The following is a 60,948-nucleotide window of genomic DNA, read 5'->3' as shown; positions in this document are numbered from 1 at the left end:
AAGGAACTGCAGATGCTGGTTTACACTGAAGATAGACACAAAAATGCTGGATTAACTCAGCGGGACAGGCAGCATCTCTGGAGAGAAGGAATGGGTGACGTTTCGGGTCGAGACCTTTCTTCAGACTTCTTTTTAACTGAAGTCTGAAGAAGGATTTCTTGTAGACAAAGGATGGGTGGCGTTTCTTGTCGGAACTTGACTCGGTTGAGTCTGAGGAAGGGTTCCGACCCGAAATGTCGCCCATCCCTTTTCTCCAGAGATGATGCCTGACCCGCTGAGTTACTCCAGCACTTTGTGTCGAGGTTGAGTTCTTCACCTCTGTGAAAGCTTACCAGTCGCTTAGTTTCCCCTCAAAAGCAAGAGTGGCTGCAGTTTAAGTGTACTTCAGGTGCCCTAAGATGCTTTAAAATATCTGGGAATCACGAAATGAAACAATATAACTGCAAAGTCTATTCTTCCAAATGTTGAGGAGAACCGTTGATCCCAACGCCAATTGGGTTGGATTAACAGAGAAGGAAACATAAAGCTGGAGTAACTCAGCGGGACGGGCAGCATCTCTGGAGAGAAGGAATGGGTGATGTTTCGGGTCGAGACCCTTCATCTGACTGAGAGTCAGGGGAAAGGGAAACGAGGGGTATAGACGGTGATATATGGAATAAAATGAATGAAAGATAGCATCTGCCTTGCAGTTGTTTTTTTTAATACAGGTTAATGAAATGTTTTATTGCTATTGACAAATTTAAACCAATTTGAAACTATTCCCACTTACATGCTGGGAGTTAAGATATCACCACTGACGCATTATCCCAACTACTCGGCAAAGGGCCCCAGGACTCCTTCTCAAAGCCCAGGCCAGCGCCAATATTCCTTCCATTGCTTCTATAACACATGTCACAGGGAGAAACACGTTATAGGAGATAAAACAGGTTATCTTCTTTGCCTGCCATGTACGAATGGTGGTGGAGAGGTTGTGCAAGTTATCAAAGGAGGAGGTAAGACACCAAAAAAAAGCTGGAGTAACTCAGCGGGATAGGCGTTTCGGGTCGAGACCCATCTTCGGGAGTATCCTGACTACATAAAAATATATGACTCAAAGTACCGAGGCAGATGAGCAAACACATCCCACTTCCGATACTTACACACCCCTCCACTATGCATGATGTCATCTTCCATAAGCAGTTGAAACATACAGTGCCATCCATAATGTTTGGGACAAAGACCATTCATTTATTTATTTGCCTCTGTACTCCACAATTTGAGATTTTTAATAGAAAAAAATTACACGTGGTTAAAGTGCACATTGTCAGATTTTATTAAAGGCCATTTTTATAAATTTTGGGTTTACCATGTAGAAATTACAGCTGTGTTTATACATAGTCCCCCCATTTCAGGGCACCATAATGTTTGGGACACATGGCTTCACAGGCGGTTGTAATTGCTCAGGTGTGTTTAATTGTGCCCTTAACGCAGGTATAAGAGATCTCTCAGCATCTAGTCTTTCCTCCAGTCTTTCCATCACCTTTGGAAACTTTTATTGCTCTTTATCAACGTGAGGACCAAAGTTGCACCAATGAAAGTCAATTATTGCTATTATGACTGAGAAACAAAAATAAAACTGTTAGAGACATCAGCCAAACCTTCGGCTTACCAAAATCAACTGTTTGGAACACATTAAGAAGAACAAAAGCACTGGTGAGCTTACTAATCGCAAAGGGACTGGCAGGCCAAGGATGATCTCCACAGCTGATGACAGAAGAATTCTTTCCATAATAAAGAAAAATCCCCAAGCACCTGTCCGACAGATCAGAAACACTCTTCAGGAGTCAGGTGTGGATTTGTCAATGACCACTGTCCGTTGAAGACTTCATGAACGGAAATACAGAGGCTACACTGCAAGATGCAAACCACTGGTTAGCTGCAAAAATACGATGGCCAGGTTACAGTTTGCCAAGAAGTACTTAATCGAGCAACCACCGTTCTGGAAAAGGGTCTTGTGGACAGATGAGATGAAGATTAACTTATATCAGAGTGATGGCAAGAGCAAAGTATGGAGGAGAGAAGGAATTGCCCAAGATCCAAAGCATAGCACCTCATCTGTGAAATACAGTGGTGGGGGTGTTATGGCCTGGGTATGTATGGCTGCTGAAGGTACTGGCTCGCATATATTATACAGCAAGACAATGATCCCAAACATACTGCTAAAGCACAAAGGAGTTTTTCAAAGCTAAAAAATGGTCAATTCTTGTGGCCAAGTCAATCATCCGATCTGAACCCAATTGAGCATGCCTTTCATAAGCTGAAGAGAAAACTGAAAGGGACTAGTCCCCAAAACAAGCATAAGTTAAAGATGGCTGCAATACAGGCCTGGCAGAGCATCACCAGAGAAGACACCCAGCAACTGGCGATGTCCATGAATCACAGACTTCAAGCAGTCATTGCATGTAAAGGATATGCAACAAAATACTAAACATGACTACTTTCATTTACATGACATTGCTGTGTCCCAAACATTATGGTGCCCTGAAATGGGTGAGGGGGGGGGGGGGGGGGGGACTACGTATAAACACTGCTGTAATTTCTATATGGTGAAACCAAAATGTATAAACATGGCCTTTATTAAAATCTGCCAATACGCACTTTAACCACATGTGCTTTTTCTCTATTACAGATCTCAAATTGTGGAGTACAGAGGCAAATAAATAAACGATGGGTCTTTGTCCCAAACATCATGGAGGGCACTGTATAATGTCTGGGAAGGCATAATATATGTCATTGAAGATAGACGCAAAATGCTAGAGTAACTCAGCGGGGCAGGCAGCGTCTCTGGAGAAAAGGAATGGGTGTTGTTTTCGGGTGGAGACACTTCTTCAGACCTATTGTATTGAGCCTGGTCTTATTGTTCACCCCGGTGGGGGGGGTGAATTTCTTGAAAGAAGAATCGTTTGGCCGCCAGGCTTTTATTTTGCAATAGCGACAGTCCTGTTAGGGGACGAGCCTGCTTGGCGCAAAGTGGCTGGGACGCCGATAAGCGCCGCTCTCCAGCAGAGCAGAGGTGTGGGCTGGAGCTGGGTGAGTAGGAGTAGGAGCTGGAGCTGGGCTGGAGCAGCGAGTCTCCGCATCGCTGGCCAAGGCTCCGCCCAGATCTTGGTGCAACCTGCCGGTGAGGAGGCTGGGCTGGGCTGGGGTGGCTCCTCCGCTTAAATACAGCCGGCCGAGGCGACACAGGAGCCGAGCGCCGATCCCCGCAGCCCCCGGACTGCGCTTCCCCCCTCAGCTCCACCCGGCCCTTCTTCACACCCACCCCTCCTCCTCTCCCAGATGAGAGTGTGGACCCTCACTCCCCGGCACCCTACCCTTCCCAGGGCCAAAGCCATCGGCACTCACTGACTGCGGCTCCCACACGAAAGGTAGGAGCTCTCTGTAACAACCTCGGCACCCGTCCTCCTCTCCCCCCACCTCCTCCTCCTCTCCCCCCATTAGAGGGTAGAACCCCACAGACGTCACCTTCTCGTCCCCCACCCCCCCAAGACGCTGCCTGACCCGCGGAGTTCCTCCAGCACTTTGTGTGTTTCGATCTTCTCCTGATCTGCCGTTCTCCTTGTGTCTCTCTAACCCTTATCCGCGAATGGAAGCCGTGGGGGAGGGGATGTGGGATCTAAACTCCCCCCCCCCCCCCCCCAGCCCATAGAGGGGAGAAGACACACAGCCCTCATTATCAGCCCTCTCCTATATTTTAAATTTGAAACACAACAAACTGCAGACTCTGGAATCTTGATCAAAGCACAAAGTGTTGTTTGTCTTTTAATTATCTGCTTCCTTCTCCCCTCTATCCCTCTATCTCTCCCTCTCCCCCTCTATCTCTCCCTCTCCCCCTCTATCTCCCCCTCTATCTCTCCCTCTCCCCCTCTATCTCTCCCTCTCCCCCTCTATCTCTCCCTCTCCCCCTCTATCTCTCCCTCTCCCCCTCTATCTCTCCCTCTCCCCCTCTATCTCTCCCTCTCTCCCTCTCCCCCTCTATCTCTCCCTCTCCCCTATCTCTCCCTCTCCCCTCTATCTCTCCCTCTCCCCCTCTATCTCTCCCTCTCCCCTATCTCTCCCCCTCCCCCTCTATCTCTCCCCCCTCCCTCCCACTATCTCTCCTCCCTCCCTCCCTCTCTCTGTCTCCCCGCCCTCTCCCTCTCCCCCCGGGGTGGCGATGTCTGTGGGTTCACCGTGTGTATGGTCACCCAGCCGGGGGTTTCTCTCTCTCACTCTGTGTGTGTGTGTGTGCCCGGGGCTGGCGGCTCCGCTCCTCCACCGGTGGCCGCAGTAAAGTTAGCGCCGGGGCGGGGAAGGAGCCGGAGCTGCCTTGGGTCACGACCCGCCCTTCCTCCCTCCCTCCCTCACGTAGCAGCCGCCGCCGCTGCTGCTGCTGCAAACATCCATTCTGCACGTAGGAGGTTTGGGATTAATTATCTGGAGCATTGCTGGGAGCTGGGGGTTGGGGGTGGAGACTGGGAACACGCTGCAACTTTGACAGAGGGAGCAAGTTCTCTGGCGCTGACACTGGCCGCTCGCTGTGTGCTGTCTTGCAGGTCGCTGGGTCACGATGGAGAAGAGTTTGTCTTGCGGCCGCGCCGGGACCGCGGCGATGCTGGATTGCTCGGGCAGCCCAGCCTTCGCCGCCGAGCCGGCAGCCAGCGGAGGCGGCGGCGGCGGCAGCAGCAGCAGCAAAGTGCCGCTGCTCAACCCTTTCGTCAAGAAGAAACACGCCCAGCGGCAGCTGGAGGCGAGGAACCTGCGAGCATTGGGTCTGCTCCTCACCAGCCTGCTGCGCTCCGACAAGCTGGCCGACGGCGTGTTCGTGGCCCGCGGATTGTTTGAACCTTTGAAGAACGACTCCGACGAGAGCTCCAAGCCGGGCAGCGACGTGTCCGCTCTCATCCCATCTGCGGGCAACCTGGAGCAGATGAGGAAGCCTTCTCCAGCCCCCCAGCCCGGAGCCCCCGCCGACCACTCCTTCCCCACCGACGCTTCCTCGGTCATCTCCAGCGCCGCCGCCAACTTCCACAGCCCCGGAGCACATTCCACCCCTAACCCTAACAACGCTGCCTCCGCCGACTGCTTGGACAACGCCGGCCACCCTCACGCCGTCACCTTGTATCAAAGGCCACTGTGCCCCGACCTGCTGCAGCAGCAGGTCGACAAAGATGTAAACACTGGCATCTTCCAGGACAAGAGCGAGGAGGCATCCATCGACTTGGTCTTTGATCTCTTGACCCAGTTACAGTATCACACACATCAGGATGACGGGATAGAAACATGTGAAGAATTTCTGCAGGGAACTTGTGCTTATGGAAATGACTGTCCAAGACACCACACAGTGCTGCCTTATCAGTGGCAGCTGCGAAACATTATAACTCGGGCCTGGCAAGCCGTGCCAGATGAGGCACAGGAACATTTGGAAAGACTCTATTGCAATCCGGACAACGACCAAGTCAAACTCCAATATCAGTGAGTAACAGGCAGGATTGATCCGCATTTTTGTTTTCAATTTTGGCAAGTTTTCTTAATGCTTCTGTGCTACCGTAAGCTGCCTGCCTTCAAATAAAAGTTCCTCTGGTTGAGTTTGCCTGATGATAACGCTGGAAAGAGGGCAGAGAATATTTATGAGGTTGTTGCCAGGACTTTAGCCAGAAGGTGGTGAACCTGTGGAATTCATTGCCACAGAAGGCTGTGGAGGCCAAGTCATTGGGTGTGTTTGGCTCTTAAAGATAGTGGAGTCAGGAGATATGGGGAGAGGGCGGGAATAGAGTACTGATTGGGGATGATCAGCCATAATCACATTGAATGGCAGTGCTGGCTCGAAGGGAAGGAAGGGCCTACTCCTGCACCTATTATCTAGTGTTTTTAAAAGTAGAGATTGATAGATTCTCGATTAATAAGGGTGTCAAAAGTTACGGGGAGAAGGCAGGAGAATGGGGTTGAGAGGGAAAAGTAGATCAGCCATGAAACAGAAACATAGAAAATAGGTGCAGGAGTAGTCCATTCGGCCCTTCGAGTCTGCACCGCAATTTTTTATATTTTATGAATGAATAGCTGAATGGCCTAATTCTGCTCCGATGTCTTATGTCTGGATTGGAGGGTAATAGCTACAAGGAGAGGTTGCACTGGCACGGATTGTTTTCTCCAGAAGCTCGAGTTGTGGAGATACAAATATATAAAATTATGAGAGGCATAGATAGGGTAGACAGTCAGAACCTTTTCACAGGGACTGAAAAACAAGTACTAGTGGGCATAGCTTTAAGGTAAGAGGGGCAAAGTTTCAAGGAGATGCTTGGGGCACATTTTTTAGGGTGGTCTTCTTCTTGCGTATGGTGTGCGCAGCCTAAAGTTGTAGGTCAACTTGTTCTATTTGATCTTATTTGTGCACGTCGGGTTGATTGCATTAATCAAAAAACGTGTGGATTCCCTCTCCCACACCGTCAGGGTGGTGACTGCCCAGAAGGTGCTGGTGAGGGTGATGGTGGAGGCAGATATGATAGTAGCATTTAAGAAACATTTGGATAGGCACTTGGATATGGAGGGGAGAATGGACAATGTGCAGGCAGATAAGAGTTAGTCTTGGCATCATATTCAGCACAAACATAATGGGCCTAAGAGCCTGTTCCTGTACTGTTCTATGTTCTGATCATTTAGCGACTGTGCAAATAGCAACATCTTTGAGCACAGGCGGATCATAATCCCTTGATACTTTGATGCAGGTGAGATGCTGGTTTGAATGTTGGATTTTCAGTTCTCAGAAGCTTGGTTCCATTGTGATGTTGTGTTCCCATAGTGACAAGATGCAGATAACAGCATGCAACGCCCAACCAAAATAGTTGTAAACAAGTTGATGCTGCACATCACTTGCATGGTTGCCATGCTCTTTGGTTAATGCTATTAATCATTTGCGGTCAGCTTGGCTTTAGTGAAAGTCTGTTTGGATGCAAGGAAATCGCTCGATCAGCAGCTTGCTCGCAGAACGATCGAGACAAAACTATAGTAGTCAACTGATTCTCACTGATCAGACTTGTCTGCTTAACCGGGAGGAGTATTGGTCGTGTTTGTCTGACTGAAATGCATAGTTCTGACATTCACGATCAATATGAAAACAAAACGCACACATCACTCTTGTAGAAAATTGGCTTAAAAGTGATGGCATGTAAAAAAAAACAGTGGTACATTCCACATATGAAACTCGAGAATGTAATGTGCTGGCTAATATAGCTGCCAATACAGCACCAGCACATACCATTCCTCTTTGAACCTTGTTTATAAATCATACCTTGTTTGTAACTGGGTGGTTGCAATGACGTTGGAGGGCACACGAGAATGCACATCATTGAGTCTTCCTTGAAAGAGGTCAAAGTTGGGTTTCGATTTACATAAACACATCATTGACTTTGTGCTTACTCTGACCATTAGAGGCACAGAGATAATCTGGATTTGATATCCACGCCCCTCTCCCCTTTCTTCTGAAATGTCACAATTATTTGTAATGCATAACATGTGCCAGTGCACATGCTCACCCGTTTTCTATACCTTTGTGAAATCGGCTATTGATTAATCAATGTTGTGGTACACAAGCCTATAAATTCTATAACACAGTGTTCAGGGATGTTCACTGATAACCGAGCCCCCTTGGATTAAGACATTGAATTGGCATTTTTATGCTGGTGATCATTTTGTGATTGCAATGCCAACACTTTAATTAACTTTAAATTTTAATGGACCATTATATTTCATTTGCGAGTTGTAAATTAGGAACTAAAAGTTGCAAAAGTTTTCGATTACTTGAACTTTTCTCATGCCCTGACAAAGAGAGGAAGCGACCCAATCTGGACACAAGTGTTTATGTAGAAAATAACACGCACACACTATGTATTTTTTCATATCAATAGTAGATATAAGATAATTTCAGAATGGGTATTTTCCAAGTAGAATAATCGCAAATGCATTTGCAATCATTCTTCAGAGAGCTTCAGGTGACATACAAATTATCAATTGGTTTCAATTAAAAATGAGTATTGTCACTTCTCTGTTTATATGGTGATTTTAAAATGCTGGTTAGTCAAGTCCTGCTGTGATCTGCACACAGGGAGCGCAATCCTTCTAATGCAGTAGCAACAATGTCAAGATTATTTTGTTCCAATAATGTTTTCAACTGACATTAGATGAATTGGTGTGTAAGAGCTTGGGGGGGGGGGGGCTTAAGATTCATTTTCATGGGGTGCTTGGCGTTGGAGAATTCAGTGAGTGAGGTAAAATATGAAGGATTATAAATTGCCTTTCTAAACGTAGAATTTGTCAGACCCTAATCTCCATCCAATGCTTAAGAAAGTTATGTCGGAAGGAACTGCAGATGCTGGTTTAAACCGAAGATAGACACAAAGTGCCGGTGCACTCCAGCACTTTGTGCCTATCTAAAGAAAGTTGTGATCAGCCACTGGAAAAAAACAGTATTTGTGATGCTGATGTTGGATGCTTTGCTTATACACAAGGGCGTGTCTTTGTTTGCAGTCTTTCTCGAAAGGAGAAGCATTATTAATAACATTTCTATGTCCCGTAAACACCTGATTGATTTGGACGAAGGTTGCTTTCTTCCATTCAATGTGTTTGCTGGAAAATTGTATTGCTTTCATATAAGGGAAATTGTGTGCAAATAAATATTCCACCCGTATTTCTGACTGAGAATGGGATAAACATCTCTGCCGTTTGTGTACTAATCCCACTTGTTTGTGTCTTCAGAGTCATTGTGGAACGAGTCTCCAACCATTCCAATTGCACCAATCTACCTAACTCCCTCATTAGGATAGTGCAGGTTACTTAATACGTCAGGGGCATTGTAAGGAACATGGGAGTGGTTCTGATCGACTTCAAGGAAATCTGATATAAATCTGCATTTGTTTCACAGTTTCACAGAAAACTGCATAGGTAAATATGAAGCGAATAAATTAATACATTGCAATAAATAATGGTTGCAGAAATCTTGCACCATGGCTGAAGTACTAATGTAGATCCATCGTAAATAATACTTGCACTGAGTTCTGCCCTCAGACGTTTTGAAAGCACTTTGCATAATACATTTTTAAGGACATTGAAAAATTAGGCAGGAAGAGAGCACTTAGTTGATCAACAGTTCACTGTAAAATCACGTCACAATTCACCAGTCAGTGACAACTAGGTAACTATAGAGAGAATTGTAACAAAAATTTCACAACTAATGGGGTGGGGAGGTAGAATATGAAGAAATACCTTGCCAGTGCTTTCTCAGTTAAATCTAATTTCAGGAGACTACACTGACCATACTAATATTACCTGACACTTTTTTTTGTAGGATGTTTTCTTGGTCAGTCCATGAACTAATTTGGCTCTTTCGGGTGTATGCAAAGACTTAGCATTCTCTACTTTAGTCAACAGCGAGCTCGTTCCATGGGTTTAATGCTCTTTTAAAAATAAAATGGAAACCCAGTTCCTGAAGTGACGTGGCATGATTTGAATGTAAGCATCCTTGTCTTCCCGAGTCAATGAATTGAGCCCTTTAACTTCAGAAGTGAAATACTTCCGATGGCAATCGAAATAAAGCATCAGGTTCCGGCAGTGCTCAGCAGTCTGGACAGTATCAGTGGGTGGAGAAACGCGGCGTGTGTGTCTGTTTAACAGAGATGTGAAGAACATTGGCACAGCTCCTAAACAGCATTGAGGTACAGAGGGATCTTGGGGTCAAAGTCTATAGCTCCCTGAAAGTAGCAAGAGAAGTAGAAAGATGGTAAAGGAGGCGCGTGTTAAGCTTGTCTTCATTGTTTGGAGCATTGAGTATAAGAATCAGGAAGTCATGATACAGCTTTACAGAACCTCGATTGAGCCGCATTTGGAGTATTGCGTGCAGTTCTGGTCACCCCAGAACAGGAAGGATATGGAGGCTCTGGAGAGGGTGCAGAAGATGATGCCTGGATTGGAGGCTATCAGCTAGGTTGGACAGACGGAACGTTTTCTCTGGAGCATCAGAGGCTGTGGGATGTATATACACTTATGAGAAGCATAGACGAGGGTGATAGTCAGACCTTTTTTCCAAGGGTAGTCATTGGTCATGTCAAATACTAAAGGGTACAGATAAAAGGTCACAGGAGATGTGCTGGGCAGGGAGTGGTGAGTCCCTGTAACGCACTGCCTGGGGTGGTGGTGGAAGCAGATAGCAATAGTGGTGTTTTAAGAAACTTTTAGACAGACACATGAATATGGAGGGGTTTGAAGCACGTGCCGGCAGAAGGGATTAGTTTAAGTGGGCATCATGTTTAACACAGGTATCGTGATCCAGCTCCTACCCTATGCTGTTTACATTCTAAAATGAGAAATGAAGTACCTGATAGGGTGGAAAAACAGAATGGATGTAAGAGATGACTGTATGGGGTAGCTCATAGGACAAGTAAAGTAACACAAGATGGATCTAGAGCAGGTTTAGATGACAAACACCATAGACGACTATTTTCTATATGATCTATCTTTCCCCTCTCAAGCCCATTCTCCGGACTCTCCCCCCCCCCCCCCCATAACCTTTGACAGCCTTACTAATCTTAATCTTTGTATCTTCTTAGAATAAAGGGGAGGTCATTTAAGACTGAGGTGAGAAAAAACGTTTTCACCCAGAGAGTTGTGAATTTATGGAATCCCCATGCCACAGAGGGCAGTGGAGGCCAAGTCACTGGATGGATTTAAGAGAGAGTTAGATAGAGCTCTAGGGGCTAGTGGAATCAAGGGATATGGGGAAAAGGCAGGCACGGGTTATTGATAGGGGACGATCAGCCATGATCACAATGAATGGCCTCCTCCTGCACCTATTTTCTATGTAATCACTCCACCTTAAAATACCCAATGACTCGGCCTCCACAGCCGTCTGATTCACATCTACTCTTTCCTTCCTTGAATTCTCTATCCCCTATTTCTTGGTCTGGGCTGCTGATTAATATTCTTTACCAGCCCATTAGTTCCCACAATGACCTTGATTACGTTTGCTCCCACTCCACTTCCTGTAAACGTCCTAACTGGTTCTGCCGCTTCTTAATTCCCCATCTCATTAACTCTGCCACCGTACACACCAGTGCTACGAACATGTCAATGTTTATTCAAACAAGGTACACAAAATTGCTGGAGAAACTCAGCGGGTGCAGCAGCATCTATGGAGCGAAGGAAATAGGCGACGTTTCGGGCCGAAACCCTTCTTCAGAGTTTCTCCAGCAATTTTGTGTACCTTCGATCTTCCAGCATCTGCAGTTCCTTCTTGAACACTTTATTCAAACAAGAGTTCCTTTCCACTGGGTGCATGGGCCCTGAATTGTACCAATCCCAGTTCCTGTGCTTCTCCACAACCCAGTCTCCCTATCCCTTATTCTCACTTTTCACTCCCCAGGCACAATGGGTTGTTAATGCCGCCAGCAAATATAATCATTCCCCTTATTTTTTCAGCAATCCATGGGGATCGGTCCCTCCAGGCCGCCCTGACTCACTCGTCAGTCAATCTGGAGAGGGTGGTCGATGGTCGGTCAGCAGGGACTTGGCAGCCCCAAGGGCCTGTTTACCTGCTGTATCTTTCAGTACATTTCAATGCTCCATTGCTTTCCCATTAATGATTTGTGAGAAGCACAGAATAGTCAGAGGGTGGTGAATCTGTGGAATTCATTATGACATTATGGCTAGAGAGGACAAGTCAATGGATAATTTTAAGGTGGAGATGGAAAGATTCTTGATTAGTACGGGTGTCGGGGGTTATGGGGAGAAGGCAGGAGAATGGGGTTGAGAGGGAAATATAGATCAGCCATCATTGAATGGTGAAGATGATGATGGCCTAATTCTGCTCCTATCACTTATGAACTATGAACAACTGGCAACAACTGTTCTTGTGCCACCTCTTACACTTTGTCTCACACTGTGTTATTTTATCTCTCCTGCTTTCCATCCTAACACAGATCTTTCTTTTCACCCATCCTAAAACTACCTCCGCACCTCATGCACTGCCCACTCCTTTCCAATGCTTTTTACTTGCTTAAAATGGCCCAACCCTAACTAATATTTCCCACTTCTGATTTAAGGATAAATCAAAGTTGAACTTTGCTTTTTTTTTTAAACCTGTTTGAGCCCCTTTACCTTTTTGTAGTGTGCCAAGAAATCCATCTTAAGTTGCACTTCTCCAAAATACTGAAGAAGGGTCCCGACCCTTGGACTATCTTTGATCAGACTTTGCTGGCTTTACCTTTCATTAAATGTTATTCCCTTGTGTATCTGTACAATGTGAATGGCTCGATTGTAATCGTATATTGTCTTTCTTTGTACTGGATAGCATGCAACAAAAGCTTTTTGCTGTACCTTGGTACACGTGACGGTAAACTAAACTGAACTCAAATGACCCGAAACATCACCCATCTTTCTTCTCCAGAGATGCTGCCTGTCCCGCTGGGTTACTCCAGCATTTTGTGTCTATCAAGATGACATGGGTTCTGTTTGTTATTACCATATAATAACCATATAACCATATAACAATTACAGCACGGAAACAGGCCATCTCGACCCCTCTAGTCCGTGCCGAACACATAATCTCCCCTAGTCCCATATACCTGCGCTCAGACCATAACCCTCCATTCCTTTCCCATCCATATAACTATCCAATTTATTTTTAAATGATAAAAACGAACCTGCCTCCACCACCTTCACTGGAAGCTCATTCCACACAGCTACCACTCTCTGAGTAAAGATTACTAGCAGGGTATCTAATGTTCTTAAAACTGGAAATCACTCTTACTGTTTTAGTATTGGAATTGCAAAGGCAACATGTCAGCCTTTGGAGGACAAATAATCTTGAACTGAGTGACCGGTTAGTTATTGAAGTACAGTGGATGAAACGTTAGGATTATGTACCTGTTGCAAAACCAACAGAGCCATTTTATTCAAAGCAAAACACAGAGTGCTGGAGGAACTCGGCAGGTCAGGCAGCATCTGTGGAAGGATGTTTCGAGGTGCGGAGATAGTTTTAGGATGGTTGAAAGGAAAGATCTGTGTTGGGATGGAAAGCAGGAGAGATAAAATAACCCACCACCCTCTGTGTGAAAAAGTTACCCCTCGGATTCCTATTAAATGTTTTCCCCTTCACCTTGAACCTATGTCCTCTGGTCCTTGCTCAGGAATCTTTTATAGGAAGGGGATGGAGTATTGAACTGACTTGAAAGATATAGTACCGAAACAGGTCCTTCGGCCCGCCGGGTCCATGCTAACCACCTTTCCAGGAGAAATATTTTCACCCAGAGGGTGGTTGGAATGTGGAACACATTGCCTGAGTGGATGTTTAGTTGAGATACAGCATGGAAACAGGGCCCTCAGACCACCAAGTCCATGCTGACCATCGATCACCCATACTCATTATTTCTATGTTATCCCAACTTTCTCACTCATTCCCTCAACCCTAGGGACAATTTGCGGAGGACAAATAACCTACAAACCCAGTCCTCTTTGGGATGTGGGAGGAAACTGGAGCACCCGGAGGAAACCCATGCGTTCATAGGAAGAGCGTGTAAACTCCACACAGACAGGATTGAACCCGGTCTCTGGTGCTGTGAGGCAGCAGCTCTACCCGCTGCACCACCGTGCTGCCAAATACTGACAGATGCTCTCACAGCATTTAAGTAGTACCTAAAAGAGCACTTTAATCACCAAAGCATAGAAGAGCACAAACCAAGTGCTGGCAAGTGGCATTAGTGCAGATGGTTGGCATGGATATATGGTGGTCCCGAGGGCCTGTTTATGTGCTGTATGAATGCTGTAAATTCAAATCTTGGTTTGGGGCTAGAGCCTGCAACCTTCTAACTAAAGCACAAAATCGCATCATGCAAAATTGTCTTGTCATTTGTGGAGGTGACGTTCCACACATTTGGGACCAGGTTGAGTTGTTACCATAACAATGTTTGTGTGTTTAACATCCTCCTTTGAAGGAGCTCCCCATGAGCAAGATATGCCTGTTGAACAGTTCAATTCAGTTTTAGTTCACTTTTAATTTATTATCACGTGTACCGAGGTACAGTGAAAATCTTTTTTTGCCTGCTATCCAGTCAGCAGAAAGACAACACTTGATTACAATCCAGCCATCCACTGTGTACAGATACATATGGGAATAATGTGAATAACGTTTAGTACAAGATAAAGCCAGTAAAGTCCAATCAAAGATAACCCGAGGGTCACCAATGAGGTAGATAGTAGTTCAGGACTGCTCTCTGGTTGTGGTAGGATGGTTCAGTTGCCCGATAACAGCTGAAAAGAAACTATCCCTGAAACTGGAGGTGTGCGTTTTCACACTTCCGTACCTCTTGCCCGATGGGAACAGTAGGTTTTGCAATCCCAGTCTTTCAGACTGTTTTGGTATGAGATTATATTTGACACTTTCTACTTTTGAAATTGTCCACAAGCATTTTTGTGAACTGTGTGTGTGTGTGCAGCTTTAAATCATTGAAGTGGCAACTGTGTGAGGGTGTATGTGATGGTGATGTAACCAGGTTGACAATGTCACAACGGCCAAATGGTTGTGTAAACAGGATTTGTTTGGTTAGAAACAGCTGACAACCCAGGCTCATTAAAGTTCCAATTGTTTCACATAGGAGCAAAAGTAACCTTGAGACGAAATCAGAAAGAAGCAATAAACTGCTGAATTTAGAGTTCCATTGATCTGTGAGAATTTTGAAAAAAGCCATTTTAAGTGTATGATCTCAGAAGAGCCAATTTTAGATTTGGTGATAGAGACACAATGCTGGAGTAACTCAGCAGGTCAGGCACCATCTCTGGAGAAAATGGATAGGCGACGTTTCAGGTCGGAAGCTTTCTTCAGACCCTCGGATCCAGGCAGCATCCTGGCAAAGCTCCTCTGCATTCCAACGTTTGACGATACTGTGCCTATGCTGGAGTTTAGAAGGACGGGGGGGGGGGGGGCGACCTTTTTAAAACTTACCGAATAATGGAAGACTTACGAGTGGATGTGGGGAAGATGTTTCCACTAGTGGGAGAGTCTAGGACTAGAGGTCATAGCCTCAGAATTAAAGGACGTTCCTGGCAAAAACAGGAAAGCAGACTATTATCTAAATGGTGGTCGACTAGGAAAAGGGGAGATGCAGCGAGACCTGGGTGTCATGGTACACCAGTCATTGAAAGTGGGCATGCAGGTGCAGCAGGCAGCGAAGAAAGCGAATGGTATGTTAGCTTTCATAGCAAAAGGATTTGAGTATAGGAGCAGGGAGGTTCTACTGCAGTTGTACAGGGTCTTGGTGAGACCACACCTGGAGTATTGCGTACAGTTTTGGTCTCCAAATCTGAGGAAGGACATTATTGCCATAGAGGGAGTGCAGAGAAGGTTCACCAGACTGATTCCTGGGATGTCAGGACTGTCTTATGAAGAAAGACTGGATAGACTTGGTTTATACTCTCTAGAATTTAGGAGATTGAGAGGGGATCTTATAGAAACTTACAAAATTCTTAAGGGGTTGGACAGGCTAGATGCAGGAAGTTTGCTCCCGATGTTGGGGAAGTCCAGGACAAGGGGTCACAGCTTAAGGATAAGGGGGAAATCCTTTAAAACCGAGATGAGAAGAACTTTTTTCACACAGAGAGTGGTGAATCTCTGGAACTCCCTGCCACAGAGGGTAGTCGAGGCCAGTTCATTGGCTATATTTAAGAGGGAGTTAGATGTGGCCCTTGTGGCTAAGGGGATCAGAGGGTATGGAGAGAAGGCAGGTACGGGATACTGAGTTGGATGATCAGCCATGATCATATTGCAGGCTAGTAGGGCCGAATGGCCTACTCCTGCACCTAATTTCTATGTTTCTATGTTTCTATGTTTAGGAAGGAGATGAGGAGGAATTTATTTAGTCAGAGGGTAGTGAATCTGTGGAATTCTTTGCCACAGAAGGCTGTGGAGGCCAAGTCAATGGATATTTTTAAGGCAGAGATAGATAGATTCTTGATTAGTACAGGTGACGGGGGTTATGGGGAGAAGGCAGGAGAATGGGGTTAGGAGGGAGAGATAGATCAGCCATAATTGAATGGTGGAGTAGACTTGATGGGCCAAATGGCCTAATTCTGCTCCTATCACATATGAACCTATGAAAGTGAGGGGGGGGGAGGGGGGGGGGGGGCACTTTCTCATCCACTCCCTTACATATTAAGGGCAATTTTAAATTAACCTACAAATCCGCACATCTTTGTAAACCAGAGCGCCTGGAGGAAACCCACGCGGTCACAAGGAGAATGTGCAAACTCCTCACAGAAAGCACCCAAGGTCAGGATTGAAGCTGGGACTCTGGCGCTGTGAGGCAGTAGTTCTATCAACTGCGTTACTGTGACCTGTCTACCTGTACAGACTGTTTCTTGAGACTCACTGGATAATATTTAGACAATAGACAATAGGTGCAGGAGTAGGCCTTTCGGATCTTCGAGCCAGCAGCGCCATTCACTGTGATTGTGGCTGATCATCCACAATCAGTACCCCGTTCCTGCCTTCTCCCCATATCCCTATCTTTAAGAGCTCAATTTAACTCTCTCTTGAAAGCATCCAGAGAATCAGACTCCACTGCCTTCTGAGGCAGATAATTCCACAGATTCACAACTCTCTGGGTTTTCCTCATCTCGGATCTAAATGGCCTACCCCTTATTTTTAAACTGTAGCCTCTGGTTCTGGACTTCCCCAACATTGGGAACATGTTTCCTGCCTCTAGTGTGTCCAATCCCTTAATAATCTTATATGTTTCAATAAGATCCAACATTAATAACTTTTCCCAATCCCTTTGTTCGATTCCCTCTGACAACACAAGCATTGCCCAGACTGAGGTCAAATATTTTATGATAGCTAATGAATAGAACATTGTGACTCACTGCATCGTATGTTTTTATTAACATATGCCGGGAACATTGTACCTTGGACAACTATGCACTATCTTCCTTCTGTGGATTGCTAAATTTCAGGATATGCCTGAAGCCAGATTTAAGTACTTAAGTACTCTGCTTTTGTGATGTGTCATAAAGTGAGACCTAATTCCATGCACATTTTCTTTATCGTCAACAAGCCTGGCTTTTCGTACAAGGATTTAAACTAAAAGTGACTAGGACAAGTTGCAGTAAAAGTCAAAATGTTGTGTTTTTCTGCAACAGTTAGTCGGGCCTGCTATCAGTTGATAGTGGACCATATTTGCTCTTGTGTTTCTCAGCATATCATTGTACGATAGGGCTGAACATTATAACTCACTTAATGATTGTCGAAGAAAAGGGAACAAAGTTTAGAGTGGAGATAGACACTAAAAGCTGGATTAACTCAACGGGTCAGGCCATTGGAGAAAAGGAATAGGAGATGTTTGGGGTGGAGACACTTCTTAATTATTTTGATGGAAAAAAACTTCTTGAGACATCTCGGCCCGAAACGTCATCTATTCCTTTACCCCAGAGATGCTGCCTGACCTGATGAGTTACTCCAGCATTTTGTGTCCATCTTCGGGTGTAAACCAGCATCTGCAGTTCCTTGCTGCAAAGTTTAGTGTGGGTTTCTTGGATCTGATCATCTGCACCCATTTTAAAGCTACAGCTTTGTTGTGTTTTTCAGAGAAGCAGACAAGATTGATTAATTTTTTTGACCACAAACAATTCGGCAGCAAATGTGCACTCTGATCTAACGATCACTGTTGCATTTTGCAGGATTGTTTGGAAACAACTCTTAGCACTCACTTGCCTTTAGGAAGAATGCAAAATCAAATGTTAAAATCTATAGTCTTGTGACGATGTGGATGACTGTGGTATGAAAAATATTACAAACCTTCAAGTCTTTACATGCACAAGTGAACTTTCACCTATTTTCATAATTGCAGTTCGAGGCGTTGTCTCTTTTAAGGAGTGTTTGTTGGTTAGGTAAAGTTCATTGAACAGGCATGAATAACCTTGTCTGAGAATTCTGCTCAACCAGTACTGTGTCAGTCTTGAAAGTGAGCCTGCAGTTCTTGCAATTTTCATGATCTTTTTCTTCAAACTTATCAAAACATTTTTTTAAACAATGCTTGCATTTACTCTGGCACGAACAGACTTCACATTTAACATCTCCTTGTTTATCTCCTATTTTACTTTTTCATTTTGCATAATTCTTTTTTCGACAGGGCCAGGGTCCCAGCCTGAAACATCATCCTGTCCATTCCCTCCACAGATGCTGCCTGACCCACTGAGTTCCTCCAGCACTTGATGTTGATTATTTTAGCTTTGAAGCTGATGGAACTGCAATAGTTCTGCTTGGCATCTTGATTCACAAAGGGGAAAAAATAGCTAGGTTTCTTGCTTCTAATCACTTTGCCCAGTGATAGATGTGATTTTTGTGAAATATTTCACCTGAAAAAAGCACTGCATCTCCTCAGCAATTTGTCACTATTATCAAATAAGATAAGATATATACTTGTGTATTGCTGAAGCACCGTAGCATTTTATTCCAGGGAAGGAGAATAAAACCACATTTGAAAATGATTCAAGTCCAAGAAGGCTTGTTACAGGGGAATTTATGCAGCTAAAGACAGCCACAAAATGTTGGAGTAGCTCAGCGGGACAGGCATCATCATCTAAGAGAAGGAATGGGTGACGTTTTGGGTCGAGACCCTTCTTCAGTCTGACGACTTCTCTCCAGAAATGCTGCCTGTCCTGCTGAGTTACTCCAGTCTATCTTCGGTGTAAAGGAACATGTGCCCACACAATATATGCAGCTGATCATGTGCTGATTATATTGGAACAGCATGCCAGAAGCAGGTCACATTTCAGGTAACATTTGGCAGACACCTGCCCGGAAGTACAGAAGTGATCAACAAGGAAATGAAGTAGTAAAGGGGATTTTGTTTTAAACTAAAAAAAAAACATTTTTTACTTCAGCATGTCTTCTGTTCGACAGTAAAGTTTGTGCCTATTTTTTGACCAATGACAATTTCCTTGCCATAGCTGAACAAGCCCTTGACACGATTAGTACAAGATCAATTTGCTGCCTCTACAGACCTGGATGGAGCAACCTGCAACCATCTTAGATGTTTACATTTGTTCACCGGGTCCTTGGCAAGTGCAGCATTCATTGCGCATCCATAATTGCTTTTAAACAAAATGGCTCTTGGCAAAGAGACGCTGAGCAGTTTCCCAAGGAGCCATTTACCAAGGGCGGCACGGTGGTGCAGCGGTAGAGTTGCTGCCATACAGTGCCAGAGACCCAAGTTCAACCTCGGGTGCTGTCTACGTGGAGTTTGCACGTTCTCCCTGTGTCCGGGTGCCCCGGTTTCCTCCCACATCCCAAAGATGAGTGGGTTTTGTAGGTTAATTGGCCCTCTGTAAAAATTGCCCTTATTGTGCAGGAAGTGGATGAGAAAGTGGAATAGTACGAACGGGCGATCGATGGTCGGTGTAGACTCGGTGGGACGAAGGGCCTGTGTCCATGTTGTATCTCTAAACTAAACTAAACTAACTGAACAGACAGCCAATTGCTAAAAAGCTTTGTTACTGCAATGAGGAATTGTTTTACGGGCCTGTGTAAGGAACAGTTTAGATCAGTTTAGAGATTCAGCGTGGAAACGGGCGCTTTGGCCCGCCATGTGCATGCTGGCCAAGCGATCCCCGTTCACTAGCACTATCCTACTCACTAAGAACAATTTACAATATTTACCATAGCCAATTAACCTACACACCTATAAGTCTTTGGATTGTGGGAGGAAACCGGAGCACCCAGAGAAAACCAAGGGCGAACAATGGGAGAACGTATAAAACCGTACAGACATCGCCCATTGTTGGGATCGAACCCGGGCCTCTGGCACTGTGACACGGCAACTCTATCACTGCGCCACCCCCAATAGTGAGGGGATCAAGGGGAATCGCTGGGGACAGACTAGGGGGGAGGTGGGGTGAAGGTAGGCCTAGGTAGCTCACTCCTACTACTTCTGATAGATACAGGTTTCTATACAAAGCGCACTTTTAGTTTGTACACAAGCATCATGCTGCAAAGACGTGGAAGGAGACATATAATCAAAGAAGAAAGGGTGTAAGACACATAATAATTGGAGTAGCTAAACGGGTCCCACTGAGTTATTCCAGCACTTTGTGTCTTTTTTTGTTGGCCAGAAGCTACAATTCCTTGTGTCCAGAAAATACAATATGGCTCATGTTGAACAATTTTCCAAAGTAAATTCCATCCCAAGATATGTCCAGAGCAGCACGAGTAGTAAAATAACTTCAAGCAACGGCGGTTTATGCAAAAGGACACAAAGTGCTGGAGTAACTCAGCGGGTCAAGCAGCATCTCTGAAGAACATGGTCTCATTACAGGGTCCCGACCTGTCAGCTATCCATGTAAAATAACTTGAATTGGCCTGTGGCTAACACTTACATTTAGTTGTCAATTAAATATTCTTATTTCATCACATTCTATTTCAGCCTGCCTGTTCAGTTTTAGATAAGAGAGTTCAAGTAAATTCATCATCAAGTGGTCAGTCAGTTGCCGTATTTATATTCTCACACAGGGTGATCATAGATTGTCGGTATGAGCAGATGATATCATCTGTTGAACAATTGCACTGCAGATGGCTGTGGGTTGTGCAAGTTGCAGCTCACAAGTACAAAAAAGAAGTTTTGCATGTGCAACTATTTATAATTGCAATGATGATGTCAAAGGCAACATTTAACTGTTCAAATCTGCTTATCTGGTAGTCAAAGCATTTTAATTCTGAAAGTCAGCATCTGCAGATCCCTGTCGTAAGGAAGTTCCATTTCTGTAATTCAATCCACTTGTGAGATGCTTTCATTTGGCCTGTTGGGTTTTTAATAAGATGCTCTTAATCTTCATTTTCTGCAAGAATGCATTTGTTACTACAAATGTATTCTAATTTTAGAAAATAAAAATACCGTTTCGTTTTTAGGTTTCTCTAATGCAAACCAGTTATCGGCAGTTATCAAATGGTCATATCCCAACCATTGTAAGAGAATCATTACAAAGAGATGTATTGGAGTCATACATCACGGAAGCAGGCCCTTCGGCCCAACTCATCCACGTTATTCGAGATGCCCCGTCCAAGCGAGATACATTTTACTGCTTTTGGCCCATATCCCTCTAAACCTTTCCCATCCATTATTGATCCAATGGGTGAGGCAGCATCTCTGGAGAGATGCAATGGGCGACGTTTTGGGTCTCGAACCGAAACGTCGCCCATTCCTTCTCTCCAGAGATGCTGCCTCACCTGCTGAGATTCCAGCATTTTGTGTCTACCTTCGAACCAGCATCTGCAGTTCTTTCTTACACATTACTGTTTCAAATGTCTTTTAAATGCTATTATAGTACCTGTGTCAACTACCTCCTTGGGCAGCACATTCCATATACCCTCCCTAGGCCTCTGTGGAAAAAGTTGTCCCTCAGGTTTCTATTAAATCTTGCCCCTCTCACCGTAAATCTATGTCCTGTGGTTTTGATACCCCTTCCCTGGGTAAAAGACTCTACCCGATCTGTTCCCTTCTTGATTTAATATGCCGCTGTAAGTTTTATCCCTCATCCTCCTGCACTCCAAGGAATAAAGTCCTTGCCTGCCCAACCTCTCCCTGTAGCTCAGGCCCTTGAGTCCTGGTGACATCCTCGTAAATCTTCTCTGCACTCGTTCCAGCTTAATGACAAACCTTTTTGCACAGTTGTGTCAAGATTTACGACGTAATCATTTTGTTAATTGTTGAATGCTGTCTAAACAATTCCGGGATGGTAATTTGGATTTTTATGTTTCCTCAGGGGACGTGTCTTCTCGCTGGATTTTAATTTAATGACCGTTTATGATGTAGAATTCAACCAAGTGAGGAGATTGTCCACTCCTTCCACAGCGAGTTCTGGTTCACAATTCCGCACCGTCTGGAAGTACTATTGCAGGGAACACTTTGGCTGGAGAGAATATTCTGAGGTAATATAAAATATTTATCATGTCAGCCAACAAGTGAAATGTGGGTTCTGTTAAATGTGCAAATCCCTGAAAATTACTGGTGTTGCATTATGTAAATAATGTTAATATTTTAGCAGATTCTTCCTCGTGTTGTGCTCCCATGCATGAAAATAAATTGTTTCAAAAGATTGCTTCTCAGAGGAATGAGTTCCTGAAATGTATTTGACTTCCCCTTTAGTGGAAACTGGTCCTTTGGCATTACTTTTATACATGGTGATACTGTTACCAGATTTTTATTTTGTATTTACCATTATTAAGATGTGAAGGCCTATCTGCAACAGTGATAACACCTGCAGATATATTTTCAATAACTGTTTCGACACAATCCATTAATCATCAAATCTTTTGAATTAATGACAAACTATAAATCAAAGTCTATTTCAATGTACCTGGCATTAGTGATAGACGAGGAGCCAAACTTTAGAGTCATTCAGTCATACAACATGGAAACGGGCCCTTTGGTCCATTTTAGTTTGGTTTAGATATACAGCGTGGAGACGGGCCCTTCGGCCCACTGGGTCCGCGCTGACCAGTGATCCCCGCACTTTAACACCATCCTATACCCAATAGGGACAATTTTTACATTTACCAAGCCAATTAACCTACAAACCTGTACGTCTTTGGAGTGTGGGAGGAAACCGAAGATCTCTGAGAAAACCCACGCAGGTCACGGGGAGGGCGCACAAACTCCGCACTGACAGCACCCGTAGTCAGGATCGAACCCGGGTCTCCGGCGCTGCATTCGCTGTAAGGCAGCAACTCTACCGCTGCACCACCGTGACCACCCATTTAGACAGGTACATGAATAGGATAGGTTTGATGGGATATTGGCCAAATGCAGGCAGGTGGGACTAGTGTATCTAGTGGGCAAGTTGGACTGAAGGACCTGTTTCCACGCTGTAAGACTATGACTTAATTAAATTGTGAAACAGGAGTCGACGATCAGGACTTCTCAATATAAGTTTGTGGCAATAAAACAACATAATTGTGAAAATAAGTAAGATGCTGTGCAGCAGGCAGGTGATTTGTATCTAGATGTTAACAGCAATGTTTTGTGAATGTTAAAAGCATATTGTTCTGTTGTTTCCAGGCAGTTGTCCGTTGCATCGAGGAAGCCTCATCTCGAGGGATGAGTGAGATTTGTTTTGTAATGCAGCAAAATAGGTACATCCTGAATTTAATGGAGGGGTTTCAACAGAACGCCGTCATTGGCACTCGCCGAAGAATCACTCGAAGACCCTTATTTCGCTCCCTTGTTCTACTGATTCCCTGCTTACAGTAAGTTGAACGTGAATCACGAATCACATATGTGCAAAGCTTCCGTGGAAATATCTGCAATTAAATCTACCTCGTACAACGCGGAATTAAAAAAATGTTGGGGAATATTTTACAGCCTAAAATTTTGGAGCTATAGCAACAGGTTTTGCCATCACCGTCACAATGAATCGGCAGCCAAATAGCAAAGTTTCATTGCACCCATCGCCTATTCTTTCTCTGCATGTCCATTATTAAGTGTAAAATGTACTCTTAGTATTTACACAGAAATTGGACCATTAATGGTTGTTTATATCTTTATCGTTTAGTTTAGTTTTGAGATCCAGCAGGGAAACAGATTCTTCGGCCCGCCAAGTTCATGCTGACCATCGATCACCCATTCACACGAGTTCCATGTTATCACACTTTCTCATCCACTCCCTGCACACTTGGGACCAATTATTGGGGCCAATTAACTTACAAACCAGCACATCTCTGGGATGTGGGAGGAAACCAGAGCACCTGGAAGAAATCCACAGGGAGAATGTGCAAATTCAACACAGACAGCACCCGAGGTCAGGATCGAACCTGGGTCTCTGTTGCTGTTGGGCAGTGGCTCTACCAGCAGTGCCACTGTGAGATGGACCACCCTTGATCCTCAGACCAAGTTTGAACGGCCTATTCTATCTAGCTCCTGTTTCTTGCATTGCATATTTCCTGCCTTAGAGGTGCCATCAGATGACGATTTATTTCCTCCTCTCTTATATAAGGAACAACCTGCGGACTCGACAGCCACACAGTGGATTTTGTCCTTTGCTTTCTCCCCTTGTACGCCTCAGCCGTCAGTCCTTCGTGACAGGTGTTAGTCAACAAAAAAACACACCATTCTGATGTGTTTTATGTTTGTATGTGAGACGCCTCACCTTTTGGTTGCCCTTCAAAGATTTGAATATTGCTAAAATATGAATGACCTCAGTGGTTTGATTGGCATGCAGACCTGTCACCACACAAAAGATGTAAACATACAAGTTATACTGGTCGAAATACCATGCTGAAAATGGCCACTAACAGAATTCCACTAATTGTCTAACAGTAGTTAGTTGGTAATCTGATCTACCGAAACTGTGTTGTCTAGCACGATGAATCAGGTTTTAACTATGTGTTTGTCGGGGATGGGCGCAGGAGAGTTCAGATAGGCTGTTGGTTGTGTGCTGCTCGATCTGGGTCAGTGAGGAGTCAGAGAGTAACTTTCGTACCTCTGAGCCAGAGGTTGTGGTAGCATTCTTTGGATATCTGAGCACACATCTCGTTTGAGCAGTACTACAAGGGACCTGCATTTTCAAGTGGGTTCTGTGTCTGCCTCCTACTCTCAGTCTAAAGAAGGGTCTCGACCCAAAATGCCACCTATTCCTTTTCCCCAGAGATGCTGCCTGACCTGCTGAGTTCCTGCAACATTTTGGGTCAGAGTCTGAAGAAGGGTCTCAACCCGAAACGCCACCTATTCTTTTTCATCGGAGATGCTGCCTGACCCGCTCAATTACTCCAGCATTTTGTGTCTGTCTTCGGTTTAAACCGGCATCTGCTGTTCCTACCTACACATTCTGTATCAGGCAAGATGGTTGAACTGAGGTTCTGACTGCCTTCTCAGTACACATTGATATCTTTACTCTCGGCTGTGAAATCTCCTCAAGAGTGTTTCCACTTTTAAAAAAAAGTTCTCCTCAAAGAAGGGTCCCGACCCAAAACATCGTCCGTCTAATTCCCACCACAGATGCTGCCTGACCTGCCGAGGTCCTCCAGCAGCATGTTATCTACTCAAGATTCCAGCATCTGCTGTCTCTTTTGTCTCGTACATAAGACACCCATGGTGAAGAGACATCTCCTGGCTGTCTGTCCAAAATGTATCTTCTAGCCAACACCACTAAGTAGCAAAAAGTTTACCAAAAAAAAAACAAAGTGCTGGAGTAACTCAGTGGGTCAGGCAGCATCTCTGGGGAGCATGATAGGTGACTTTGGATTGATTGTGGCGGGGGAAGAAAGCTGGAAGACAGGAGGGGTAGGACAAACCCTGGCGAGTAATAGGTCAATACAGGTGAGGGAATATCCCGAAACGTCACCAATCCATGTTCTCCAGAGTTGTTGGCTGACCCGCTGAGTACCCTGCCACTAAATAGCATATAATTTGTCGCATTGCTATTTATGGGGTCATGCTGTGTGGAAATTTGCTAGATTACAATGGTGACTCCATCAGAAGTATATCTTCAGCTGTAAAGCACTTTGGGACTTGCTGAGATTGTGAAAAGAACGGCTGTCAAGCCAGTTCTTTCTTTCTGATCTAAGATAAAAGATTTGTTTTCAATCAGCCAATTTCAGCACAGCCTGTTCTAGTGTACACGCTGACCAGTAAAGAGTTCTTTCTGCTCACTGATACTCGCCTTGGGTGGGCCCATCATCCACATGGTGGAGGAATTATCCTTTCTTGATTTGTTTAAGTGTGAGCAAATTTGGGCCCCATATCTGTGGAAGGATGTGCTGGCTCTGGAGAGGGTCCAGAGGAGGTTTACAAGAATGATTCCAGGAATGAGTGGGTTAGCATTGATGAGCATTTGACAGCACTGGGCCTGTACTCGCTGGAGTTTAGAAAGTTGAGGGAGGACCTCATTGACACTTACAGAATAATGAAAGGCATAGATAGAGTGGATGTAGAAAGGATGTTTCTACTGGTGGGAGAGTCTAGGACCAGAGGTCATAGCCTCAGTATTTCATTGGTCTACCTGGGACATATGACAATAAAACACTCTTGACTAGTTAATCTGTGGAACTCATTGCCACAGAGGGCTGTGGAGGCCAAGTCAGTGGATATTTTTAAGGCAGAGATAGACAAATTCTTGATTAGAATGGGTGCCAAGGGTTATGGGGAGTAGGCAGTAAAATGGGATTAGGAGGCAGAGATCAGTTATGATTGAATGGCAGAGTGGACTCGATGGGCTGAATGGGCTAATTCTACTCCAAAAACTTGTGCACTTTGGTTTGCAGCTGTAATGAATAGTTTGCAGTAGGGAAGGAATTTTAACATGGGCAGCACGGTGGCGCAGTGGTGGTGTTGCTGCCTTACAGCGCCAGAGACCCGGGTTCGATCCTGACTGCCGGTGCTGTCTGTACAGAGGTTGTACGTTCTCCAGAGATTCATGGGTTTCCTCCCACACTCCAAAGACATGTAAAGTTAATTGGCTTGGTATAAATGTAAATTGTCCCAAGTGTGTGTAGGATAGCGTTAGTGTGTGGGGATCGCTGGTCGGCACGAACTCGGTGGGCCAAATTGCACACTAGAGACAATTTACCAAGGCCAATTAACCTACAAACTTGGTCTCCTTGGGGATGTGGAAGGAAATCCGTGGGAGAAATCATGGGGAGAACTTGCAAACTCCACACAGACAGACACACACGCACACACAGAATCACACACAGACACAGAATCACACACAGACACACGTGCACGCCAGGATTGAACCCGGGTTTCTGACGCTGTGAGTCAGCAGCTTTACCAGCTGTGCCACGCTGATGCTATTAAGTGATAGTGAGGTGGCTCACATTTAATGAGTCCAACGAGTTACGGTGCTTTTAATGTGTAACAAAGAACTGCAGATTCTGGTTTAAATCAAAGGTAAACACAAAATGCCGGAGTAACGCAGCGGGTCAAGCTGCATCTCTGGAAACAAGGAATGGGTGACGTTTCGGGTCGAGACCCTTCTTCCGACTGATGTCAGGGGAGGGGGCGGGACAAAGATAGAATAGAGTTACTTTTAATGCAAGGTTGGCACCAAAGTAGTATAGTTCAAACATTACTTGCATCGACATAGCCACTTCATGTGGTTTATAACCCATTAAATGTTGAGAATGCATGATATATGAATCCGATGATTATACTTTCATTATTTTTTTCCTGGTTTGAAGCAACCACGTCAACTGGGAGAAAAGTCTGTCACTATTAAGGGCAGTCAGTTAGGTACAGCAGGCATGAAGAAAGCTAATGGAATGTTGGCCTTCATAACAAGAGCATTTCAGTATAGGAGTAGAGAGGTTCTTCTGCAGTTGTATAGAGCTCTGGTAAGACTACATCTGGAGTATTGCGTACAGTTTTGATCTCCTAATTTGAGGAAGGACATCCTTGTGATTGAGGCAGTGCAGCGTAGGTTCACAAGAATGATCCCTGGGATGGCGGGACTGTCATATGAGGAAAGATTGAAAAGACTATGCTTGTATTCACTGGAATTTAGAAGGATGAGGGGGGGTTCTTATAGAAACTTATAAAAGGACTGGACAAGCTAGATGCAGGAAAAATGTTCCCAATGTTGGGCGAGTCCAGAACCAGGGGCCACAGTCTTAGAATGAAGGAGAGGCCATTTAAGACTGAGGTGAGAAAAAACATTTCCACCCAGATTTGTGAATTTGTGGAATTCCCTGCCACAGAGGGCAGTGGAGGCCAAGTCACTGGATTGAGTTAGATAGAGCTCTAGGGGCTAGTGGAATCAAAGGATATGGGGAGAAGGCAGGCACGGGTTATTGATTGGGGACGATCAGCCATGATCACAATGAATGGCAGTGCTGGCTTGAAGGGCCGAATGGCCTCCTCCTGCACATATTTTCTATGTTTCTAATCTTTGGCCAGGACTAAATGCTGATTCACGGCACAAAAATAAGTAAACTAATATTTATGTAGTGCTTCATTGTAAGAACAGAAGGCTGGAAATATTTAGCAGATCAGGGAGCATTTGCAAAGAAAGATATTTAATATTTCAGGAATTCCCTCCATTGATTGATGTTTTCACCTTTTTCTCTCAAAATTTCCAACATCAGATGGACGTGGGACTAGCGTAGATGGGACATCTGGGTCAGCATGGACAAGGTGGGCCGAAGGGCCTGTTTCCGTGTTGTATGACTGAGTCTATCTGGAGTATTCAGGTGCTCCTCACTGTAACATCCCACAGTATATCTGTGTCTCACAGGAATCTTTTTTTTAAGTGGTGACTGTTATCAGACACACACCATTCATTCTGCATTATCAATGTTCCAGAAACAGCAAAGAAATGATTGACCATCTGGCCCAAGCTTCATTATTTCATAGAACGTAGAACAGTACTGCGCAGGACCAGGCCCTTTGGCCCACAATGTCCATTCTTTACATGATGCCAAGTTAAACTATTCTCCTCTGTCCAGGTGTGATCAATATCCCTCCATCCCCCACATATCCATCTGCTGACCCAAAAGCATCTCAAATGCCACTGTCGCATCTGTCTCCACCACCACCCCTGTAAACACGTTTCAAACACCCACCACTCTCTGCGTTTAAAAAAAAATCCTGCACATCTCCTCTAAACGTTGCCTCTCTCATCTTAAAGCTATGTCCTCTAGTCTTTGACACTTCCACCCTGGGGGGAAAAAAGGTTCTGACTGTCTACCTTATCTATACCTCTGTTCATTTTATATACTTCTATCAGGTCTCCTCTCAGCCTCCAATATTCCAAAGAAAACAAGTCAAGTTTGTCCAACCTCGTCTTTATAGCTAATACCTTCTAATCCAGGCAGCATTTTGGTTAAAAGGAACTGCAGATGCTGATTTACAACAACAAAAAGATACAAAGTGCCGGAGTAACTCAGCAGGTCAGGCAGCATCTCATGAGGCCATGTATAGATGATGTTTAGAGTCTGAATCCTTCTTTATATCTGGTAAACCTCCTCTGCACCCTCTCCAAAGGCTCCACATCCTTCTTGGAATGGGGTGACCAGAACTGCATGCAGTACTCCAAACCGTTCCCACAATGGTTCCACTCGAATTGTTTCAAGGATCATAAAAGCCATCAAAACCTGTGGATGAAGGACATATGTAGGAAGGAACTGCAGATGCTGGTTTACACCGAAGATAGACACAAAATGCTGGAGTAACTCAGCAGGACAGGCAGCATCTCTGGAGAGAAGGAATGGGTGACGTTTCGGGTCGAGACCCTTCTTCAGATTGAAAATCAGGGGAGAGTGAGTAGAGATATGGAAGGGTAAGGTGTGAAAACGAAGATCAAAGCAGACGACAATAAGGACATGTAGAATAGTTCATTGTTAGCTGAGGGGAAGGTGACAAGGAGGCATACAATCAGTAAAATGAATCAATGGATGGAGGTCTCCATTTTCTGTCACTAAACAGGAGGAGAAGGCAGGAGAATGGGGTTGAGAGGAAAATATAGATCAGCCATGATTGAATGGGCATTGTATACTCAATGGGGGGGGGAAATGGCTTAATTCTGCTCCTGTGTCTTATGAACTACAACAACACAGCACTCTTATGTGATGGTATGGCATATTCAAAAATGTTGTCAGATTTACAGTTTCTTTTGTGCTTTTTTTTTGTCTTAGAACTTTGGGTGGCACGCCGGGCACTTTTGCGAAGTTACCAGAGGGATCAATTTCTCCAGCTATCGATATTCCTGCTGTTACTCCCCTTTCAAAAGTCTATCCTGAAACATGGATTTCAATGGAACTATTAGAAGATTTCATTCAAGTGCCGGTCTCCATAGAAGACAAAAGCTACAGGACTGTGTATAATCTTTTCCATAAAACAATACCAGAAACCAAATTCAGGATATTGAATATTCTACGAGTTCAAAACCCGTACCTTTGGGAGAAATATAAAAGGTAAGAGTTGACCGTAGTATTTTTGAAATTTTGGAGCGTTACCTTGTACTGCAGATACTTACAAATTGCATCTGAATTGTAAATATCAATGTGTAGAGATCATAGTTATACATGCATACTGCCCAGTTATTTTGGTATTAGATGTTGTGATATCCAAGATGCATAATGGAAGCAGGGGGATAGAGAACTGTGATGATACAAACATTTTTAAGCCAAGGAAGATGAAAGACTTAAACTAAGCTGTGAATAGGATTGCTTGGTCTAAAGATAAATTTTGTCTTGGGGGGGGGGAACTTTAGTCAGAATCTGTGGAATTCATTGCCACAGAAGGTTGCGGAGGCCAAGTCCATGGAATTTTTAAAAGCAGAGATAGATAGATTCTTGATTAGTTCGGGTGTCAGGGGTTATGGAGAGAAGGCAGGAGAATGGGGTTAAGACGGAAGGATATATCAGCCATGATTGAATAGCAGAGTAGACTCGAATTCTGCTCCGATCACTTCAGAACATGAACTTATCAATACAATTAAATGGCCAGAAACGTTAGGTGAAGGAAGGAACTGCAGATGGTGGTTTATACTGAAGATGGACTCAAACTGGAGTAACTCAGTCGGTCAGGCGCCATTTCTGGACAACATGGATAGTTGACCTTTTGGGGTGGGAACCCTTCCTTGGACTCTGCTCTGCCTCTGTCTGGTTCCTCTGCCTCTGCCTATTCCTTTTTGTCAGAGATGCTGCCTGTCTTGCTGAGTTACTCCAGCATTTTTTTGTCTATCTTCAATACGTGGGTGAATCTGTCTTCCTAACCATGCAATGGTAATTTTGATTTATCTTTGCATGCTTTATCATGCATTAGTCAATTGATTTACCACATCCATTCTTTTAAAAGGCAGTTCTGCAGGCTTCCAGTTAACAATGCCACATCCTAAAGTTAGATCTACTGTATAGAATATAAAAGAAAGAGTAATGCTGAAGAAGTGGAGAACATTTTGTCACTGAGGCAATGCAGATCTCAAATCAGCATATAGTTAAATGGCAGGGGTTTGGTACATTTGGGTAGAATATCAACCAAGAGTAAAGCTACCATTGTGTATTAGACATCCGTTATAATAAGTGGAAATTAATTGTGAGTGAATTATCTTCAACGTCAATTTAAGCCCTGAAAATTAGTTGGGGTGGCGCATCGGTAGAGTTGCTGCCTTGCAGTACCAGAGACCTGGATTCGATCCCGACTACGGGTGCTTGTCTGTACGGAGTTTGTACTTTCTCCCCAGGACCTGTGTGGGTTTTCTCCAAGATCTTCGGTTTCCTTCCACACTCCAAAGACGGACTGGTTTTGTAGGTTAATTGGCTTGGTATTTTTAAAGAAAAAGTACATTTGTCCCAAGTGTGTGCAGGGTAGTATTAATGTGCAGGGATCACTGGTTAGCACAGACTCGGTGGGCCGAAGGGCCTGTTTCCGAGCTGTATCTGTAAACTAAACTAAATCTACCCTGATGAATCAAGCCAGGTGTCAGGTTACAATTATACACACAATGGGCTGGAACACATTTTCAGTGAGCCAGCAGCTCTATTGAGAACCGCTGGCTACGTGGATGTGTGTGACAGACTTCCTCACCTGTTCACTGCAGCACAGAAGGTTAGATGCACGACATCACTCTACCCTTGGATTTACCACTTCACATCTGGCCCCTCAGTTTTATGCCATCCATGGTTGGCAAATCCTACACCAACCTGCATTTAAATAATTTTTTTGTTACTTTGTATGTCACTGCATGTTTCCATTGAATTAATCCTGGTTAAATGTAATTGTATTGTCCCTTTTACTGTCCATGACAATTGGGGACATGTGGAAGCAGTGTAAAAGGCTCTGATAACATGGTGGTACATGGCAGCAGATGGTTAGTGCAGCCTCCTTGCGACCAGCCTGAGTCAACTATATGGCATGGCCTTCTGTTTGGAAGCAGTAGGAGATCTTGTGTAGGAAGGAACTGCAGATGCTGGTTTAAACCGAAGATAGACAAAAAGTTGGAGTAACTCAGCGGGACAGGCTGCATTTCTGGAGAAATGCTGGCCAGCTGATTACAGTTCCCTCATATTTGTTCAAGGCACGGATTGCTGACTTGTGAATTTCACAATAGGCCACACCAGCTCACCACAGAGACTGACGAAGGGTCTCGACCTGAAGCTCGCACATTCCTTCTCTCCATAGATGCTGCCTGTCCGGCTGAGTTACTCCAGCATTTTGTGTCTATCTTCATTATCAATTATGTGTGTTGCCTTGATGAAAGTACTTTTTAAACGGTTAAGGGCAAGAAATCATGGTAATCCAAAGTCATTAAAAGACAAGAATCCAGTGCCAATTACATAAAAATATTAAAGAGCGGTGCAGAGAATATTTTTAAAAAGGTTAATGGCATTTTGGCTTTTATGACTAGAGGACATGAATATAAGGATTAGAAATTATGCTGCAATTGTACAATGGTCCAGTTATATGTAGAAACACCAATAGTTCCAGGTGCAGCAATGCAGGAAGGCTAAAACAACTTTGGGGCTAATATTAGATAGATGTATTAGAATAAAATGTGGACTCTAGCGCTTAAAGTACACATGATGATTGTATTCCCTGGAACTGAAGAGGTAATGGTGATTTGATTCAAAATATTTGTGCGAAACTGATGGGATGATTAGATGGATTGTTGTATGTGTGGGAGGATGGTGTGTTTCTCCATCGAGATCAACCAACTGCTCTTGACATTCAGTGGCACTACCACTGCTGAGTTCCCCAACACCAGTAGACTGGGAGGCCACGATCCCTATTTGGACTAGCCACAAACATACTGTGGCTATAAGAGCAAGTCAGAGGCTGAGCTTCCTGAGGCAATTGACTCTACTGCTAATACCCCAATGCTTTTCCACAAGGGACGAGTCAAATGTGTGAGGAAATGCTGTCTACATGCCTGGATCAACGCAGTGCCAGTATCATTCAAGTAGCTGGAGAACTGCAGGGACAAAACAGTCCACTCCCTTCTACCCTAAACATTCATTCCCACCACCACTGGTGCATGGTGGCTGCAGGATGTGGCAGTGCCCAAATACACCTCAGTTCCTCACCTTTGATACTCTGGCAGCACTTGTCAAATCTGTAACTTCAGTCTCCGGGAGGGATAAGGGCAGCAGGGATACAAAAACACTCCCGTGTAGAATCCTCTCCTCTCCTATAGAACAGTTCAGCTCAAGAAAAGCCCCGTCAGCCTACAATGAGCAACCTGCACATATCTGCGTGCACATAACCCATACCCCTCCATTCCCTGCATATCCATGTGCACGTTAAAGTCTCCTAAACGCCACTCTCGTATCTGCCTCCACCACCCACCACCCGCGGTCCAGGCACTTGCCACGCTCGCTGTAGATAAAAAAACTTGCCGCGCATATCTCCTTTAATCTTTGTCCCTCTCGCCCTAAAGCTATGCCCACTAGTATTTGATATTTCCATCCTTGGATCCTGACTTGGCAATATATTGCTGTTCTCAGGAATTTTAGGTCACTTCGGGGGTCCTGCTGTGGACCCCCAGCAGGACCAAAAACAAGACCTGTCAAAGGGTGGATGAGCTCCTAGCGAGCCAACGGCCATCCACACTTCAGTAGAAGTTGCGATCACTGTCGTACACGGCATTGTAAGGCACCGTGCCCGTTGATGTTTTCAACGATGATGATGATGATTTATTCTCATGGGGTGTGGATTCTGGAAATCCCTCCCCAATAACGTTTGTAGGAGTGCCTTCACCAGATAGATTTCAAGAAAGTGGCTCACTATTGCTTTCTCAAGAGCCGCTGGGATTAAGTGCTAACCTTGCTGGCAATACCTAGAGTCTGATGAAAGTTTTTGACCCTGTTCATTTTCTCCAGAGATGCTGCCTGTCCTGCTGAGTTACTCCAGCATTTTGTGTCTATCTTCGGTGTAAACCAGCATCTGTAGTTCCTTCTTCCACCTAGAGTCTATAATATGAATACGGAAATAAATACTTAATTGCTTAAATAAAATTTGCTGCATGGTCTAATAAGCCTTTTCGTATTTATATTGTCCACCAGGAAAAAGGACTACATGTCACGGAAGATGTCTGAAATGGATAAGATCCTGAACGAGAGGCATCTATTCCATGGGACCTCACAGGACGCAGTCGATGCCATCTGCAAACACAATTTTGATCCCAGGGTGTGTGGGAAACATGCCACCATGTTTGGACAAGGCAGTTACTTTGCGAGAAAGGCGAGCTATTCTCACAACTTTTCCAAGAAGTCACAAGAAGGCGTTCATTACATGTTCCTGGCCAAAGTGCTGATTGGGAAGTACACCTTGGGCAAGCCGACCATGCGGAGACCGCCGCCACAATCTGCTGCTGACCCTTCCAGTGATTTGTACGACTCGTGTGTGGATAACTGGCTAGAACCTCAGATTTTTGTCATCTTTAATGATGACCAGAGTTTCCCCTACTTCATTATTCAATATGAAGAAGTTGGAAGTACCGTAACTGTTTGATGAATGGTCACAGACTGGAGATGCTGCCATGAACTTATCTATACACTATAGACAGAGATATGTGCAGACGGAACTTACTGATAAACTCAATGACATGGCCAACAGCCAGTGTAAGAATACTGCACTGGCAGTACCCTGACAAGTGTAAATAACTAAGTACATTGCCTTGAACATTGTTCAAATGTTTATGTGCCTCTTTGTTTGTGAATGAGTGTATTTATATAGAAAAAATGTTGCCCATTTTTAATTAATTCTGAAGTATTTGAGAAATGTATACTTGACTTGAGTACAGTAGTTTATTTTTTAATTATCAGAAGCTGAAGTGTGGAAATTAAATGTTGAGCACTTTTTAAACCAACGTTTTTTTGCCGAGATGTTGATGGTGATTTCAGTAAAATGTAGCGACTGCCAGAGATGCAGAGGACAAGGCGGGTGTATTGCTTACCTTACTTGCAGGAGATAAGATCTACCACAGCAGTCTTTTCATCTGCCACAGGAAAGGAAGCCCTTACCGTGAGAAAGGCCCATTTGATGCTTTCCCAGAGCTGTAAATTGTGGCCATTTGGTTCTTGATCTGTGTGAGTTTTTTGGGTCGTCAATTTACTGTGATGACTTTCTTGGTCCTCTTTCTCCTCCGCCAAAGAACTGAAATCAGCACAGAGCAGACGGGGATGCTCCACTAAAAACTAGAAAGGAAAGTGTCGACATCAATCCTGTTCTGCATTTATTTAGCAATCGAACAGTTAAACATTCCCTTCCGGAAACACAAAGGGCACGGTAGAGTTACTGCCTCACAGCGCCGGAGACCCAGGTTCGAATCTGACCACGGGTGCTGTCTGCACGGAGTTTGTACGTTCTCCCCGACCTGTGTGGGCTTTCTCCGAGATCATCTGTTTCCTTCCACATTCCAAAGACGTACAGGTTTGCAGGTTAATTGGCTTGGTATAAATGTAAATTGTCCCCAATGTGTGTAGGATAGTGTTAATGGGGCCTGCTTTCCGCACTGTATCTCTAAACTAAACAAAGTGCTGGGGGAACTCAGCGGGTCAGGCAGCATCTGAGTTCCTCCAGCACTTGGTGTTCTGCTGAAGATTCTGGGTCAGGCAGCATCTGAGTTCCTCCAGCATTCGGTGTTCTGCTGAAGATTCCAGCATCTGCAGTTCTTTGGTGGGTGATATTCACAAAGGAAATCACAATCACTCTATATTGGTAGTCTTCCAAATTCTTCTTTGCCTGTGCGTGGTAAAAGAATGATGAGAAAATGGTGCAATGCTTCAGATCACAATGACTCTTCTGCAGTGGTGTTGTGGGTTTCTCAGGCTTCACTGTAAAATGAAGGGCAAGAAATTGAGCACAAGAATCATTTGGCCTGACACTTAACTTGACAGTCCTTTCATTCAAATAAAATCCGTGTTACTTGATAACCAGAACCAAAGGAAAGTCTGTTACAGTAACTGAAATGCAGCCTTAGAAAATATAATTGGATTGCAGATTGGAAGCCTCAGTAAAGAGAGAAGCAATTGGGATCACTCCAGTTAACCTATTCACGTCACTGACATCTGGAAATAATGTGCTTCCAAATCTTCAAGCAAAAAGGCTAAACTATCAGCAGTCAAGTTTTGATAGAATCTGCCTGTTTCTAATTTTATTCTGTCTCACATTAATTATTTCACTTCATAAATAGCTTATGTTTGGAAGTCACAGTGCCATTAAGTAGCTGTTGTTTTTAAAATAATAAAATAAATAGTGTTGCTAGCCTGCCAGCGCTCTCTACACGCATATCCTAGAATCATTGAATGTGAACTTTGGAAAATGGATAAAATCCAGGGGGCAATTGAAGCAGACCACAGATAACCAGTTCAGACACCAAGACCCAAAAGAAAGAGCAGAGAACTGTGCAGCACAGAACTGTGCAGCACAGGAACAGGCCATTCGGCCCACAATGTCCATGCCAAACATGATGCCCAGTTAAACTAATCTCCTGCCTGCACATGATCACCATCCCCTCCATTCCCTGTGTTATCTAAAAGCTTACAGAAAGAGTTAGAGGGACCTTCAACAAGAGATTATACCCAGACACAGTATTCAGGGGCAGGTCTTATAAAAACCTCAGACCATAGAAATGTATGAAGTTTCCATGCAATACGGATACTCTCAGAGAAATCTGCACCTACTTGCAGTCATGGCTGTAAACTCAGAGCTGCATGGGTTGTATAATCCAAACTCATTGATCGGATTGGATTGATAACTACGTTTATGACAACATGTACTGAGGTACAGTGAAAGCTTTTGTTCAGTGGAAAGACAATATATGATTACAATCGAGCCGTCTACAGTGTACAGATACATGTTAAGGGAATACATTTAGTGCAAGGTAAAGCCAGCAAAGTCTGATCCAAGATAGACTGAGGGTCTCCAATGAGGTAGATGGTAGTTCAGGACTGCTCTCAGGTTGTGGTAGGATGGTTCAGTTGCCTGATAACAGCTGGGAATGAACTGTTCCTGAATCTGGGGGTGTATGTGTAGATTTACCAGATAATATCTGTACCACTAACCATTGTGAAGATGACCATTCTAACAAACTTCTCTGGGTTTAGTTCCTTCGATATTTCATTCAAAGGTATTCGCACAGTAGCACTGTGACATTTATTTGGTCACAGAGGCTCTGTACTCCTTTGTTAGAGATCAGCTTTGCCTGGCTGCTGGACACTCAGTTGCGCATTGTGTTGATAACAGCCTAAATCCGTGGGGTGGGGTGTGTGTGGGGGGGTGCGCAGTGGTAAAGTTCCTGCCATGCAGCACCAGAGATCTGGGTTCAATCCTGACTACGGGTGCTGTCTGTACATATTTCTGTAAATTGTCCCTAGCATGTAGGATAGAACGAGTGCATGGGGCGATCACTGGCGGCATGGCCGAAGGGCCTGTTTCCACTCAATATCTCTAAACTAAACTAAAATCCGTTGGGTTCTTGATCATACTTATGCAGATTCAATGCCCACCAGGATAGCATTCTGCGCTGTCCATTGTCACAGCTGCATCTGAGCGACCATGGCATATGAAAGGAGAGCAATGGGGAAAGGTGTGGAGTGAGAGCCACGCTGGGCACTAAGTCTGGCCGAGTAGACCATTAGCACTGAAACTACACTTTAATTATCAGGATTCATGGTGATCTTTCATTGGAAAAAAACATATAGTGCACCATCACTAGGTCACTGCAAAGGTAATGTGTACATTCTCCATGTAACCACGTGGGTTTTCTCTGGGTGCTCTGGTTACCTCCCACACTCCAAAGACATACAGGTTTGTAGGATAATTGGATCCTGTAAAATTGGAAGTTGTAGGATAGTGTGAGTGTATGGGATGATTGTTGGTCAGCATGGACTTGGTGGGCTGAAGGGCCTGTTTCCACGCTGTATCTCTGAAGCCTAGAGTAAAGTTTAGAGTAATGCATTGGGCAATCAGTTGATGTCGCTAAGCAGTACGACATGATCTAACTCATAACTATGGCGCATGGCCTCGTCATCTTGAGGGGTCACCTCTTGTTATCAACTATAAAACAAGGAGCTAAGAACTAGGAACATGTGGAGAAAGGTGAAAGAAGAAGCTGCCCAATTTGTCTGACAATACATGTGACTGCAATGGCTACTCCCTATTCAACAGCTCCCAGTTTGCCTTCTCTCCACCATTGACCATCAGTGCATCCATTTGATCACATTGTCAAGATAAATCCAAACCAAATTTAAATGTCAAATTGTGTTACACTGCACGCACACTTCGCTGTGTAGGAAGGAACTGCACCAAAGATACACACAAAATGCTGGAGTAAATCAGCGGGTCAGGCAGCATCTCTGGAGAAAAGGAATAGATGACGTCAGGTCTCGACCTGAAACATCACCTATTTTCTCCATGGATGCTACCTGACCCACCGAGTTACTCCAGCATTTTGTGTCTATCTTTGGTGCAGACTTTACTGATCACGATGCTTTGCAGTTATCCTGCAGTCCCAATGCAGTCATTACCAAGTGGATTCAACATGACTAGGGCAATGTTCCTGACTTGCAGTGGAACAATGATGGACCAACTAAAATGTGACTGCAGGAATGCAACTCAAATGGAGCACTTACCTGCCCCCTCCTCCCAGAGCCCTGCAAACCAGAAGATCTCAAGGTCTTCAACCCATGTGCCAGAGCCTGCGATACGCAGTGGCTTGGAAAAGTGTAGTGAGATGACAAGAAGAAGAAGAAGAAGAAGAAGAAGAAGAAGAAGAAGTGGAGAAGAGTGGCAATGACAATGGAGGATGATATCCATGTCAGGCCCCTGAAAGGGTGTAGATGCGAGTGGCAGCTGCCTGAGCTGGCTTACAGGCAACAGTGAAATGGGTGAGAGGGCAACTGGTTTGTATTCCACAAAAACCCTACCAAACCCCGGCAACCACTGCTCAACAACCCCTGCAATCATTGGAAATATAGCTCTCTGGAGTATGCCAGATCCTCCAGGACAAACCATCATCCACAGCCAGTATAAACTACAATAGCAGCCCTCAGACCTTGAGTGCTGGAATAGCTCAGTGGGTCAGGCAGCATCTCAGGTGAACGTGGATAAGTGACCTCACCTACCTATAGTCTCCAGGGATGCTGCTTGACCCGCCGAGCCACTCCAGCACTCTGCATCTTCTTTTGTAAACCAGCGTCTGCAGTTCCTTGTTTCTAGCTCTCAGACTGTAGCTAGCTTCTGCTTTTATAGGCAATGGAAGTTGTGACTAGGGTGTGGAGCACTCCATCTTGGTGGGACCACAAGTGCACGAAATGCGTTGGTGACCATTTGCATGTGGAAAGGTTGGACACCCCTGGTCGCCTGCTAAGTCCTACACCAAACCACCACGCTCCTTCACATGGACCTCGGGCGTCCCAATTCACCAAGCACTTTGTTGTTCTGCTGCAGTCTCCCACTAAAAGTCTCACACGAGACCTCTCAAGGAGATTGTGTGTGATCTGTCCAAATCGTGTACCTGTCCAAATGTCATGTAAATGCTGCATATATACCCACCTCTACAACCTCCTCTGACAGCTTGTTCCATATCTCCCACCATCCTCTGTGTGATAAACTTGCCCCTCTGATCCCCTTTAGATCTTTCACCTCCCACTGTAAACTTACGCTCTCTAGTTTTAGACTTCCTCCTCTGGGAAAAAAAGACTGTGGCTATCTACCATATCAATGCATCTCATCATTTTATAAGCCTCTATATGGACACCTCTCAGTCTTCATCGCCACTGCTAAAATAGCCCAGCTTATTTAATTCATAGATTCCGAGAGACTCATGGAGTTCTACAGTACAGAAGCAGGCCCTTTGGCTTCGATGAAGAGAATACTCACACAATTACCAGCTTGTAACTTGCAGTAAGTTTAGTTTAGTTTAGAGATACAGCACGGAAACAGGCCCTTAAGCCCGCAGAGCCCATGCCGAACAGTGATCCCCGCACATTAACATTACTCCACACACTGGGGACAATTTTTTACATCTGTACCAAATCAATTAACCTACAAACCTGTACGTCTTTGGAGTGTTGGAGGAAACCTATGATCTCGGAGAAAACCCATGCAGGTCACGGGGAGAACGTGCACTCTCTGTAAAGACAAACACCCTTAGTCAGGATCGAACCCGGGTCTCTGGTGCTGTAAGGCAGTAGTTCTACCACTGCGCCACCATGCTGCTCAGCTATGCTGTCGTGCCATAATGAAGGCAAGGAAGAGTGTGGGAATGAGGATTAACTATAATGGTTTCAGCCAAGCTGCTGGCCACAGGTGTCAATAGGTATCCCAATGGTGGCCAATCCTGCTTTTTCCATGAGGGTTGAGACATATTGGCACTGCTCTTCCCCACCATGTTGCCTCCATGGTGAGATAGATGTGTGTGCATACGGTGCGGTCTGTGTGCATGATACGACTGTCACAGTTGAATAACCGGTATTGTTTGCACACTGAGTAATGTGGCTTGTTGTTAAGTTACATGCATGAAGATGTGGTGCATCATTTGAATGTAGGGAGCAAAACTGTTTGATAGAAATTGTTGGTAGATTAGCCACTTAAAAGACACTTGGCCAGGCACATTGGTATGACATGAAGGCAAATGGGACTAGTTTAGATGTCCTTGGTTGGCATGGACATTGTGCTGAAGGGCCTGTTTCTGTGCCTTATGACACTAACTATAATAGTGTGGTGCAATGAATTGGATCTGAAGAGAACAGTGCACTTAATAAGATAGAGTCATAGAGTTATACAGTGTGGAAACAGGCCCTTCGACCCAACTTGCCCACACCGGCCAACAATGTCTCAGCAACACTAGTCCCACTTGCCTGTGCTTGGTCCATACCCCTCCAAACCTGTCCTATCCATGTACCTGTCTGTCTCTTAAACGATGGGATAGTCCCTGCCTCAATTACCTCCTCTGGAAGCTTGTTCCATACACTCACCACCCTTTTATAGATATAGCATTTAAAGATACTTTTAAGTGATTTGACCACGTGTGAAAGATCACTACATGTAAAAGTATTTTCCATCTGCATCTAGTTTTCAGAGGCTGACTGCTAGCATTGGACAAATGAATCTGCGTGGAACCCACTTTCTACCTCATGGGACCATTCTTCACAAGACAGATTCGCCTGTAGGATTAGGTGCATGGATAGAAAAGGTTTAGAGGGGTATGGACCACACACAGACTAATGGGACTAGCTCAGGTGGGGCATCTTGGTGTGCATGGGCAGGTTGGGTCCGAGGGCCTGTTTCCGTGCTGTATGACTCTGACTCTAATTATTTCCAATACCTCCTACTTTAGCAGGACGGGCAATTTGTAGTGGGTGATAGTCACTCATTGAGCTGAAGTCATGTTTACATTCGCTAGTGAAGTCATTGGTCAGGTTGCTGTCTAATCAACCAGTGCAGGTTAATCGTAATACACCCGCTCATTCTGGTGGATATTAAGTTTAGCCATTTTGATTTCTTTCTTTCTTTCTTTGGGGATGCTTACAATTACAGTTAATGACACAAAGTGCTGGAGTAACTCAGCGGGTAAGGCAGCATCTCTTAGGAGAACATGGATCGGGTCAGGACATTCTTCAGACCTCAAAGAGGAACGTTGTAGATGGGAGAAGGGGTCGTCACTGGGAGGTGAGGACCCCTTGCCAGAAAAGAGGGTCCAGACCTGAAACGTCACCTGTCCATGTTCTCCCGAGATGCTGCCTGACCCGCAGAGTTACTCCAGCATTTTGAGTCTTTTATGTAAACCAGCATCTGCAGTTCCTTATTTCTCCATGCCACTGTAGTTACAGTTGTTGCCTGGTTGGGTCAAAATACCCACGTCATCAATAAAATAATATAAGGATCATTTATCAATGAATATAAATCATTATCAATGGATCACGGCACGGTTTCTACAACGCATGCAATAATGGACACTTACAGAAGTCCATGAATAAGATCAAATGGAAAGTACATAGAACATAACAATTCAAAATTCATTTATATTTGCATGAACTTCCCTGAGAACCATGACATTTGACTGATTTGAATCCTAAATGCATATCCTGTACTTGGTTGAATGAATTCAATTGAATTTCAACATTGAGATGGAAACTTGAGATAAATCTGTGCATGTTTTATTCTCAAGTGTGTTTCAGTCTGAATCAGTTTTGAAGAATAGTCAGCAGGTAGGATGGTTCAATTGCATGTTGTCATGGCTGTGTGCGCCAAATTCTTCTCTTTGTCTGCTATTTAAGAGTAAACGAAATTTGAGAAAAAACTGCCAATCCCTTTATCCTGTATTATAATTTTCGCTCATATTCCTGTATGAAACTGGAGCAGTTTCCCCATTGTAATAATTCAATATTTTAGGCATTTAACACTGCAGGTCTTTCATAATCTGAAACTTAGATGATACACAGTAGGTTAAAAATGTCATTTGAACATATATAGGCCTTCAGACCGACCATGCGTTCGTACGGCATCATGCAACAAACATTTCTTATTCCCTTATCGTGTATCTGTACACTGTAGATGACTCGATTGTAATCATGTATTGCCTTTCTGCTGACTGGTTATCATGAAACAAAAGCCTTTCACTGTACCTCAGCACACGTGACAATAAACTAAACTGAGCCATTGAAGAGGTAGGAAAATAATTGTAAAAAGCAAAAAACTGCAGATGCTGGAAATCTGAAATAAAACGACAATGTGTTAGAAATACTCAGCTGGTCATGGAGCACAGGTGGAGAAAGATTTTAATGTTGCAGGTCAGTGAACGTATATCGGAAATAGTTTCTCATGTAAATTTACTGCCAAGTGGTGGTGTCATAAGAACTCCAATAATAGAGTGAAGCACAAAAATAGATGGGCCAGCCAGCAGTGAAAAGGAAATAAAGAAGTCCTGAAGGGATATAGATAGGTTACATGAATGGGCAAGAAATTGGCAGATGGAGTCTTTTTTGGGAAAACGTCAATTTTGTAAGGAAGAATGAAAAAGCAAATTGTTATTTAAATGGTGAGGCTACAAAATGCTGAGTTACAAAGGGACCAAGGACCCCGAATCCATGAATCACAAAAATGAGTGTGAAAATGCAATAATAAATTAAGAACGTTAAGTTTTGCTGCAACTTTACAGTACACTTAGAACGTTGAGTAAAGGTTTGGACTGAAAATAGGCACAAAATGCTGGAGTAACTCAGCGGGTTATGCAACATCTCTGGAGAAAAGAAATAGGTGACGTTTCGGGTCGAGACCCTTCATCAGACTCGGGTTGACCTGCATACTCAAAGAAAGTTGGGTGTGAAAGTGAAGGTTCACTTAGTTGATTTTGGGGGTAAAGGGGTTCATGTGTGAAGAAATGCTGTGCAGGCGAGGGCTATATACACTGAAGTATGGAAGAATGAGAGGTGATCGTATTGAAACGTACACCCCTCGAGGGGAAATTGTCAGGGTGAAGGGTGCAAGAGCGTTTCCCCTTGTATCTAGGACGAGAGGGCATTGCTTTGGAGGTAAGGAGGAATCTCTTTTCTCAGAGAGTCTCTGGAAGTCTCTATGAAAACAGTTATGGGGCAAGGCCATTCAGTATATTCAAAGCAGAGGTTGACAGACATTTAAACTGCAAGGAATATGGGGCAAGAACAGGTAGGTGGGGAATTGAGACCAGGATTGGATCAGACATGATTTTATTGAATGGCAGAGCAGAACTTTGGGCCAATTGACCTATTCCTGTATCAGCATCTATGAATTATATATATTTTTCTCCATTCTAAGGAGACTACAATGCTTCAAGAGGTGACTTTCCTGTACTATGTATTGAAGTAAATATCACACACGTCATGGTGAGTTTTGTACCTCTTCCAGAAGAAAGAACACTAATTATTGTACCCCACGCGATGCAGAACTGTACTTTTTGACAACTGTACTTATTGACAATTATAAAAATGTTCAATAAAATCAGCAAACTCATTCCCTGATCAGTAAATTTCATGTCCGTTTCTTAATTCATTCTAAGATTGCCAACTAGAGAGCGGTCCTGAGCTACCATCTACCTCATTAGAGACCGTTGGACTATCCTTAATCAGACTTTTCTGGACTCTATCTTGCACCAAACGTTGTTCCCTTTATCCAGTAGACGGCCCGATTGTAATCATGTATAGTCTTTATGCTAACTGGATAGCACGCAACAACATTGCTTTTTACTGTACCTCGATACACGTGACAACAAACTAAATTAAACTAAACTAAAAATGGAAAGAGTGGCAAGATGTTTATGCACCAAAGTAAATTGCGGAATTCTGTGTTGGCTTATCACCTCAAAGACAGCGTACTGCATTAGGTGCTCATAATGAGGAGAGACCAAATGTGGATTTCCAGACTGTCCGTTTCCCATCTGCAGGAGTGACCCAGAGTTCCTTGTTGACTGTCACTAAAATACTTCATTCCATTCCCACTCTGAATTATCTGCTTCCTGCATTATTAAACAAACCCCCTTGCAAGCTAGAGGAACAACACCTCATAGAGTCATAGAGTGATACAGCGTGGAAGCAGGCCCTTCGGCCCAACTTGTCCCAGCTACACTGGTCCCACCTGCCCATGTTTGGTCCAATCCCTCCAAATCTGTCGTATCCCTGTCTAACTGTTTCCTAATGTTGGGATAGTCCCAGCCTCAACTACCTCCTCTGGCAGCTTGTTCCATTCACCCACCACCCTTTGTGTAAAAAGGTTACCTCTCATCTTTTCCCCTTCACCTTAAACCTATGTCCTCGATTCACCTACTCTGAGCAGAGAGACTCTTTGCATCTACCCGATCTATTCCTCTCATGATTTTATACACCTCTGTAAGATCACTCCTCATCATCCAGCACTCCAAAGAATAGAGTCCCAGCCTACTCAAGCTCTCCCTATAGCTCAGACTGTCTGGTCCTGGCAACATCCTCATAAATCTTCTCTGTACCTTTTCCAGCTTGACAACATCTTTCCTATAGCATTCGTGCCCAGAACTGAACTCAATACTCTAAATGCAGCTTCACCAACATCTTATACAACTGCAACATGACCTCCCAACTTTTATACTCAATACTCTGGCTGATGAAGGCCATGTGCTAAAAGCCTTTATGACCACCCGATCTACCTGTGACTCCACCTTCAAGGAACCATGCACCTGCACTCCTAGATCCCTCTGCTCTACAACCCTCCCCAGAGCCCTACCATTCACTGTGTAGGTCCTGCCTCATCTTCTGTCAGCCTTTCCAGAAATAATGTCAACATTTCCAACTTCAGGAAATGATTTTACTGTATCAGAAATTATTTCTGCAGCAAGTTATCCATCTGTGGTAATGGCTCCACTTCCCACTCATCATGAGTACAGCCTGACCTGCTGGATTGTTCCACAGCCTTGCTACTTGCAACATACTACACTGGTCTATGGTTTTACCTCTAACTGTTCGCATTAAACCATGCGACTGACTGGCCCTTAAACGCAGGACAATCCGGGCCTCGTTCTCTCAGTTAGGGCCTCCAGTGCTCCATCCCTTCTGTCATCCTGCCACATCCATTTTAGCTAAAATGCAACTTTCTTATCTCTAGCTCCCAATCCTGATGAAGTGTCTTTGAATTGAAATGTTAACTGTTTCTCTTTTCACTAATATTGCCTGGCCTGCTGACAATGTCTTTGTGTTATTATTTCAGATTTCCAGCATCTGCAGTTGATTTTCCTGTTAACAAGGTAGCTTGTTCTCATCTCACCTCCGAAATTCAGCTCTTGATGAAACAGTTGGAGATCAATGGGCCGAAGATACTGCATGTATCTGCCGCTAAGTGGTCTTAGTGAACTGCAAACTGAGTACTGGTGAGTGGGTTAATGGTAGGGAAAACGCAACGTGCTGGAGGAACTCAGCAGGTCAGGCAGCTTCTGGGAATGGGAATAGTGAAGCCATGTTTCGGGTCGGGACCCTTCTTCAGCACATTGTGTTTTGCTCCAAAATTCCAGCATCTGCAGTCTCTTGTTAATGATAGGTACTGCTTGATAGCACTACTAATGGCATCACTCTGCTCATTATTGGCAATGATCTGGTAATGCAAAAGTTTGGCGTGTTCTACATTTAATAGACAGGATGTATCAGAGCAACTTTGCGATAGTCAAGCACGTGGTGGAATGCCAACTTTCTGCAATTACACTTGGGGATCTTTCCACTGAATCTGCTCCAGTGTAAATCTGGGACAGGTTCAATGACTCCATTCATTTCAAAAGAGAGGATCAACAGTGTGAGGAAAAGATAAGTCCAGGTCATTTACTTTTCTTGAATTAATTAAATAAAATATATTTAAACGTTTTCAACATGTCCAGGTATTTTTAAATATTTTGATTCATACAACTGTGTACATTTATAATAATTTAAATTGTTTTGCATGGAATTATCTAATAGATTTTCCATGGCTATGAATTTGAGAGGCATTCACTGAAGGTTTTAGGGTTGCGAGGTATTGAGGGAGGGTGTGACTTAACCAGATGCTAAAGTATTTCTGTGGGCAGAACTTGTTATTCTTCATCAATCAAGCTGGAGCCGGCTCTGTGGACCAAGCTGCCACTGGAAGATTGTTTCAACCAAGTATTGATCTGGCAGGGAGGGAAGCAGTTAGACTAGGGCACTGGCTAATCTCAGAACATTCCATGCCTGTTGTATACATGAACAATGCAATCAATAATAAACTGACATTAATAAAGATAAACAGTGTTAGTACAGTATTTCTTGTGGAATGTTCACTTGAATGAAACACCTGGATTAAATATTACACAAGGAAGCAAATGAATATTTCATAATATTTAATTCCATTACAGTGGAAGTGTCTTGATGATAAACAAAATCATTAGTGGTTAATGATTAATATATTTGGTTGATGTGAACAAAATGAGTGAACTTCAACCAATGAGAACTTACATGGAGCAAAATTACTTAATTTGACAACATTTATTCTTACCATTTTACTCCCTTTATTCAAAAAGACTAGGGCCATTTCTCCATTTGTCAATGTTGATTGTCCAATGAACATCATTAAAATACCATCACCAGACACATCTGTCTTTGAAACTTGTGAACCCCTGTTATTCAACACCACCCTTTATTTTCCATATCTGCTTAATCCTAATTGAACTCATGCATCATTAGAGAACTCTTCCTTCACAATGTGGGCTCCTGGAATGTATCGCGATGTCTAGACAATCTTGAGTAAAACACAAAGTACTGAATCCAACCCACAACGTCACCTATCCATTCCCTCCACAGACGCTGCCTAACCCACTGAATTACTCCAGCACCAAGTGTTTTGCTCAAGATTCCAGCATCCGCAGTTCCTTGTCTCCAGAATATAAATCTTATCAGACCTAGAAACAATTTAAGACTAAAACAATTGATTTATTTACGTAAAACTAAGTAATGAAAAATAATCCTTAAAACACATTGAAATAGAATTTTCTTTACTTGTTACAAGATGTATAAAGTTACCAATCATTTTCTCTTTAAAATTAGACTTCAAATGAAGATTTATTTGCTCTATCTTCTATGTTGCAATCCATAGTTCAGGGCGAAAGGGTGAAAATTCTTATGTCCGTCCTCTGAATATCCTATGATAAAAAAAAAAAGGGTGGCAGGGGTTATGGGGCGAGGATAGATCAGCCATGATTGAATGATGGAGTAGGCTTTAGTTTAGTTTAGTTTAGTTTAGTTTAGAGATACAGCGCGGAAACAGGCCCTTCGGCCCACCGAGTCTGCGCTGACCAGCGATCCCTGCACACTTACACTATCCTGCACACACTAGGGAAAATTTACATTTATACCGTGCCGATTAACCTACAAACCTGTACGTCTTTGGGGTGTGGGAGGAAACCAAAGATCTCGGAGAAAACCCACACAGGTCACGGGGAGAACGTTCAAACTCCGTACAGACAGCACCCGTAGTCAGGTTCGAACCTGAATCTCTGGCAATGTAAGTCCTGTAAACTCTACCCTTGCACCACGGTGCCGCCTTGATGGGCCAAATAGCCATATTCTGCTCCAGGGACTTATGAAATTATGACTGATGGCATGGTAGATGTGTGATTATCTGGATTGTTACACAGTAGACAGAGTTACAAAAACACGAGTAGCAGAAGCAGTAGAGTCTCCCTTAAGTAGCAATTAGTCTGCAGTATGAATTGCTCAATTTCCACAGCTACGTTCACCCACATTTGTTTGCCAGTGTTAATTTTATTGGGTAGTTTTGGATCTGAAGATTTGTCTTATGTTTACAGATGCACAATCTTTGCAACTGACATATTTCGCAGTAGATGCCAGTATATTTGTACCTTATGTGTTGTACATGGGTGCAGATACAAGTATTAGATCATCATCCTAACCTCCTTTAATACACGGTTGCTGTCGAGTTTTACAAATGTTCATCACTGCCACTCCCTATTGCTTTTCCTAAAGGAATGTTTCACCATTGTACCTCCCAAGTGACTTATTAATGCTGTCCTCTCAAAGTTAGTTTTAAGAAGGGTGCTAACGCAAGAATTAAATCTTATTTTTCCATGAGTAGTCATGGTAATTCAAAAATACCTTGCTGCAGAAACCAAATGAAATTTCTTCAGATATATTTCATTTTACCAAGGATATATTAAACTGGAATCAGTCCAAGTTCAAAATCATTCCTATTTTTGCATTTGCATGATTGATTCCAAGGAAGTGAATAGTACTTGATTATGTCATTGCTGTTATTGTCTAGTTGTATATATATTTTGCTTTAATGAAACCATTCAATCTCTTTGGAACAACTATTAGACGCTTTTGTAAAAAATATGTTTATTAGTATGCATTGGAGGTTTTGAGCGATAATCATAGTATACTGTTGCTTTATTCATGTTAAATGATCTGCATATTTCATGTATTTTTTTGACGACTAAAATATTGATGAGTATTACCAGGCTAACATATTAAAACAGGCTATGTTTTCTGTGAAGTTATTACTTGCTCTAGAGTTAATGTAACTTCATCCTAAGGATCCAACAACATGAGTCAAATTTCTTGCAAACTAATAATTTACAAAGAAGCATTGCCGATTTTGTTTCATGTTTTGTGTTACATGTAATGAAATAAAACAGACAGTGAGAGATGATGATTTTTGTCCATTACAATGTGATGCACTGCAGAAAGTTCTTCTGCATTTTTGATACTTTGATATCCTTCTTGTTGGAGCTACTGAGGAATGGAGATAGTGTAAGGAAATTCAATGCTTCTGTGAAAATCAGGGTGAAATGTAGCTTTGTGAGTATATCCCGGGACCACTGCACGACGGCTGACTCTGTCATTCGAGAATTGCAAATCTTGTAAATTCCCTGTTAACGCCTGCCTGCATTGTGGACTTTCCCCTGGATTATTTGCACGAGGTCAATGCCTAAAGCTAAATTAAAATGGTTCTTGCAGCTGTTTAGACAACAAAGCCAGAACATTTCGTGCAGGCTTTTGTATAAGCAAAGGTGCAACAGGAAGATAGTGATGAACAAGCTATTTAAAGGGAGCCCTGTGAATGGCATGCAATTCAAATTCCGTGACAATTTCTATTACTGATGTGACCTCAATTTGTGGATGCAAAAGACTGCAGACTCTGGAATCTTGAGCCAAACAGAGTGCTGGAGAAACTCAAAGAGTCAGACAGCATCTGTGGAGTGAATGGACAGATGACATTGCGACCGGGACCCTCCTGCAGTCTCAGAGTCTAGACACAAAAAGTTGCCCGTTCCATACACAAACGCTGCCTGATGCATTGCGTTACTCCAACGCCATAATTTTCTCAATCTATGTCGATCATTGCTTATTAATCCGTGTGTTTCTAAGTGCTGGAGGAACTCAGCGGGTCAGTCATCATCTTGGCAGGGAATGGGCAGGCAGCATATCAGGTCACATTCTTCTCCATTTGGGTAATTGAAAGAATATGATCCAGATCGATGGAGGAGAATTCCCATGTAGTTCAAAATGTATCTTGAGACTGTCAGACTAAAGAGATAGAATCTTGGGTCAACATTTCATCAAAAAGACAGTCAGAAAGAATATGTTTGCCTTGTTAAGCAGGACGTACAAATGGTGACACTTGAATGTGCACCATACTGTAACAACATTCAAAAGGCATAATTTTACAAGTACAAGGTTAGAAAAAGTTTAGAGGGACACCTGCCAAATGCAGGTAGGTGGGACTAGTGTATATGGGACATTTTGCTTGGTAAGGGCAAGTTGGACAAGAGGGACTGTTTCCATGCTGTATAACTCCATGCCTCGCTATATTCTGTACAAATGTATGTTACAGTAGAGGAGTAGGCCAGTGAGGATCACAACGTGGTGTTAAAGGATCAGAAATGCATGAAGTTAGGAAGTTTAAAAAGCTGTCCTCATCCATACATTATTATTGTAATAGTCTATGGAGACAGGGCATTCTGTCTCCAGGGCATTCAGAAGCATAGCTACTTCAAAACACGACAAAACTGTAGGTACTGGAAATCTGAACTACAATGGAAATGCTGGAAATATCCAGAAGGTCAGCACCATCTGTGGAGAGGGAAACCGAGTTAACTTTTAGTTCACTGACCTTCCATAGGAACAAACACTCAAATATAAACGGGTCAATGATCTGGAATGTTATTATCCCTATTTCCCTCTCCAAGGATGCTTCATTGGTATATCATGGTCACATATGCAATACAGTACAATACAAGGAAAGACTTTGCTTTGTATGCCATCCAGACAAATCATACCAAACATTAGTACAGTCAAGGCATAGATGAGAACAGGTGGTTCAAAAATACAAAGGAAATGGTGCAGAAATGAAATTGCAACTATTTGGAAAAGTACAGATTGAAAAAAAGTGCAAGGGCCGCAATGAAGTTGATTGGAAGATCGTAAATTCATCCTTAGCACATGAAAGGTCTATTCAACAGTCTGATAATAGCAGGGATGAAGCTGCTCTTGAATCTGATGGTGGTACATACATTTAAGCTTTTGTATCTTCTGTCAGGCAGGAGTGGGGAGAAAAGAGAATGATTGGGGTATGAATGATGTTTGATAATGTCGGCTGCTTTTCCGAGGCAAAGGTGGGGGAGACTGGTTTTCCATGATGCACTGGGCTATGTCCATGTTCACACAGTCTTGGGCAGAGTAGTTGCCAAACCAAGTTATGATGCATCCCAATAGGATCCTTTCTATGGAGCATCTGTAGAAATAGATGAGTCATTGGAGATATGCTGAATTTCCTTTAGTCTTCTGAGGAAGTAGAGCTGTTGATGTATTGTATTGTGTTGTGTGCCTTCTTGGCCATAGTATAAATGTGGTTAGACCAGGACAAATTGTTGCTGATATTTCTACCTAGGAAATGAAACTATTGACTATCTCCACTTCAGATCTGTATCTCCAGCATTTTCTACTTTTATTTCAGGATAGCTGTTTGCCCTTTAAGGCTACACACAATTTTGTTTCAGCATGCCAGCAAATATTAAAGAGTATATGAGTAGGAAGGAACTGCAGATGCTGGTTTAAACCGAAGAAGACACAAAATGCTGGAGTAACTCAGCGGGATCACTGGAGAGAAGGAATGGGTGATGTTTCTGAAAGTCACGGGCAAGGGAAACAAGAGATATAGACGATGATGTAGGGAGATATAGAACAAATGTATTAAAGATAAGCAAAAAAGTAAAAATGATAAAGGAAACAAACAGGCCATTGTTAGGTGTTTGGCTAGGTGAGAACGGGAATCTGGTGTGACTTGGGTTGGGGAGGGATGGAGAGAGAGGGAATGCAGGGGTTACTTGAAGTTAGAGAAATTAATATTCATATGAATGGGCCATGGGTTGTAAGCTGCCCAGCGAGATAATAGATGCTGTTTCTCCAATTTGCATTTGGCCTCACTCTGACAGTGGAGGAGGCCGAGGACAGAAAGGTCAGTGTGGGAATGGGAAGGGGAATTAAAGTATGGCAACCGAGAGATCAGTGTATACAGCCAAAACCTGGTCAGCTTTGCCTACAATAATGAGAGTATTATCATTTAAACTCAATGTTTTGAGAAACAAATTGCCTTCCAATCTTGCAAGAAACACCCTTATTTAATTATCAAATCATAAAAGGCAAAACTTAGGCTACACCAATGATTCATAATCAAGCGCAGGAAGTCAATATACCCAAAGCAATGATTCTATAGGGGTGCGGCAGGATGGCAGTGGGATTATTACCCCTCAGTCATTTGAAATATCCTTCAAGAAATAGTTTTGTGGAATGTCAGCCCACAGTTACATGGGTATGAACATGCTTATGCACAAAGTAAACTGGACTGGGTCCAGAGAAAAACACTTTTTAAGTCTTTCAAACTTGAAGCTGTTTTTCACTCAAAGTTTTCCCTTTTTTAAAGAGATAATTCCCTGTAAATTTCTCCTAAAATATTTGGCAACCATTTTATTGTTAGCTGGGCAGGTGAAAAGATGGGCTAAGTTTCTGATCCGGCTGCCTGTTGAAGTTGCTTCATTGCTGAAGGTGGAAACAGTATGCATCTGACAGTTCAAAGCTTGTTTTCTTTTTCTATTTTCTAATCATGGATATATGTTTCAATTCGTTTTGTTTGTAAAATTATGCCAATATAACATTAGAATTATGTAATAAAAACCTACGTATAAATAAATACTTTCTTTTGAATAAAAATGTAGTTGTGAAAACATTTGGGACAAAAGACACACAAATGGAGGATATTGGTTTTAGAATCAACTAAATATTATTACATGTTTTCTAAGGGTGAACAATACAAGTCCTCTGCTGAACTTCCTACAGATGGCTTCAATTGGGAGAATGGGTAGTGAAGGACAAAATTAGGTCTAAACAAGTCATGCTGAAAATTTTGCCTCAGGATCTAATGAATAGAGTGACTGACATATTCACAACTGGAGCCATGAAAAGTTGCAGATTATACTTTTGGAACAGCAGTTGAAGTGGTTCTGAATTAAATCAATTTAGAGTTACGCAGCACTTCATGTTTTTTTTCTTCTGTAAACCAGCATCTGCAGTTCCTTTTATCAACATAGTATTCCAGTTGCAGGCTTTGCATAATCATAGCAAGATTTCTCCACCCTTGTACTCAAATCTCCTTTCAATAAAACTCATCATTTACTTTTTTAGCTTGCTGAACCTTCACGTTATATTTAATGATCTGGGGGAAAGTATAAAACATGGCTTAGACTATTGGAGGAAAAAAATGAAGCTTAAAAGGAAGTTATTTAACCCTGGAGTCAGTGGCAGAATAACCCTGAACACAAGTGTGTGAGCATCTGTTCTCAGTACCATAGATAGGTACAAAAAACTGGAGTAACTCAGCGCATCAGACAGCATCGCTGGAGAAAAGAAATAGGTGACCAGACCGTTCTTCAGACCGAGTGTCAGGGAGAACCACTGCTTTAGTGATCTGTGCCGGGTGCACCAACATCATCAGCGTTGTGTAACCGGCCGTCTGACCCTATTTTACTTCTCATTGTTTTTTGTTGACGCTCAAAAACATGGCGTGACACAATCCAATTTCTTGGCGACACAAGCAACTGCAGGTGCTGGAATCTAGAGCAAAACACAAACTGCTGGAGAAACTCGTTCGCTCCATAGATACTGCCGCACCCGCTGAGTTTCTCCAGCACTTTCTCCAGCACCTTCGATTTTCCAGCATCTGCAGTTCCTTCTTAAACACTGCTGGAGAAACTCAGCGGGTCAGTCAGCATCTGTGGTGGTGCGGGGGTGGGAATGAATGGACAGGCGACATTTCAAGTCAGATTGTTTCCGGACGTGTTATTTTAAGTTTTAGAACAAGGGTTCCCAAACTGGGGTAAATTTCGCCGACCCATGGGGTAAATTTGTTGATTCTGGAGTTGTGCATATTTCTTCTCATTGACTGACTGTGTTTGGTTCTGGTATATCGGTATCTGTTCATCATTAGTTGTTCATATATAAGTGAAATAACATTGTTATGTGCTATTAAAGTTGCCAGGGGGGGGGAAAGGTTGGGAACCCCTGTTTTAGTTCCCTGAATGGTTTGGGGTTTCTTATTTAACTCTGCAATAAGTTGTTTTAAATCTAAGTGCTTAAAAAGCCTTTAAGTTTCCACTTGGGATGCCTGAGTAAGTTGTGTTAAATCTGAGTGTACAAAGTCTGCAAGTTTCCACCTGGGAGGCTGCAGTCGATGTTAAGGCGCACGGAACAACTCCCTAGTCGCACATTCATGTGTGCAAGCGCTGTCCTTGCACGCATTTGAGCACCTGCACTGCCTCAGTCAGAGGCGCTTCCTGCCCCCGCCCGGCTTCCTGCTGCACAGCGCTGCGTGACTGCGTTTGATCACTGGTAGCCTGCGGTTATTTTAAACCCTGCTTCTCAGAGCAGTGTCACGATATTAAATACAGTAGCGTGCTAATAGTGTTTTTCAGCTGATCCTTGCACTGGGCCGCGGTATGGGTTTCTCAAGGCGAGATACTGGACACACGATCTGGGGAAAGGTGGCGAGGCTACGACAGAGGCACGCATCCGTGAGGTTCATCCTAGAGTCATGATCTCAGATCTTTATGATCTTTGGTCACGATCACCACGCACGTAATGCTCGCTGGAGCTGCCTCATCGACATCTTGAGGTCGCTCGCCAGCCAGTCCCTTTCGTCATTTCGTATATCATGCGCGTAAGAAACTGTTTACGAGCGATCCCATTATTTCAGTGTCATTTACCAAACTCTAACAAATTATGTAGCAGAATGCCCACGTTACTCGACCCAACTCTCACAAGCACGCAGGGAACTACGTTTTGCTGCAGTCGCCTAAGTTTGGCTTTGCATTTAGTCGGCGGTGCGTGCAAGCCTTGATCCATTGCACGCCATTCGTGTCCTATCTAAACATTACTCATTCTTTCGTGCAGTTTGCATGAGGCTTAACTTTGACTTGGTGACCTCTATAATTTCCGGTAGCTGGTGTGCATGTGTGTGTGTAGTCGATATCGTGCACGGTAGTTTGCGGGGTTAACTAGCCAGGTCTCCATACAAAGCAGTTTCACTTCAGACACGTAGGGTCAGTTAAGTGGAGCTGGTATGATCACACTTCCTTTATCAGCGCGGCACGTCGCCTTGGTGGGGAGCAGGAGAGGAACCGCTTTGCATGCAGATAGGTCAACATTTTGCTTTTCCCACGAAAGAAATGTCACGGCATTTGATTTACAAATACATGCTAATGCTTCTTTTCTAGAAATCAAGGTTATAACAAGCAACGTTTTCACCCCAGGTGGTTAACGAAAACAAGAATTATACACGTGGGGCTTAATACTGCAGATTTCTTTGTTTTGTTTATAACAGAACATATGAGGGCTCACATTTTCTGAAGCGAACATCACAGCCCATCATTACTGGGGAAGTTGCCTTTGAAATCTTTTTTTATCTTCAAGAATACATTTTGCCCTATTTGGTATTACTTGGTACCTTATTTGTCACATGTACTGAGGCACAGTGAAATTGATTTTTGTACACAGTTCAGTACTCTTTGCATATAAGTAATCTCTAATGGTTTTGTACATAGCCAGTGATGACAAGATGTAATATAAACAGGAGACATAAGAATCCACAGATGCTGGAATCTTGAGCAGAACGCAGTGCTGTAGGAACATAACAGGTCCAGTAGCATCTGTGGAAGGAAGACAGATGACGTTTGGGTCGGGACCCTTCTTCAGACGTCTTCCACAGATGCTTCCTGACCTGCTGAGTTCCTCCAGCATTTTGTTTTATATTCTAACCCTGTTTCCTTTGCATCACAGATTTGCATCCTCCACCTCATTCTGGAGACAGGTCCCGACTTGAAGCGTCATCTATCCATGTTCTCCTGAGATGCTGCCTGACCTGCCTTGTCACTCAAGCACTCTTTTGTAATCTGCCGTTCCTTGTTTCTATACTTCCACCCCACTTGTTTTGCCCCACCTTGTCCATGTCCTGGCCAACTGGGTACTGAAAACCAATATTGTCACATTCGTTAACTTGAGATACAATGATTCCAATGTTTTCTGGCTATTTTCTTAAACTTGAGATCTAAAACTTCATCCTCGTGTGTTCATTGGAATCAAGTTCCATTCATCCTTCATAGATGAAAACGGGAGCAGGAACAGTGGCCACTAGCCCTCAATAGAGCCAAACAACATGGAAACACCCTTCCGCCCAACTTACCCATGCCAAACAAGATGTTCTATCTACACTAGTTCCGTCTGCCTGCATTTGGCCCATAGCCCTTTAAACCTTTCCTATCCATGTACTTGTCCAAACACCTTTTAAATGTTGTTATAGCACCCTCCTCAACTACCTCTTTTAGCTCTTAGGGCTAAAGGAATCAAGGGATATGGGGAAAAAGCTGATTTTAGATGATCAGCCATGCTGGCTCAAAGGGCCGAATAGCCTACTCCTGCACCTATTTTTCTATGTTTCTACCTCCTCTGGCCGCTCTTACCCACGTATACCCACGACATAAACAAATCTAATGACATAATCAAAATCTCAGGACATCCCAAAACAGTTTAAAGTTAAGTACGCCTTTCTTAAGTGTAATTTTCATTGGGTTAATATAGGAAATATGGAAGCCAATTTGCAATACCCATAAATAGCAGTATAATAATAACCAAATAATCTGCTGTAATGATGCGGATACATGGATCAGGACTTATTAAAGGTTATCCACATGTCAACTCAATAAACTGCAATCTTTATTGATAACTCTCCAAACAACTGCTTTGATTTCTTTGAGGAAGTGACAATCAAAGAACTGTGGAAATTCCTATGATGTGTACTTTGACTTCGAAAAGATATTTGATCAAGGTCCACACATTTGGAAACCACACATTGATTTAACTCCATCGCTTTGCTTATGTTTGTGGACTTGACATCTGATTCAAACCAGACAAGAAGCTCAGTCTGAATAAGGGTCTCAACCTGAAACGTCATCTATTCCTTTTCTCCACAGATAACGTCTGACCCACTCCAGCATTTTGTGTCTATCTTCAGCTCATGTACTACGTCATTTTTAAAGCTGCCATGCAGCAAATATTTGTAGATTTTTTTCCCCCTCACTAAAGATCCCTATATCATGAACTGTATAATTATTTGGGTTTCAATGTAATGAGCGGACAATTATTTTTAGGAGGGAGCATAATGGCTTTACTGGAGTAACTCAGCGGATCAGGCTATATCTCTGGAGAAAAAGAATAGGTGATGTTTCAGGTCGAGACCCTTCTTCAGACTGAGAGTCAGGGGAGAGGAAAACGTTAGTCCAGTCTCCACCAGCGAGTCCAGTCAAGTTAACCCCCGCCTCTCCACCGCCCAGCAGCATGCCCTGGGTTACCAGCTCCAGGCCCACAGCCTTCACACTGCAGGCTCCAACACCCAGTGTTCTGACTCTCCTACTACCACCAGTAGAGTCACTGGTGGAGGGAAAACATGTACAACTATACAACATGTAATTAGATATAACGAATGAATTTAAAATATGTTAAAGTATGCCGTAATTATAGCAAGAAAACTGAGAGGGAATAAGAATCTGATAAAATTGATTAATGGAATTCAGAATGTAAGCTTATCCATGATGTTTAAAAAAGCAATAATGATGGTACTGGATAGAATTCATCTCCTGATGAGGACAAGTAGAGAGATTTATGATATGTTTATAGAACATTAAGGGCAGTATTTCTGGATGATAATCATAAAAAGCTGGAATTTGAGGTTATGTCACAAGAAAATAAAGGTCAAGACAAAACAATGAGCCTATTTAAACCATTTAGATGAGTGCGTGCTATTTAGGGGTTTAAACAAAAGAAAGCATACTGAGACATTTAGTTGGGTCAATAAAAATGTACTAAAATGTTATAAGGTAATGAAGATAAGAAAGACTTGTCAATTTAGAATAGAGTGATGTAATAATGTTAAGATTGTTTAAAACGTTGAGCATGATGGGTATATACTGCTTATATGTGTAAGAAGGAACTGCAGATGCTGGTTTACACTGAAGATAGACACAAAATCCTGGAGTAATTTAGTGGGACAGGCAGCATCTCTGGATAGAAGGAATGGGTGACATTTTGTGTTGAGACCCTTCATACTATACGGCTTATGGGTCTGTAAGGTGGGTACAAGTTCTGAGGGCGGAAATTACTTTCAGGAAATGATCACAAGAGAGTTCCTTGAAATGTTGAACACTCAAAATAAAGAGCTTAAAATAAATTAAGCCAGCAAATTGGGAAATGGAGGAAGGGAATAGGAATCAGTACAATTTCATCAGGGCTTGAGAAATAGCTGCAGACACGGATTAAAAGTGGATCATTTTTTCTCTCAGCTGCAGTGACAAAAGCCTAAAAATATCAGAAAAGATTCTCAAGTACTGGATCAAAGCCATTGTGCCTAGCAACACTTTCCATCTCAACCTCCAGTTAAACAATTAAACATTTATGGAAAACGTTGCTGGTAGCTTCCTCTGGAGATAATTTCCTCCAAATATTAAAATTATAGTTTATAACAACCGATCAAATCTACTTAACCTTATCCACTGCCTTGAGGATATAAAGTGTTGGATGGCCCAGAACTTCCTCTAACTAAACGAGAGTAAGTCTGAGGTCATCCTTCTCGGCCCCTCGGACTCAATCAAAACGATAGCACGCAGCCTTGGAAGCCTTACCCCATTACTCAAACCTCACGTCAAAAACCTTGGCGTGATATTTGACTCAGCGTTGAAATTTGACATTGCCGTGGTAAAAGCTAGCTTCTTCCAGATCATCCACACATTTATCTCCTCCCGCCTCAATTACTACAACTCCCTTTACACTGACGTCAGTCAATCTTCCCTGTCCCACCTGTAACTGGTCCAAATCGCCGCGGCGAGACTCCTGACGGGCTCCTGAAAAAGGGACCACATCACCCTGATCCTGGCCTCTCTCCACTCTATCCCTGTGCGGTTCCGAATAAATTTCAAAATCCTTCTTTATGTTTACAAAGCCCTTAACAGGCTTGCCCCCACCTACATCAAAAGCCTGTTTACATACCACACCACCTCCAGGCCCCTCAGATCGGCCGACTTGGGGTTACTGACCATCCCGCGGTCTAGGCTTAAGATCGGGGCGACCGCGCCTTTGCGGTTGCAGCTCCTAGACTGTGGAGCAGCATCCCTCTTCCCATCAGTGATGCCCCCTCCATCGACTCTTTTAAGTCGAGACTTAAAACTCATCTTTACTCTCAAGCCTTTCTTGACGTCCTCTGAGGGAGGGCTACATGTATGTATTTTTGTATGTACTTAATCTATGAACCACTGTTGTATAACGTTAGTACCTCCACCAATGTAAAGCACTTTGGTCAACGAGAGTTGTTTTTTAAATGTGCTATAGAAATAAAAGTGATTTGACTTGATAATTATGGGGCCAGATGAAGTGCAGAATTCAATTTGTAAAACTGGAAAAACATTAGCCGATATGAAGAATCTCTGCACGGTAAATGGTACATGCATGCCAACCATTTGTGGCTTCTATAGTTGGTTGGTTCAGTTCTCTTTTCTTGCGTATGCACAGGCAAAGTAAGTCGTCCAGAAAAGGGTTTTGCATTCCTCTCAGCCACAATGTGGACAAGCAAAGCCACAGCTATATTGTGACACATCGAAACTATGCTGCTGATTTTGTAATAAAAATGTAATCAGCCTGCTCTTTGTAAAATTGGAATATAGCGAATCAAATAAATTTGGTGACAATTTTACCTTGTCCAGTTAAATTTTAATAGCTCATTATACAAGTCAGGAAAAGTGGCACACCTATTTAGCAATTTGAGGCCTTATTAACCTCTGATAATTAATAATACTTTCATAATTTAAAAGGCTTTCAAGGTGTGAAGGAATGAAAAAAATGAATGTGTTGGAATTCCCAAACTGACCTTTCTGTCCTAGGCCTCCTCCATTGTCAGAGTGAGGCTAATCGCAAATTGGAAGAACAGCATCTCATATTTTGCGTGGGCAGCTTACAACTCAGTGGTATGATTTTGATTTCTCTAACTTCAAGTAACCCATGCACTCCCTCTTGCTCCATCCCTCCCCCACCCAAGTCGCACCAGGTTCCCGTTCTCACCTAGCAAACAGTATCATTGTTACTTTTTTGCAGATCTTTCATTCATTTGTTCTTTATCTCTCTACATCACTGTCTATATCTCTTGTTTCCCTTTCCCCTAAAAGTCTGAAGAAGGGTCTCGACCCGAAACGCCACACATTTGTTTCTCTCCAGAGATGCTGCCAGTCCCGTTGAGTTACTCCAGTATTTTGTGTCTTCTTCGGTTTAAACCAGCGTCTGCAGTTCCTTCCGACACATAATGTGCTGGGAGTATTAATTTGGTAAAATTAATTGAGGGATCTAAATTGTGGAATGACAAGACAATCTAACCTACAAGACAAATTAAAATAACAATTGGTAGGGACAAGGAAGGAAAACTCGCACACATTACAGGTCACAGGAGTCTGGAATCAGCAAACAAAATACCTATTGAGAAATTAAGTCACTTCAATGAAGCATCCAGAATAACTTGCTTTCATTTAAAACAAAATGCTCCCGATTAGAAATTTAAATGGAAAACTCTGAAAACACTCAGCAAATCGGGCAGCATCTTGGAGTAAGGAGCACAACTCAGGTTTTTGGTTGATATTTTATCATTTGCAATTTCATAGAATCATGCAGCATGGTAACAGGCCCTTCGGCCCAACTTGTCCATGCTGACCAAGATGCTCTATCTAAGTTAGTCACATTTGACCACGTTTGACACATAATTCTCGAAGCCTTTCCTATCCATGCACCTGTCCAAATATCTTTACCATGTTGTTATAGTACCTGCCTCAACTACTTCCTCTGGCAGCTCATTCCAT

General features: G+C 43.4%; 1 protein-coding gene across 2 annotated transcripts; it reads left to right on the top strand.

Moving 5' to 3' along the window:
* Positions 1 to 3,054: 3,054 nt before the first annotated feature.
* LOC116979617 (TCDD inducible poly(ADP-ribose) polymerase) lies at positions 3,055 to 34,851 on the top strand. 2 transcript variants are annotated; one of them, XM_033031228.1, is made up of 6 exons: positions 3,055 to 3,404; positions 4,573 to 5,493; positions 21,814 to 21,979; positions 23,109 to 23,296; positions 29,678 to 29,956; positions 34,046 to 34,851. In XM_033031228.1, the coding sequence occupies exons 2-6, from the start codon at positions 4,589 to 4,591 to the stop codon at positions 34,491 to 34,493; spliced, it is 1,986 nt and encodes a 661-aa protein (XP_032887119.1). In that variant the 5' UTR covers positions 3,055 to 3,404; positions 4,573 to 4,588; the 3' UTR covers positions 34,494 to 34,851. The 2 variants fall into 2 exon arrangements, with proteins under 2 accessions (XP_032887119.1, XP_032887120.1); XM_033031229.1 differs by having other exon boundaries at positions 3,055 to 3,407; positions 4,575 to 5,493.
* Positions 34,852 to 60,948: the final 26,097 nt, after the last annotated feature.

The sequence above is a fragment of the Amblyraja radiata genome, chromosome 13 (genome assembly GCF_010909765.2).
Source record: "Amblyraja radiata isolate CabotCenter1 chromosome 13, sAmbRad1.1.pri, whole genome shotgun sequence".
NCBI classification, from domain to species: Eukaryota; Metazoa; Chordata; class Chondrichthyes; order Rajiformes; family Rajidae; genus Amblyraja; species Amblyraja radiata.
The sequence above is the reverse complement of the archived record's forward strand: the minus strand, read 5'-3'. Positions and strand labels throughout refer to the sequence as shown.

Excerpts from the sequence above, each read along its gene's own strand:
- LOC116979617 (XM_033031228.1), top strand. The coding sequence starts at position 4,589 with ATGGAGAAGAGTTTGTCTTGCGGCCGCGCCGGGACCGCGGCGATGCTG. Across the intron at positions 5,494-21,813 it reads CAAGTCAAACTCCAATATCA|GGGACGTGTCTTCTCGCTGG; the intron begins GTGAGTAACAGG and ends ATGTTTCCTCAG. Across the intron at positions 29,957-34,045 it reads CTTTGGGAGAAATATAAAAG|GAAAAAGGACTACATGTCAC; the intron begins GTAAGAGTTGAC and ends ATTGTCCACCAG.